At 41.4% G+C, this 63,337-nt stretch overlaps 2 protein-coding genes across 6 annotated transcripts; one reads left to right on the plus strand and one right to left on the minus strand.

Annotated features, from left to right (window-relative positions):
* Window positions 1-28,521: 28,521 nt before the first annotated feature.
* Window positions 28,522-38,935, minus strand: NHLRC3 (NHL repeat containing 3). Of its 2 annotated transcripts, XM_031615885.2 has the most exons (7): window positions 38,809-38,935; window positions 37,424-37,582; window positions 35,653-35,800; window positions 34,943-35,143; window positions 33,739-33,830; window positions 32,115-32,227; window positions 28,522-31,313 (listed from the first exon to the last, which is right to left on the minus strand). In XM_031615885.2, exons 1-7 carry the CDS (start codon window positions 38,890-38,892, stop codon window positions 31,085-31,087), a joined length of 1,026 nt encoding a protein of 341 aa, XP_031471745.2. In that variant the 5' UTR covers window positions 38,893-38,935; the 3' UTR covers window positions 28,522-31,084. The 2 variants fall into 2 exon arrangements, with proteins under 2 accessions (XP_031471745.2, XP_089988839.1); XM_090132713.1 differs by lacking the exon at window positions 34,943-35,143.
* A 104-nt stretch (window positions 38,936-39,039) lies between these two features.
* PROSER1 (proline and serine rich 1) lies at window positions 39,040-60,324 on the plus strand. 4 transcript variants are annotated; one of them, XM_031615884.2, is made up of 13 exons: window positions 39,040-39,861; window positions 42,487-42,552; window positions 43,593-43,661; window positions 43,947-44,041; window positions 45,644-45,737; window positions 46,251-46,361; window positions 47,007-47,090; window positions 48,405-48,483; window positions 50,917-51,012; window positions 51,135-51,179; window positions 53,431-55,192; window positions 55,849-55,996; window positions 60,124-60,324. In XM_031615884.2, exons 1-13 carry the CDS (start codon window positions 39,817-39,819, stop codon window positions 60,127-60,129), a joined length of 2,700 nt encoding a protein of 899 aa, XP_031471744.1. In that variant the 5' UTR covers window positions 39,040-39,816; the 3' UTR covers window positions 60,130-60,324. The 4 variants fall into 4 exon arrangements, with proteins under 4 accessions (XP_031471744.1, XP_031471743.1, XP_089988828.1 ...); XM_031615883.2 differs by lacking the exon at window positions 60,124-60,324 and adding an exon at window positions 57,307-60,117; XM_090132702.1 differs by lacking the exon at window positions 60,124-60,324 and having other exon boundaries at window positions 55,062-55,192; window positions 55,849-55,997.
* The last annotated feature ends 3,013 nt before the right edge of the window (window positions 60,325-63,337 follow it).

Genomic DNA, 63,337 nt, shown 5'->3' on the forward strand with positions numbered 1-63,337 from the left:
GAGTCTCAGGGAAAAAAAGAGAGTCTACGTCCTCTGGAAGAAGGGACAGGCTACTCGGGGAGATTACAAGGGAGTAGCTAAGGTATGCAGGGAGGAAGTTAGGAAGACAAAAGCCCGACTTGAACTCAGATCGGCCACTGCAGTAAAAGACAATAAAAAAATCCTTTTATAAATATATTAACGGCAAAAGAAGAACCAAGGATAATTGTCGTCCTATACCTGATGCAGCAGGGAATGTGGCCACTGAGGACAAGGAGAAAGCTGAGGTCCTCAATGCCTTCTTTACATCTGCCTTTAATAGCCAGACCAGTTATCCCTAACCTGGAAGCCTGTGATGCTACTCAGAATATACCTTCAGCAATTCAGGTGGAGACAGTCAGAGAGCTCTTCCTCCATCTGGACTGTCACAAGTCCATGGGTCTGGACAGGCCACAACCTTGGGTGCGAGGCTGTTTGCCAACCCACTCTTGACCATCTGTCAGTGCTCCTGGTTAACTGGAGAAGTCCCAGAGGATTGGAGGCTCGCTGATGTGACTCCCATCTATAAGAAGGGCCATAAGGAGGATCTGGGGAACTACAGGCCTGACCTTGATACTGGGGAAAGTTATGGAGCAAATCATATTGGGTGAGATCACATGGCACGTGTGTGGTGTCCAGGGGATCAGGCCCAGCCAGCACAGGTTCATTAAAGGCAGGTTGTGCTTGACCAACCTCATCTCCTTCTATGACTGGTTGACCAGACTGGTAGATGAGGGAAAGGCTGTTGTTGTTACCTACTTACACTTCAGCAAAACCTTTAACACGATCTCTCACAGTCTTCTTCTGGGGAAAGTGGCTGCCCGTGGCCTGGACAGGTATACCCTTCTGTATGGGTAATAATTATTATTTGATTATACAATATTCCTTTATACAATTTTCCTTGATTATACTTTATCTTAATGTTCTTTGATTATACACTTGGCAAGCCAGGCAAGCCAAATATACTAAAATTTACATCATGTCCTTTCTCTGGAATTTCTATAAATGGGTCAAGGGGGAGAATACTACACCCCTAGATAAAATGAATCCAGGGCAGATCCCGGGATGTGTGGGATCCCCTTATTATGAACTTGCAGTTATCATTGAAAAATGGAGTCCCCTACGTGTTGTGGGAAACATCTCCTCATATCGCCTGGCAAATTACTTTCAGGGACTTGGCAAGGATATACTAATCACAAAAGAAAGACAATTGGCTGCTTCCCTAGTGGCACGGCCACTATTAAATGCTTTAAATAATGCTGAAATGAGGAATAATACTTTAGTGAATGAAAATGAACTTTTGAAAGATCGTATTGAAAAGCTAGAACAAGAACTTGGCATATTAACAACAAAAAAAACCAATTCTACATCTTCTGATAGGTCAAGTTCATAACATCTCAATAAACAATGACCAGGCTCCTGAGTCAACAGACTGTGTTGATCAGGAAAATAAACAATCTAAATCGGATCTTGAATCTCCAATTTTGACGGATGCACTAGAAGTCTGTCCTGTTATAACTCAAAAAACAAAGTACAGGACAGACCGGCAGGGGTGCCGCCTGATCAGTGGCCCCCCGCCCAGACTCACTTGCATGTAAGAGCCTGGCTGTACACAGCAACAGAATTGATGGACTTAGTACAGCGATTTAGGCAGAAACCTAGAGAAAGTGTGCCAGCATGTTAATTAAGACTGTGGGATTCTGGGGCAGAAAGTGAATGGCCCGGAAATAGCTAAGTTGGCCACTATGACTGTCCATCCTGCTCTCAGGCAGAGGTTATATGCAGGTAATCAATATATTGATGAAAACCATTCTATAATAGAATAGAACCTGCCGTATGGTATGGGCCAATAAATCCGATATACCTCTACATACAGGGACACGGTCCTCCATAGAGGACCTTCAAAATTATATCTGTGAACTAGGTGTAAGGGAAGCAATTTATGAAGACACATTTGATGGCCCTGATATGGTCAAATTCTCAGCAGGGATGAGAGACCTAATTCTACAACAAGCTCTCTCTCATCTATACAGTACTTTGGTCTCTATATTAAATCCCCTGGTGGCCTCAGAAGCGGTAGTCCAGCAGGCTGCCCAGTTAGTGGCTGACCTAGGAGAAAAAGAACGCCTGTGGAATAGGCGCAATATTCGGACATTAGAAGAAACCAAGGTCCTGCCAGTGACTAAAACCAAAATACCAGCTACTCGAGCTCCTCAATCGGGACCCATAAGGGTTTAATGATTTAATTCGGGCTGGGGTCCAATTTGCTAAGATTGATCACCAGCCCAACTATATCCTTCTCCAACTTTGGAGACAACTAAAGGACAACCAAATATTTCAGACCTACCCTAAGAAACCAAGAGCAAGGGTTATAGAGAGAATGCCAACAACGACATGGAACTTAGAAGATTTCATTGTTCCTAATAGGAATTACTTTTCAGAAAGGGTCGTCAGGCACTGGAATGGACTGTCCAGGGAGGTGATGGAGTCACTGACCCTGGGGGTGTTCAAGGAAAGACTGGATGTGGTGTTGAGGGACGTGGTTTAGTGGGAGCTATTGGTAATAGGTGAACGGTTGGACTGGATGATCTTTTAGGTCTTTTCCAACCTTGATGATTCTATGATTCTAATGAGGTTTAACACAGCAAAGTGCAAGGTTTGCACAAGGCTGGAGAAATCCCAGACATTTATACAGACTGAGAGGAGCAGTCCTTGAGAAGAGCCCTGCATGGAAAGACCTGTAGGTCCTGGTGGATGAAAAACTGAGCGTGATCCAGCAGTGTGTTCTTGCAGCTCAGAAAGCAAATGGTATCCTGGGCTCCATCAGAAGATGGGTGGCCAGCAGGACAGGGAGATGATTGTCTCTCTCTTCTCTACTCCCCATCTGGAGTACTGTGTCCAGGACTAGGGCCTCCAATACTGGAAGGATATGGAGCTGTTGGAGAGAGTCCAGAGTAGGGCCACAAAGGTCATCAGGTAGCTGGATCACCTCCCCTGTAAAGACCAGTTGAGAGAGCTGGGCTTGTTTGTACTGGAGAAGAGAACCCTGTGTGACCTCTTTGCAGCTTTCCTGTATTTAAAAAGGGATTATGATCGCCAAAGTCGCCTGACTCGGAGCCGTCCCGGACCGATCAGCAGCGACTGACCGCGTGGTCAAGGGGGATCTCGGGCGGTTCCTTCAAGCAGGGAGCCCCCGGGTAAAGGAGAAGCCCGGCAGCTCTCACGGGAGCAGCTGACGCAGCCGCTGACGCAGCGTGTGGGCGTTCCCCGCCTACGGCGGGAGATTTAAACGGGCACAAGGAGGGCAGCGACTAGTCGCTGCCCACCAGAGACGGTCAGGAGGAAGCAGGGCTCGCGCACCTCTTGACTTCCTGTTTCAGCTCTGGTAAGTATTCTGCTTCGACATGGGTGCTCCCCGGCAAAAGACTGCTGCCAGAAATACTGAGGAGGCCCAGGCAAGGGTCCCGATCTCTCAGAAACGGGAGGCAGCAACCAAGAAGACTGCAGAGACCCAGACTGAGGTCCTGCACATGCCTTATAGGAAGGCTGCTGCCAAAATGTCTGAGGAAACTCAGACTGAGCCCCCAACCCGAGATGCTGGTGTGCAGGTCTCTGGTTGTACTGAGTGCCAGAGCCTGGCCCTTGCAGTGCTGGGTGAGGGAGGCAGTGATTGTGTTCGCTGCGACCAGGTGAACTACTTGCTCAGCCTCGTAGTTGACCTGAAGGAGGAAGTGGAGAGGCTGAGGACTATAAAAGAGTGTGAGAGGGAGATTGACTGGTGGTGTCAGTCCCTCTCAGCCTCAAGTTCTCAGCACACAGCCGAGGCTCCTAATGGAGCATGTCAGCCCCTGTCACCTCACAAACAGGTGGTAAAGGGGAACCAGACAGCTGGCAGCACTGCAGCGAGCCCCCTGTCCTCTCTTCCCCCCAGCAGCAATTTGAGAAGGGAGGAGGAGTGGAAACGGGTGCCTGCTCGGCGGAAGGGGCATCCCCCATCCCGACCATCCCCGGCTCCACAGGTGCCTCTGCGAAACCGGTTTGAGGCCCTGGAACTTGAGGGGGAGACTAGCGAGAGTGTGGAGACAGATTCACCCACGAGGTTGCCTCAGATGAAGCGGTCACCCCAAAGCCTCAAGACTGCTTCTACACGTAAGGACAGAAGGGTGATTGTTGTAGGTGACTCCCTTCTGCAAGGAACAGAAGGCCCTATATGCCGGCCCGACCCCACCCGCAGAGAAGTGTGCTGCCTTCCTGGGGCACGGGTCAGGGACATTTCAAAGAAAATTTCTAGGTTGATTCAGCCTTCAGACTACTACCCACTTTTAATAATTCAGGCTGGCAGTGAGGAAGTTGGCAAGGAAAGCCTGAGGTCCATCAAGAAAGACTTCAGGGGAATGGGGCGAATACTAGAAGGAGCTGGGGTGCAGGTGATCTTTTCTTCTACGCCCGTGGTGTCGGGAAAAGGTACAGGGTGGATCCGAAAAACCCAACTCTTAAATAGATGGCTTAAGAGCTGGTGCAGACACAAGAATTTCGGCTTTTTTGACCATGGGGCAATCTACACTGCACCTGGCATGATGGCTGCTGATGCAAGCAGCCTGTCCCTGAGGGGTAAGAGGGTATTAGCTGAAGAATTAGCGGGACTCATTGACAGGTCTTTAAACTAGGAATGAAGGGGGAAGGGGGCAAAATAAAGGCTACTGGGGTTGAACGGTTCATTCGAGGGATTGTACCAAACTATGTGGGCAATGATGGCAGAGTGCAAAAGGAGGGAGTAGGGCAGGGGGATGCTGGGGATGCTGCTGTTCTAGCGGATCCTGGATCGCTTATGAAGGTGGTGAGACGGACAGCCCGGCTGAAGTGCCTTTATACTAATGCACGAAGCCTGAGTAACAAGAAGGAGGAACTGGAAACTGTGATGCATTCTGAAAGTTATGACATTGTTGCTATCACAGAAACATGGTGGGATGACTCCCACAATTGGGATACTGCCATCGACGGCTATAGACTCTTTAGGAGAGATAGGAGAGGTAGGAAGGGTGGGGGAGTTGCTCTCTATGTCAGAGATTGGATAAACTGTGAGGAGCTCCCCATGAGAAACAGTCAAGAACAGGTTGAGAGCCTGTGGGTTAGGATTAGAGATGGGACTAATAAAGGTCAGCTGGTATTAGGGGTATACTACAGGCCACCTGACCAAGGGGAGGCTGCTGATGAGGCTTTCTTGCTCCAGATGCGTGAGGCGTCTGCCTCACGGGCTCTTGTCCTGGTGGGGGACTTCAACCATCCGGACATTTGTTGGAAAAACCACACGGCGAGCTGCAAGAGCTCCAGAAGGCTCTTGGAATCCATTGATGATAGCTTTCTGGTTCAGGTATTGGACAGACCGACCAGAGGTCAAGCGTTGCTGGACCTGCTGCTCACCAACGCTGAGGAGATCATCAAAGGCGTCAAGGTTGGAGGATGCCTAGGCTCCAGCGATCATGCCCTGGTTGAGTTTGTGATCTCAAGCGATGTGGGCCTGGTAAAGAGCAGGACCAGGACGCTGAACTTTAGAAGAGCAGACTTCAAGCTACTCAATGGAATGCTGGCCAAGATCCCCTGGCGCGCTGCCCTCAAAGATAAGGACGTTGAGGAGAGCTGGCTGCTCTTCAAGGATGCCCTCCTGGCAGCACAAGAGGTCTCCATTCCCCTGATTAAGAAAGTGGGCAGGAGAGGTAGAAAACCGGCATGGCTCAGCAAGGACCTGCTAAGAGAACTGAGGGTGAAGAAAGGGGTGTACAAGCTCTGGAAACAAGGCTGTGTCACCTGGGAAGAATACAGGGATGCCGTCCGGACTTGCAGACGTGGGATCAGGAAAGCCAAGGCGCAGGCAGAACTGAACTTGGCCAGGGACGTGAAAAACAATAAGAAAACCTTCTACAGGTACATTGGCCAGAAGAGACAGGCCAAAACGGGCGTACCTACTTTGGTAAATTTAAAAGGAGAAATGGCTTCAACAGATGAAGAGAAAGCTGAGGTGCTGAATGAGTTCTTCACCTCGGTCTTCACTGGTGGCCAGGATTCTAGTCTTTTTCATGTCCCTAAGTCTTGCACCCCCATACCTCTATGTGGGGACCAAGGAGGTAAATCCCTCCCCACTGTAAGGGTTGAGCAAGTCCGAGAGTGCCTCCTTAGACTGAATGAGTATAAGTCTATGGGGCCAGATGGCGTGCATCCCAGGGTCCTGAAGGAGCTGGCTGAGGTGGTTGCTGAGCCGCTCTCCATCATATTTGAGAAGTCGTGGCTGTCAGGTGAGGTCCCGGACGATTGGAGGAAGGGTCACGTCACTCCCATTTACAAGAAGGGGAGCAGGGAGGACCCGGGTAACTACAGGCCGGTGAGTCTCACCTCCGTGCCTGGGAAGATTATGGAACAGATCCTCCTGGACAATATGCTTGATCACATAAAGAACGAGCACGTGATCCTAGATAGCCAGCATGGCTTCACCAGGGGAAGGTCATGCTTAACTAATCTTGTGGCCTTCTATGATGGAGTGACGGCATTGGTGGACGAAGGGAAGGCAACTGATGTCATTTACCTGGACCTGAGCAAGGCCTTTGACATGGTCCCCCATCACATCCTCATCTCCAAACTGGAGGGAAGTGGATTTGACGGGTGGACAACTAGATGGATAAGCAATTGGTTGAAAGGCCGCAGACAGAGGGTGGTGGTCAATGGCTCTATGTCCAGGTGGAGGCCGGTAACGAGCGGTGTCCCTCAAGGGTCTGTCTTGGGACCGGTGCTCTTTAACATCTTTATTAATGACATCGATGAGGGAATGGAGTGCACCCTCAGCAAGTTTGCTGATGACACCAAGCTGAGTGGTGCAGTCGATACGGTGGAGGGAATGGAGGCCATTCAGAGGGACCTTGACAGGCTGGAAAGCTGGGCTCGGGTGAACCTAATGAGGTTCAATAAGGCAAAGTGCAAGGTTTTGCACTTGGGCCGGAAGAACCCCAGGCACCTGTACAGGCTGGGGGGAGTTGTCCTTGAGAGCAGCTCGGCAGAGAAAGACCTAGGGGTCCTGATAGATGAGAAACTTAACATGAGCCAGCAGTGCGCTCTGGCAGCCCGGAAAGCAAATGGGATCCTGGGCTCCATCAGGAGAGGGGTGGTCAGCAGGGATAGGGAGGTGATTGTCCCTCTCTACTCTGCTCTTGTGAGGCCCCATCTGGAGTACTGTGTTCAGGTGTGGAGCCCTCAGTACAAAAAAGACATGGAGATTTTGGAAAGGGTCCAGAGGAGGGCCACGAAGATGATCAGGGGGCTGGAGCACCTCCCCTATGAGGACAGGCTGAGGGAGTTGGGTTTGTTCAGCCTGGAGAAGAGAAGGTTGCGGGGCGACCTCATTGCAGCCTTTCAATATCTGAAGGGAACTTACTCCCAGGAGGGGAGTAAACTCTTCATAAGGGCTGATAATAGCAGGACACGGGGAAATGGTTTTAAGTTAAAAGAGGGAAGATTTAGGTTGGATGTTAGGGGGAAGTTTTTTACTAGGAGGGTGGTTAGGTCCTGGAACAGGCTGCCCAGGGATGTTGTGGATGCCCCGTCCTTGGAGGTGTTCAAGACCAGGTTGGACGAGGCTCTGGGCAACCTGATCTAGTAAAGGTGTATGTTTGGTGGCCCTGCTAGGCAGGGGGGTTGGAACTACATGATCCTTGAGGTCCCCTCCAACCCAGGTCATTCTGTGATTCTGTGATTCTGTGATTATAAAAAGGAGGGGAGTCAACTTCTTATGAAGTTAGACAGCGATAGGACAAGGGGAATGCTTTTAAGCTCAAGAATGGAAGGTTTAGATTGGATGTCGGGGGAAGTTCTTTACAAAGAGAGTGGTGATGTGCTGGAATAGGCTGCCCAGAGAGGTTATGGATGCTCTGTCCCTGGAGGTGTTTCAGACCAGATTGAATGGAGCTCTGGGCAGCCTGGTCTAGTACCAGATCCAGAGGTTGGTGGCCCCATCTGTGGCAGGGGAGTTGTAACTCAATGAGTCTTGGGATCCCTTCCAACCCAAACCATTCTATGATTCTGTGATCACAGTATATGCTGGGGTTCTTCATCAAGGAAGACTGCAGGGGAGGGAGCGCACAAACCCTCCAAGAGCTGGCTGAAGAGTCATAGGCAGGGTCAGGAGAAATGGTGGCTATTCCCCACATATAGAGGCAGCACTTTGAAGTGCTGTGGCTAGGACAGGGTGTGCAGGAAGGGCATCTCTCTGAAGAAGGCCATTCCACTGGCTTAGTGGGGAAGTTCAAAGTGCACATAACCCAGTAACCAAACACCCTTCTGTCTACATTGGTCAAGGGCACTCAATCTACCTGACTCTCAGGGCAGAATGGCAGGCATGCATCCGAGAGTAAAAGCTGCAGCTCCAGCTGAGTGGTCTGCCCCATATCCCCCAGCGTTGGCTGATGCCTCTGCTCAGATGAAGCTGCAGGAGAGGCTGCAGTGCACAGCGTCCTGTCACAAGACAGATGCCCATAAACTGGAACTCTTCCTTACTGTCAGTGCACAGCTCTGGTGAATGCAAGGCTGAGAGGGTATTTTAAAAGTCTCTGGCTGACAGATTGTGACCTGTGCAGTAATGGGGCAACTTTGGAGCCCCCTTACCCCTCCATACTGTGAGCATGTTTCACAAACCAGGCTTTCAGGGCAGATCACAGTATCACAGCAGGTCCTGAGCTGGAAGGACCCAGTGTCCTGGTGTTGGCTGGGATGGAGTTAACTTTCTGTCTAGTAGGTGGTCTGGTGCTGTTTCAGGATTTATGAGGAAGATGATAATGCACTGCTGCTTTAGTTGTTGCAGAGCAATGCTTACACAGCCAAGGATATTTAGGCTTCTGGTGCTGCCCTGCCAGTAAGGGGCTGGGGTGGCATGAGGGCTTGGTGCAGAGCAGAACCAGGACAGCTTATCTAAACTGGCCAAAGGGATGTCCTGTACCATGTGGAGTCATACTGAGCAGTGAAACTGAAGGAGTTAGCTGCGGGGTTGGGGGGGGGGGGGGCGGTGCACTGCTGCTCATAGACTGGCTGGGTACCTGTCAGTGGGTGGCAAGAATTCCATTGTGCACCATTTAATTATTATACCCATCCTTTTCTGTCCTATTCAATTGTCTTTATCTCCATCCATGAGATTTATTATTTTTTCCTAATTCTCTGCCCTGTCCTATTTGGGAGGCGCAAGGGGATAGAACAAAGGGCTGTGTGGTGCTGAGCTGCCTTCTGGGTTAAAACACAACACAGATTGTTGAGACTAATTGTTCTGACTCTGTGTAGGGCAATTTAACAGTTAAACTGCATATCTAAAAGTGCTGTCCAAACACTTCCCTAACATCAGTTGTCTTGGTGCCATCACCACTGCTTTGGGGAACCTGTCCCAGTGCTTGATCACCCTCTCAGTGAACTGATGTCCAATCTGAACATCAGCTTTCCTGATAGACTTCTCCAGTTCATTCTTCCATGTTGCCTTTCCTCCCCCCTCCCTCCTTTTGCACTCCCAAATGTGTTAACTATTACTGGTTCACTCAGTTCAGCAGTTAAGAATTAGTTTACTTTAGATAGAGGAATAGATTTCCATGAATTAGGATCACCTCTGCCCCGGTGTCCTACAGAGCCATAACCCCTTGCTTATTTTGCCAGCTCCAGTGTGTCACAAGCAGAAGGTAGCACACGGGCTCCATTCCCCCCTGCCTGCCCCAGTTGAGGAATGTGGGACAGTGGCCACCCCCTCCCCAGTCTGGCTTGCAGAGGATATGGGAGCGAAGGAAGGCACTGCAGCCACACTTATTCCCCGTCTCCTCTCCCTGTTCCTCGCTCCCATAGCCCCTGAGGCCTCCATTATACCAGCGCCTGAGCGCCTTTGCTGTTCCATTCTCTGGCCACCCTCCCCTCACCACAAGCCCGTAATTCGGCTCAGGTGAGGTGTTCAGACAACAACTCTCTTTCCCAAGTTTCCACAGAAGCCACCTCAACTCAACACCTTCTGGCTGAGCCCAGCACTGTGTGCATGCTCTGCCAAGCACCCCCCTCACCCACTCCTTCATTTCTCCAGAAAGGCATTCACAGCTGGGCCTTAAGCCACACCATTTACAATTCTAGAAGCAAGGCAGTGAAGTATCACTTAGAGTACTACTTATTAGAGCTAAGAGCATAAAAAAATAGAATAATATTGTTTATCTTACGTCCCTTTGGATGATAGGAGCCCCGAGTAGTGCAGCGTTGAGCAGGTCTCCCATCCACGCATAACATGCTGTGCAGACATGTCGGCAGGAAGAGTTACCCAATTCTGCTCATTTGAGCTCTTATAGAATTTCTTACAAGTAAACAGCTCTATTCTTTATTTCTTCTGCCCGACAGAACAGATGTTCTCATGAGAATTCCCGGCACTTTCAGATAAAGGCAAGGCCATGCAGGTGGTGTGATCGCCAGTTCTGAGTGGGAGCTGCTTGCAGGTTCCTGTTACTGCCTCCTGGCTGAGTTTGTTTCACAGCACGGCACAGGCCTGCTCAGGTTCACTGTTATGTGGATCACTGATGTTTATATACAGTGTTCTTTTGATCAGGATCACTGCAGGAGCCCGTAAAGGAGCTGGAGGTATCCATCATTCTGGGTGCATTTTGAAAGAGTCTCACACTAAGAGCAGTTTTTTCTCTATAGAGCAGGATTCAGGATATTAGTAAGAAATGTGTTGCTCATGCTGATAAGGTAACAGCCTGTTATAATCAGTTCCTACACTGACTTTTTGACAGTATGGATGGATGGATCTATCAGAATTTTATTATTTAAGGTAAAGGGATTGTACAGAGACAAACTGAATAAAAACCAGCCAGTAGGTTTTAATGTTTGAAACGTTAGTTGGAGCTTAGCTGGAACTTGATCGATACCTGTCATAAAAAAGTCTTGGCTTACCAGGTTGCATCCAGCTTCAAAATGAAAGAATCATTGAGATTTATTGGTCATACACAATGTCTTCTCCCAGAGGTTCTTAGCTAGAAGACATTCTTTGATAACACGATTGCTATAGTCTGACTACCACCACTAAATTCTATGTTAAATTCCAGAATGATATTAAAGTTTATTGAAATTCTCCACTGGCTACATAATTATCATCTTCATTTATCAAAACAACTTCTCAGTCTCTAATTTTCTCCTCCATGGATATTCTTCATTTTAGAGGTCTTGCCATTTCACTAGTTGCCTAGTCAAAGTTAATTTGTCTAATGAATGGAGCCACAACAAAGTATTGCTTGTGTAGCATTTGAACTAATCAGAAGTTCCACAGACACTTTCAGGGGTTAACTCGTAGGTCTCTCTGGGGAACAGACCTCTTTTAGCACTGCTTTTATGTCCTTCACCTCCTCCTGTCCCACAGGACCTCAGGGTGCTAACACTGACTTATACAAAGCTCTTCTGCAAACACAAGTAGGCTACTGTCTTTCTACCATGAGAGAAATGTATTTTTCAGGGGAAGTATGTGAATCGTGGTTATTCCATACAGCAACATTCAAAGCTATTGCTTTCAGAGGACAGTGAACACATCCTCTTACTTCATCAGCGTTGTGCTTGACAAGGGATCTTTCTGATTGTTCTGCTACCCTTGAAGCAAACATGACAGGAATTGTCATTCCCATTGTCAGAAGGACCATCTGCTACTACATTAGGACAGTCTTCTATTAAATTTACCAGCACGCTAATTATAGGATGACTAGCAAATGGTTAAACTGCCAGATGCTGTGAAGATATATCACTGTCTCTTTAGGTGGTTAGGCAAACGTTTAATTAGAGCTACAGCTGCTGTGTCTGCTTTACCTACTAACTTATCTAAATTGCATTCACCTGTGGGAAAGATGGAGCTGCTGTCCTCTGAGAAGAAAAGCATCTTAAGCCTAACTTTACTGAAACATACAGCATGTAGATGTGAGCTTCCACCTTGAAAAAATAAGCAATATTGGGCTCAGGGTGTTTAACAATCTGTGAAGCTGTTTATTCACAGAAACACTGAAGGGCAGAACCCTGCAGTTTTCCCATTTGGTACGTGGCCTTGGCTGAAGCCTGCAGAGAAGAATTTTAAAAAAGCATATAAATCCTTATTTTGGAAAGTGTACTTGGCTCTGCTTAATACTGCGAGACCTAAAGGTCATTTCCAGAAAAATAGGACTTTGGGATCTAGCTAAAGTCTAACCTCCATTCAGTCTCATTACTTTTACCCTTCTATTTTAAGGGTTTACGAACCAGGTTTCAGAAGGGTACTTTATTTCCATCTAGTGCTGGAACTGATGTTTGCCACCCCAAGACACAGGCACTGTGGTGACCAAAGATGCAGGTGGGCAATAAGTTAGAATCAGCCTTAAAGCTTGAGGCCCTTGTCAGGAGCTTTGTTGGGTGGCAGCATCCTCAGTGGGGCATGGCCTGTTGCTCTCCATTGATTGCAGAAAGTGCTGTGTGGAACTATCTGAATTGTACTGATTGCAAGGAGAACTCAGAGGCGTTTTAACCCAGATCTACTCTGTCCATACTTTAACCCAGACAATTCATAAGCACAGTATTAATTACAGGCCAAAGAGCAGTGCCAGTAGGCAGACAATCTGGCCATGTGCTTTGGTGGATAAGACTATGTTATAATATGTGTATGCTGCTGTGTGACGGTTGGCTGTTGTGCCAGAACATTAGCAAGTGGAGAAAGAAGTAAGATTCTGGGAGCTATTCAGGAGATCCCAGGGAACTGGGCTTTAGGGAGACTAAGAGGGGTCTGAAGCTTATACAGAGGAAGTCCTAGTTACAGTAATTTCACTGTATTTTAAGCCTGCCTTATTTATAGCTTCTTCCTCTGCTAGCCTCGGTTCCAGCCAGTTTTCCTGATCTGTCTATTTAGGCATAGACAGCCTTCCCTCTTGGGCACAGATATTGACACTGAGATTCATATGATGGTTAGCTCAGATCTGGATGCTTGTAACATGTCTCAAGCAGAATATAAGCTGAAATCCAGGCAGAGTATTTGGAAGTATACAATACTGGTGTCTCAGGAGCTGTGTTTAGCGCCTAGGAGTCTGCTTGAAGTTCATGGTTTTTGCCTGGGAAAGCAGACAGAATACATCTGTAGTTTTATCTTTCAGCTTTACTTATGCTCAGCAGTCATTAATCAGGATGAAGCGTGTTCTTTTCTCCCACACTCTCTCGCTATCTGTGTGCACAGCAACGTTCTCTATGGTCTGGGCCTTATACACAAAGAAATATTTTCTCTTCCAAAGCTCTGGGACTTAGAAACTGGGAAAAGCATAGGGAGAACTTGCAAAGGAATAGCTCTGCAAATTGCTCAGTTTGATGGCTCTGGAAATTGTTCTTTTCCATTTGCAGACATAAAATTTGCTGACTTTCCAAGCAGACAACAAAAAACATTTATGTGAGAGGCTTTTCAGAGGTGATAGAAACATACTTTCCAGGTGACAGCAGGGGTAGATAGCTGGCTGAGTGAACTGCTGAGGTTTAATTTAGTTGTATTTTTGAATAATTTATTATGGCAGCCTCCTAGAGCCTTTGGAACCTATCTTGATTATTTTATGTTTAAATAAATAAATAAATGATGGGTTATTGAAGGAACTAGCACTCAATTTCAAGAGATGAACCTGAGGCGCATCAAAAAGGCAGGCTCTGAGTGCCAAAATCAACTGCAGTTTTACGGCTATGCTAAGCCATGCAATTATCTTAAACCACAAAGATCTTGTTGGATTTGCAGGGGGAAATTTAGCATCAATCTCTGTACAGAGAACAAACAAACCAAATGACTGCTGCATTTTCATATTAACATTGCACAAGACCACCAGAAGTGAAATACTGTCTGTGTTCAGAAGTGCCACCGCTTGTCTCACAGCTAAATAAAACTGTATACTTGTTCTGAGGAGCTTGTGTCTATACAGAACATAATTATCTGTAGAGATCATGACCAGCAAGGTAGCTGAGCAGGTGCTTTGGCTGTTGAAAATGGTGCTGGTTAAGTCAGCATTTTACCCTGCTCAGATATGCAGCCATCCTCTCTTCATTCACTGTTGAGCGCATTTTTTCAGTCCTTTCACCTGGTCCCTTGGGAAAGGAGACTACAGGGACTAACCTTGAGACAGATAAAGCAGGAGGATGATGGAGAACTACTCCCAGGGCAGGAAAACAGGAAGCAATGACAACAACAACAAAGAATAAGGTTGCAAACTTAGAAAAAAAGTAAAACGAAGTTGTAACATTTGTTTTAAACCCAGAGGAAGAGAGCGTAAGCAGCAATGCAACAGGATTAATGATGTCAATAAATAAATAATGGTATTTTCGTTGCATGTCGCTCAATAGCATTGATCACTGTCAGCAAGAGCAGAGCTTCTCCAGAGTTTCCTCCCCTCTTAGCTGGGCTGGGATCCAGTAGGAGAACAGAGTTGGGACAGCTTTCATTTAAAAGACAATTTATTTATTAGCCAGGCAGAAAATCCTATTAAGAAGAGAGGAAACTTAATGATAGAGCTGCAGTATTCATTTTTAAGTATTCTGCCAAAAAAAATTAGGCTATTTTGCATAAGATGAAACCGTAATTTTGGATTGGTACCTTGAGCAGGATTGAGGAATGTGCTGTGTTCACTGTGAGACGTCCCGAGACTTTGACTTGAGAGACAGAAGATTCCTTCCCTGCCAAGCTTTCCCTCTCCCCCCCCCCCCCCCCTTTTTTTTTTCTGGATTAAACAACCAGTATCTGATGGGAATGTGTGCTTCCTGGCAGGGCGTGAGTGTGTGCAGTGTTAGATATAATTTGTGTCACTCCTTTTCTACCCACTTGGTGACACTGCTTTGGCTAAAATAAGGTGATGTGCCTGTACTGCTAACCATGTGAGGTGGGAGCGAGTCTGAGCACTGGACCCTAACTCTTTTCTGCTGAAAGTTTTGTTTGCTTGCTGGCTGGCTGTTCCACTAAGTGCTTTTCAAGACAAAGCTCATGCATGCTACTGAGAGAGTTGTTTTTTTGTTTTTTTTTTCCAGCAACTGCTTCCAAGAGGCACCATGGGTAAGCTGAACCCTACCTCTGAAAGCTCCTCCTATATGGGCAGATGGCCTTGTGCCACACACAGGTGTGAATAAAACACCCCCTCATGGGTTCATGTTGCTGGGAGCTTCAGAGCAAGCCTTGGGGTATGTCAGGCATGTGGCAGATGAGGGGGTCGACCTGGAAGTTCTCACCATGGAAGTGTTTGCTGTGTTGCAACCCAAGCTGAAGCAAAGGTCAGTTTTGCAGGTGAATGCACAGAACTTTTTCATGGCAGAATCCCTACAAATGTGTATGGACACAATGGCCTGGCCTTTCTCTTTCTGAAGTACCTTCTTTTGCACCAGGCATGCTGTTGGTTACCACATCACAGCTGTGGGATGGCAAATTCCTGCCAGAGGGGGACTATCTTCTACAAATTACTTCATTCATTCATAAAGCACTCATACGACCATCTTGCAAGACATTTTAGCTGGAACAAACCCAGCAGGAATTGTCATGTGGAGATGATTAGGTTTTAACTCTGCAGTGCCATGGCCTTTCAGCTGATGGGAAACTGCCCAGAAAGTCTTTCTTGGGAATTGATTTTCTTCTTTAATGTTGCTAACAGCATATGTTGATAATAAAGATTATCCTAGATATATCTAAACAAAATTGGTATACCCCCGCTGTAGTTCACTTTTGAAAAAACCTGGTCCAAATACCTTTCCAGATCCAAGGACTGAGATAGAAATACAACATGCAAAATAATTATTATAATCCATCAATTTTGCAGAAACAAAGCAGAACAACAAACAATTATGATAGCAAATTGAATCATAAAATGGCAATATGCCAAGCTCTATATCAGCTGGGTCTTTTCACTTGTCTGTTGGCAAAATAAAGAGGATTAGGGGGATGACTCATCTGGTGATTGGAAAATCTGCTTTCAAGTTGCAAAGGAAATTCGAGCAACAACAGTTCATAAGCAGTAATTCACTACACATAAGCTTCTGCTCATTTAAAGATCCCATCCTCAGCCTTGTAAACTGTGAATGCTGCGGGGCAGTGGAACCAGCCCAGCTCTAATGCTAGCCTTGCAGCTCTGGGTTGTGCCTGCTTGTGATTGCTGCAGTCCCTTTGAGTGGGGTCATGTCAACAACAACAAAAACGTAGTGTGGGGGTTGGACTCGATCTCTGGAGGTCTCTTCCAACCCCTACAATTCTGTGATTCTGTGTTTGCGCAGGGGGAAGTCCTGCTGTAGCTGTAACTCTCCGTGACTATTTTATTACTGACTGCAGTGCAGTCAGAATTTTAATCTTTCCCATCAGTTTTGTCTACTGTGTCAATTCTGGATTACTCCTATACTGAGGCTGGATTCTTACATGAGGAAAGCCAGAGGTGCCAGGGAGCTCCCAGCAAAGCGCCCATCCACTGTTTCCATCTCCACCCTGGCCTTCTTCAGCCCAAAGCTGCTGCTCCAGTGTCACCAAGCCCTTAGAATTATAGAATCACTAAGGTTGGAAAAGGCCTCCAAAATCAGGTGGATGGATCCAGCCACCCACCTACCCCCAATATTTCCCCTTAGTACAGCATTTAAATGTTTCTTGAATCCCTCCAGGGACGATGACTCCATCACCTCCCCGGGCAGCCCATGCCAGCATCTAATCACCCTTTCAGAGAAGTAATTTTTCCTAACATCCAACGTGAATCTCCCCTGGTGCAACTTGAGGCTATTCCCTCTAGCCATAATTCCCTCTAATCTTCAGCAGAACTGGAGCCGTGCTCCTCTCAGCAGTCTGGTGAAGATGTAGATAACAGGCTTGCGTACGTGCTACATGGTTATGCCTCCACTGTGCATAATTGCACTGTGTTGATGTTTGGCAAGTGCCATCTGGTTTTCATTTTCCTTCACAGCATAATTCATCACCTCCACCCCCACAGATTTACAGTGCAACTGTCTTTCTGCGTTCAAGACAATTTCAGCTACACAGAGTGTGTTTTGATTTATTTTAACTGAACCCAACAGACACTAATATCAAATCATTCCCCTCTAAATTAAAAGGGATTGCATTTGTAAATTTTAGCAAGATAGGACTACTCATAAAATCTTAACTGATAAAGTAATAAGATGGTAGGGAGGAGAAAGAACTAACTATGGAACAACTCTACTCACCAGAATCTGGGAAAATACTCTGGAGAAACATTTTAAGCACATAAAAACTCATCAGAACTATATAAGCAGTAAAAAAACCTGAGTGAGTAGAGGAAATGTAAAGAGAAAAGTTCAGGGGAATCACTTGCTCAGTACTTCCTTTTGTAACTGAAATTCCTATCTTTATTTGTAAACAAGAAGCGTCTTTCAGGAAAGCTGTTTGTGAGAGAGGACACAGTCCTGTGTACCTGCGTGTGTGTCTGCATGAGGGCAGGGCAAAGCGGGGGGGGGGAATTGAAATCAAAGAAGGAACAAAAGGAAGAGCTGATTGCAGAAGTAACAAAAATGTGCAACTGACAAACCGGGAAGGATGCTTTTATTCTAGGTTTATGAAAATTCCAGTGAACAGTTCTTTCCACTTCTCTTACACACATACGCTGTGAGCACAATCAGACATAGCTGTAAGGAAAACTGAAAATAGGAAATAAGATCCAAAGAAGAAGCCCTCCTCTGTTGGCACTGATTATCTATCTATCTATCTCCTTTTGCCGTAACAACAAAAGCCGTCTTTGAATTCTATGTGCTCCTCAGTTATGTCTTAAGGTTCACTTTGCACAACAGCTGTTTCTTTTGAGAAATATTGTGTGTTGAGGTACGAGTTATGAACAGGATTAGTAGGCTAAAGGGACATTGCCAAAAAACATTACTTTACATGCACATTCACATTAAAAACCTTATTAAGTCTGCTAACGTAAGAAGGCAAAAACCTAGGAAATGTCAGGACTAATGGTATCTGTGTTACCCTAAATCTGTCCTTTCCCCACGTGCATCGTGCCTGCAATCTTTAATAACATCATCACCCAATTTATTTTCTCCCCAGGGGCTCTTGTCTCATTCAGTGTCCTCTGCTGGATGCTCCTCCTCCAGCTGCCCCTTCCTCGGCCCTCTCTGGGCTCACTGCATAGCCAAACATCTGCATATTTTCCACAGGAATAACAAGTGGAAATTATCTCATGCAGGGGACGTGCCCTTTGCTGAATTTAAAGCCATATTTAGTAAGGGAGCATTAGAGCTTCTCAATGTTTTGTAATTCTTTTAAATAAGTGGAAGGCAATCTTTTCTTAGAAGTCACAGATTTCAGCTGAACCTAAAGCAAATCCATCACATGGGTCATTTCTAGATTGTTCAACTTCAGAGGTCAAAAGCAACAAAAACCAAAAAAAAAAAAAAAAAAAAAAAAACCCAGTGTCAAATAAAGGCAAATGTTGAAAAAATTCATCTTGATGACACGATTGACTTTACTTATCCTGCAGCTCATATTTTCATATGCCCACCTGGGATTTTTTCAGCAGCCTTGCTGAAGAGAAACAAGACTCTGGGGTTGGTTGTTGCCACTGGTCCCTATATTAAGACTCCCACTTAAGGATGAAGGGAGCACTTCTCCGACCTTTTAGAAATTTGTAGAATCATTAAGGACAGAAAAGACCATTGAGATCGTCTAGTCCAGCCATCAACCCATCAGCAGCTCGCCCAAGTCTTCTACTTGCCCTGGGTGCTGCCCACATTGGGCACGGCAGATCCATCCAGGCTGAGGGCCCCATGCAGGCCAGCGGGCAGATTTCCCTCTGCTTTAATCATAGAATCACGGAAGCATGGAATGGTCTGAAAAGGACCATAATGATCACCTAGTTTCAGCCCCCCTGCCATGTGCAGGGTCGCCAACCACTAGACCAATTCCCTTAATTCCCTTCCTTTGTAGAGCCAGGGGGCAAACAAAGCATAAAGGTTGAACACAAGGCTCCAGGCTTACTTTCACCCACTATAAATGAAAGCTAGGCAACTAAGTCAACCACACAATTAAAATGGTCTTATCCAGTCACCTCAATGAAGAAACCCCTTGCTATTTGCCCTACTGCGCTGACAGTGCTGCTTCAATTTTACCCTTCATCCCTCCCCCTGTGTTTGGTTATCTGTACAAAAGCCTAATAACTTCCACGCTGAATTTAGAAAAGCAGCAGCATTTGCATTCTGATTGCTCAGCCATTTAATTGTTACGCTTCAGGGGATGCCTCCAGCTCTGCCATTCGCCCTCACTCAGGAGACTGGGGCCCTTGTCCCACTGCCGTATCAAAATATCTCCAAATCCACTCTTTTCTGGAGCCTGATCTGCACCTCTGGCTTAAAACTGCTGTCCCAGGGCAAATATCTGCCCAGCTCTTCAGATACCCACATTGTTAATCACATTTAATTGGAATAGGCTTGTGGAAAGCTTTGTCTAAGAAGAAGGCTGTGGTTCCAGCCTGTCTCACAGATTCATACTTTCATTAAAGGCTATTGTTTTCTGCTTCAGTGTTGAATGCTTTGTTTACTTGGCTTCACCTCTAACCACATTACAGTGGAAAATAAATCCTTCCACGGGCTAACAAGTATGCTCATAATAGAACTTTTTAGAAGGCACTCAGAGTTTCCTATCTCTTAATTTTCCCACTGTTTCTGTTATCTGTAATATGCTTATGTCAAGCTCTCTTGGCAAGGCACAGCCTTTCATCTCATCTATTTTATAATGCCAAGCACTTTTTTTTTTTCCTTTTGAAATAATTAATGGGTTTAGAGATTTTTTAGATCAAGCCGCAAATGTTTCTTTGCTGATAAAGATTTTAGGTCAAGAGGATATTAGTTCCTTCTTATCCCAGATGAAATTTCACACAAGCAGAGCAGTGAGAAGTGAGAATGCCGTAAAATGTCTTAATGATGGAAAGGGACCTTGGTGCACTGATGGACAGTCAGCTGAATATGAGCTAGCAGTGTGCCCAGGTGGCATCCTGGTTTGTATCAGGAATGGTGTGGTGAGCAGGACTAGGGAAGGCATTCTGCCCCTGTACTCGGCATTGGTGAAGCCTCACCTTGAGTACTGTGTTCAGTTTTGGGCACCTCAATACAGAAAAGACATTTTGGTGCTGGAGCAGGTCTGAAGAAGGGCAGCAAGGTTTGTGAAAGGCTTGGAGAATATGCCACATGAGGAGAGACTGGAGGAACTGGGGCTGTTTAGTCTGGGGAAAAGGAGGCAGAGGGAGACCTTATTGCTCTCTTCCAATATCTGAAAGGTGCTTACAGTGAGAGCGGGGCTGGTCTCTTCTCACTGGTGACAGGTGACATGATGAGGGGAAATGGCCTCAAGTTGCGCCAGGGTAAGTTTAGGTTGGATATCTGGAAAAACTTATTTACAGAAACAGTGGTTAAGCACTGGAATAGGCTCCCTAGGGAGGTGGTTGAGTCACCATCCCTGGATGTGTTTAAAAACCATTTGGATGTGGTGCTCAGGGACATGATTTAGTGGAGGGTTGTTAGAGGTAGGGTAGTATGGTTAGGTTGTGGTTGGACTTGATGATCTTTAAGGTCTTTTCCAACCTTAGCAATTCCATGATTCTATGATTAAAAAAATATACACTGGAATTAACTCAGGGAATTGGGTACAGTAGCAGTTCTTGGAACACCTGAGCTGAAGGATCTGGTGGACCTTGTTTTGGGAGTGTGGAAGTTTGAGACTGACTCATTTATCTGCATTCATTTTACGTGAGTGTATTTCTTTAGCAATAGCCTCTTGGGCAAAGACTCTTTATATATATATATATATATATATATATATATATATATATATATATATATATACATATAGTGCAAACACAGCAGAGGACCACTGCTGCTATTGAGTGGCTTAGACAGTTTTTTTATTGAATTATTATTTTATTATTATTTTATTTAGCACTTCTCTCTCCCAACATGTCTGTGACCCTGGCTATGGCAATTTAAAACTTAATAATAAAAATAAAAAATAAGGTTAGATTATATATACTGTATCTGCTACGTATACCTCTCTTGATAAATTTAATCTATATTTCAGGTTGGTTAGTAGAAAAAGGTTATTATAAAGAGTGGTAATGCATTGCAACAGGTTTCCCAGGGAGGTAGTGGACCCACCAACCCTGGAGGTGTTCAAGAACTATGGAGATGTGTCATTGAGGGACATGGTTTAGTGGGTACTGTGGGGATGGGCTCGTGGTTGGACTGGATGATCATAGAGGTCTTTTCCAAGCTTACTGATTCTGTGATTCTATGATTCTATATACATATGAGCATGCATGTTTAGGAGATACAATACATATAATCTTAAAATACTTCCACAACTTCTATTTCTTGAGCAAGTCAAGATTTGCTGAGGAAGGTGATAGACATAGTTTATATACCAAGTGAGATAGTTGTAAAAATAAGTTACATATGGATTTTTACACCCAAAACTCGTCTACCATTTTCAACAGCAACAACTGAGCAACTGAAGGATATTATTTTTCCTTGCAAATATTGCCATTGTTGTTTCTGCAGACCATTATGATTTTTACAACAGTAGCATGATTGCTTCCTCTGCTGGAGGATGAGCATGGTGCTCAGAGAGACTGAAGGGCCCTCATGTTTGATGCAGAGCAGGAGGGACATAGGAAGAAGCAGGTGTGACGCCCCAGACCTTACATGATTGCTCCACAGGACTGCAGGGGTTTCAAAGCTGGCAGTGTCCCTTGCAGAACCTGGTGGCTGGTTCTGCTCTGGAGGTGGCCTCTCTAATACTGTCAGCAAATCTGCCTTTTCAGGTAAGCTGCAATTTTCTTTGCAATGTTAGGTTAAAAAAAGAGAGTGTTTAAAAAATAAGCCATTCCAGCACTGCCAGGTTCATCTGACTTACAACCTGTCCTCTTCCCCATGCACAGGAGTTGCATGCAAGGATAAAGGCAGTTGCATCACTAATACTGGGTCAGGTCAGAGAGCCTCTGGAGCAGCACAGCATCTGCAAGCACAGCATCTGTAATTGTCGTCAACTGCAGCGATATGGCTCAGACCATAAAGAGCCACAGAATCATTAAGGTAAGACCACTAAGGTCATCGACTCCAACTGTCAATCCATCCCCATCATGCCCACTAACCCGTGTCCCTCAGTGCCACATCCATGTGGCTCTTGAACACCTCCAGGGATGGTGGTTTCACCACATTCCTGGACAGCCTGTTCCAGTGCACAATCACCCTTTCTGAGAAGTGTTTCTTAACATTCAGGAATATGGTGGCTGCTGTGTGTGCACAAAGACTACAGGATTATTTAAGCACTTCATGAAACAAAAGAGCCCTATGGGACTTTCTGATCATTATTCCAGAGCCTCTGGTGCATTGGTTTGAGCCTTGGCACCTGAGAAAGCTGGGATGGGAGTCCTAAATGGTGCTCCTGCCCCATAACTCTGTGTGTGAGTGCTGGGAGGGTATAGGTGAAGGCAGTGTGAAATGGTGATCTGCTATAAATCACAGCAGCTATAAACAGTGGCTTAATTAATAAGAAGTATTTAACAGATATTGTCTGTGATCTGTGTTTCTTCCTGACTCAGTTGTCCTTGAGAAAGAAGAAAATTTGCACCAATGGCATTGGGCAGAGTGAAGATCAAAAGCTGTTGCTGGGCCAGGCATCTCCTCAAGAATATAGGCCATCAATTTTAAACTAATTCAAAGATGGAGTTTTAAAAGTTATCCCAAAGATTTTTAATTCCTCCAGCTCATTATCTGTCTTACGGGCGATCCAAATTTTCTTTCTCCTAGTTCTGTCTTGTAGCATCATCCATCACAACGACCTGTCAACGCAACAGCCTGGAGGCACTTCACAGCAACCTTCAGGTACAGCATAATCTCCCACTCTTAAATTCCCCAGAGTTTCCATTCCTTAAAAGCTGTGAAATTGATCTGGGCATCAAGTAAGATATTGCAAGCCTTACATGGCTTGTTACAGAGTTAGTGTAGAACACAGCAGATAGAATCCCTCCTCCCTCCTCCTCCTGACTTCCAGGTGTCCTTCTTAATTAATGGCTTGTTTCTACTGTGAGATTTATGCAGTGCTGGATAACCTTCCCCTCAGATGATGATATCATAGAATCATTAAGGTTGGAAAAGACCACTAAGATCATTTAGTCCAACTGTCAGCCCATCCCCACCATGCCTGTTAACCATGCCCCTCAGTACCATATCTACACATTTCTTGTACATCTTCAGGACTCCACACCTCCCTGGGCAGCGTGTTCCAATATCTCACCAATCTTCCTCCCCTTCTTATTTATAGCATCTCTGTAGAGTTAAATAAGAGTATTCGCTTGCAGAGCCATCCAAAGCTATGAATGCTGTACCTGGACCATGCAAGGAGACCACATGTGGTATCCAAGAATACTGCTACCTCACTTTCAACCTGTTGGTTCCCACTACATCACTGCAGATGAGAACGAAGCAGAACAATCATCATCACTGTATCATAGGTTTTTGCTATCTCAACTCTGTGTCAGACCATAAAAACTTAGGATTTTTTGCAGTTGTATGAGAGTATATGACAAGAGGAACATATTTGCACTCTACAACTTCCTGAAGGGAGGTTGTGATGAGGAGAGGTTTGGACTCTTCTCCCAGGCAACAAACAGGACCCGGGGAAATGGCTGCAAGTTGTACTAGAGGAGGTTTAAGTTAGACATAAGGAAGAACTTTTTCTCTCAGAGAGTGGTCAGGGACTGGAATGGCTGCCCAGGGAGGTGGTGGAGTCGCCATCCCTGGCAGTGTTCAAGAGGCGTCTGGATGAAGAGCTATGGGATATGGTTTAGTGCTTGTGGTAGCAATTGTAATGAGAAGATGGTTGGACTAGGTGATCTTGCAGGTCGTTTCCAACCTTGTGATTCTATGATTCTATGATTCTATGATATTGTCAGCCAATTTTTAAGTAAGGCCAAGGAACCAGTTTGGGACTGCATGTTCTATTTAAAAATTGCCTTCAATCCCAAAACCTCAGAATATTTGCACTCTCATCCTTTCAAGCTGGCATCTCCTCCTGCATAGGACATCACATCTTTTCAGCTGTTGTTATATTCCACCCCACCTCTGAATACTGGTGGACTGCACATCCTAGCAATACAGAAACAAAACCAGTTCACAGCAGGAATTGTAGGGAAGAAGGCATGTTCATGCAGTGCCTTAAATGAAATTCTAATGATACCAAACACAGTAGGTGCGTACAGTCAAGGATCTTTAAGAGACTCTTCTTCTCTGTAAGAGAAGGCTCCGAAAGAGCCACGAATGTCTGCAGTGTTCAAAATGAGCATGCACCAGGAACTCACATCATTACATTACAATGCCTTATGCTTGCTCATCTGTTACCTTCCACGTAACTTCCATCATTCTCTTTGTTTTCTGATGTCTGCTGAGGAAGTGTTTCCACAGAACCTTTTTTGTGAGCCTGGAAACATCTCCTAAATGGCAATATGCATAGGGAATATGTATATCAAATCTATCATAGTATATAGAAAATTAGACTTTTAAAACTATTATTTACCAGTTGTATCAGATGTCATGCTTATCAATGTTATATTTCACATGCCATTTTATTGCCTTGTCAATTCAATCTCATTATATACTCCTGCAGCTCTATGCATCTTTTGTTTTTACTAGCTTGAGTGGCTTGGTTGTGTCAGTAAGTTCTGTCCCCAAATTCTCAAGTCTAATCTCAAAACATTTATCAATATATTGAGCAGCACAGAAGTAGTTTTCAGTATATTTATTTCTTAATCTTTTAATTCTGCATTATTATTGCTTCTTTCCTATTTCACACAATTTCTTTATGGACACAGCGTGAAAAGCAGCTGAAAGCCCTTTGAAAATTCAGGCAGATTGTATTAGCAAGATCATCCTGACATGAACACTCAGAGATTCTTCCAAAGACATGCAACAGATTTGCAGAGCATGTCATTTCCTTTCAAAAAGTCGAGTGACTTACTGTCTTTCTGTATCCAATACTTCTTTTATTATGCATTTTGTCAGTTGGCAGGTTCTGTTGTTCTCTCAAGAACCCTCACAGAAGTGTGTTGGGGTTTGTTTTTCCTCATTCCTTAAACTTTATTTGCCATGTTTTCTTTCCAATGGTACTAAGGCAATCCTAAGCAAAATCAAGTATTTCATAAATCTACTGAAAATGTTGAATGGCCTTAATGAAATGAATACCTGCTAGCAATTTATCAGTTTGTTTTAAAAGCCATTTATTAATACTTCAGTTTCAGCCAGATCCTCTGATAAGGACTGTGTCAAACAATGATACTGAGTGCAAGCTTTTCCAATGCCTTTAACAGCAATATCAGATAAAAATGTAATATATATTCTGGTATATTCTTAATGCAGGGTTCCCTACACTTTGTCTACCTAGTCATCCTAACCACCTGACAACTAACAGTAGTATGCTGAGAGCTAAGAACAGAAATTCAGGCCATATCAAATCATGGCCAGTACATGGAACTAAGTTATATTCAGTGCTGGCAGTTCATAGAATCACAGAATGGCCTCAGTTGAAAAGATGATCATCTAGTTTCAACCCCCCTGCTATGTGCAGGGTCGCCAACCACCAGACCAGGCTGCCCAGAGCCACATCCAGCCTGGCCTTGAATGCCTCCAGGGATGGGGCATCCACAACCTCCTTGGGCAACCTGTTCCAGTGCCTCACCACCCTCTGTGTGGAAAACTTCCTCCTAAAGTTCTAATATCCAGACCTCCTATCAAGTGATAAAATTAGATTTGTTGGTTTTTGATACATAAATACAAAATACAATGAATTTCTTATTTTATACTTCTTTTTTTTTTTTTTTTTAATTAAAGCCTTACTAGTTTTCCCACTACACAGCAAATATTCTGATTGGTACAGTTTACAGAAGGAGTGGAGCAAAAGATGACTCAGTCATCATATGTCAATGATTCCATGGAGGATAAGTAAAATACTTTATTATATGGATACTTTCCTGTGCAACTTACTCTAGTTACATTAGCATCCTGCATTAGCAGGGGGTTGGACTAGGTGACCTCCAGAGGTCCCTTCTAAACCCTGTGATTCTGTGATCTCTCTAAGCTAGCTGAAAGTAGAAAACATGAGGTTGAAGCCAAGCAAATCTAGACTGTAAAGCCTTCCTAACTTTTAATAATGTTTATTAACAACAGCAAAGAATTAACACACAGAGACTTCAGTTACTAAAGTTAGATTTCTTAGTTCTCATTTGTAAGATATCACAACATAACTCAGAATTAAGTAGGCTTATTTCTGATGTAACCGGCAAAGTTACTTTACCTCTGTTTTGCACATCCAATTACATGATCATCTTAAATTTCCTCAGCCTCTGAACATGCTCTTATGACAAAGTGCAACAATTAATATCTCATATGTATCAGTGTTACATTGGCTCTAATGCAGTAGCAAATCATCCTGCATGAATAAATTAATATGCTCCTACCTTCACATTTTATATAAACAGCAGGACTTTGATGCTCTATAAACCCTGAAAAGTTCATAATATTTGGAAACATTAATCTCATAGGAAGTCTGTGTTGTAACTTTCTGATGCTAAACCACTGGCAAACAGTTTTTGCAGATGCAAGTACAAAAATGTAGAATAAAACAATAATACAAAATAATAGCATGGTTTTAGACAAAGGCTGAGAAAGGAGGGGCAGAATGAAATTGGTGAATCAGCTCTAGAAAGCTTAGCTCTAATCTCACTTGGGGTCATCTCTGCAGGGAAATATGCTGGCATTGCTCTCTCAGTATAATTATGCTGCAACTATTATAAATTATTATGTTTCTGAAGCAGTGCATCAGGAGTAATTCCATCGAAGTTAACAGCATAAGGAATAATCAATTCACCATACAACACAGTCTCTGGACACTCTTTTTCTAAGAAAAATAATGGAAATAAATATGAGATGGACATAAATCCAGTATTAATAAGCCAGAATGACTAATACAATTATCTGCTTACGTTTAAACCAGTCTGTTTTGAAAAGGGAAAGAAAATCTGCCATAATTCATTATGTTTGTTGACTTACTCCACATGTTTAGAATTTATCAGCTGTTTACATTTGCTAGGACAGGGTTAAGCTGAGTATGCCAAACATCAGCAGGAGTCTGGTGCCCTCTTACGTTTTATTTAAGCAACTTCAGTGATAGCAAACCCTCACATCTTGCTCAGAGATCACTTGCAAGGGCTTCTCATGTTACAAATCGTGGAGAAAGGATGTGTCGATTTAGATAACTGCTTAGTACTTCAGAAAGGTTAATAACCACTTTCAGGCAGTGAACTTAGAGTAATAAGGAGACCCACATACATCCCTGTGAACCTTTCAGCTCTTATTGAGATCAGTGAACTGATCACGTGTGGCAAAAACTTGATCCAGGCTTCTTCTGTTTTGACCACACAGATAAGGCTAAATCAATTGCTGACTGGAACAGAAAAAAAAAAAAAAAAAGTCTGATTGGCATCACTGAGAAAAATTATGATTAACAATATTAACAGATGTTAGAATGTCAGAAGACACAAAGATCAGTCTACCTAATCTTACCTAGGGAATGTCATCCAGGTAACAATTCAGTACTTACCCTAACAGTAGGGAAGTTAAAAAAATAACAAGCAAACAAAAAGTTCCCAAAGTTCAAACCATCAAAAGACAATTTATTCCCATTTCTTTATTTTAATACAACAGTGATCTAGATTTTCCTGGCTTCTAGCAGTTATATTTTCTTCTTTGCCTAGATAACGCTGTAGTATGTTATTTTTCTTCTTGTGCAAGTTTTTCTATCCTTCTTGTTCTTCTAAAGCTAAATAGATTGCTCCATATGTCTTCTCAGGAAATAAAACCTGATTTTATATTATCACAGAATCATAGAATGGCATGGGTTGAAAAGGACCACAATGATCATCTAGTTTCAACCCCCTGCTATGTGCAGGGTCGCCAACCACCAGACCAGGCTGCCCAGAGCCACATCCAGCCTGGCCTTGAATGCCTCCAGGGATGGGGCATCCACAGCCTCCTTGGGCAACCTGTTCCTGTGCATCACCGAATTTAATTAGTAATAATGAATATTAATATTAATTTAATTTCCCTGATAGAATAAAAAGAGTATGCAATTAATTTTTTTTTTTAAATGCTTTGCACTTGTATGAGTCACCATCCTATTTTGCTAATTACTCAAATGAAAGCATCTGGAAGACACTTGTGTGCTTTTTGTTTTTTTTAAATACAGGAGTTAGAGCATGAAAAAGGTGACCTGCTAAAATAGTAATGTATAAAGACAACATGAAATTTTAGATTCCATTTTAATAAGGCATTTAATTATTTCTGATATCAACATTCAAGTGCTGGGGATTCCATACTTAGTGGAGTTGAGTAATCCACTGCAATGAAATATATTGACATTAGTAAAGAAACAAAAGAGCCAAAATATTTCACAACGGTAAATTCACAATTTATTTCACCAAATTATCCTATTATGAAATTTTTCAGAGATCACTTTTAAGATGATACATAAGAAGACCCTCATAGAATAAGAAAGTGCGTATCATTTTTGTAGTTTGGCCACGGACACAAAAGTGAAAAAGGAGTCTGAGAATCTCATGCTATTTACATCCCTTCTTATCACAGATACCCAATTCCGAAAGGCAAGGCTTATTTTGGCACCATAACCCATCTCAGTAAATTCAGACAAAATGGGATGAATATCCCCCATTTCTAGGTGCTGCAAAAGCCCACATAAAAACATCCACACTGCAAACTGAAATGTGCATAACTAACTTGTTTGTCAGCATCCAGAAGTGCACTCTCCTGCGCAGAACAGAAGAGTGTTCCCAGAAAGCTTAGTTTTGCTTCAGATGGATGCAACAAAGAGAAAATAAATAAAGATGAGATGGGATGAGAAAGAATCAATGTGCTTGGACCCCTTAAAGCATCAAGATATGCTGAAATATAGTTAATTATATTAATTTTTTTTTTTTTTTTAAGATAATTTCACCTTCTGTAGGTGAGAAATAGCTAGATTGCACAAACAGCAGAAATCCCTGAGCTAGTGGTGACCTAGTTAGAAAATCCACACAACACACTTCAAAGCTATGTGGACCTATCTGCTGAGGTCTAGAGGAAGAGCTGCTACCTTTTCAGCTAAGAAACATTGCTTATTAGCTGAAATTCAATACCATGCAAATGATGGATCATATTTGCAGAAGTCCTAGTTCCAGGGCTGGCACGAGTGCAGGCAGGTTAGATCTGCCTTTATTATTGCTGATCCAGCCAGCAGCAAAGCATTTATATCACAGAGCCATAGAATGGCTTGGGTTGGAAGGGACCTTAAAGAGCATCTTGTTCCAAACCCCCTACTGTGGGCAGGGATGCCCATGTAGTGCATTAATCCCAAATAGTGCTGAAATCAAGGAATCAGGTTCACAGCTGTATTGCTTCACAAAGAAAATGTATGAATCTGGCTTTTCTGGTCAATTTCCCCATCTGCTGACCCAGAAATGTTGAGATCTTAGATTGAAACCTGCCAAATTAAGATGCATTTGCTTTAAATGACATTCACTGACATGGATACCTTCAGAATTAATACATTTCCCTTATTCTTTCTCAAGGAAGTAGAAAAAAGAATCGCCTTTATTAGATTAGCATTAAATTAGTTCCACACATTCTACTGTGTGGAAACAGGAGAAATCCTCCCAAATGTTTTGAAAATCTAGTAGGATAAACATGGAATGTGGGACCATGGCTTTAGAGAAGTACTTGGTGACTCAATCTAAGGCTGTGAAAGCCTTTTTGCCAATTCCCTTCTTGTACCCACTTCCCTCTGTGCTGTAAAGTGAACTAGCATAAAATCTCATAGCAATATGTAAAGAAAACAGAACCGCTCTGGACTGGGAATGGAAAGAGCTGTACTATACTGGTGTTCCTATTCAGAAAAATAAGATGATTACATAGTTTTTCTTCAGAACAGTGTTTGCAGACATCTGTTAAGAAGTCCTTCAAAAGGAAGAAAATCTAGACATTAATGGAGTTGTCTCTTTGGGGCAGTGAAAGTCTAAGTGCAGAATATAAAATGGTGAAGATAAATATCCCAAATCAAAACAACTGCTAACTGACTGAGCTTCAGGAACATCAGGTAGGAATCGTGTCTCCAAGGCCCCAGATGCTGTTTAAGAGTTTCCTAGCAAATTCTGATTTCTTTACCATGAGCAACTTAAATGAGTTGAACTCCAGTATGTTCCACTGTGAAATCTCATTGAACAGAAAACTCATCCTGATAATAAATCAAATTAGATTAAGAACAGACATATTAAGAATTAGTATGTGGCTGCCGTGCACATACTTTTAATTTAGTTTGACATGCCTGATGTCATTTTAACTGTAGCCTATTACAGGCTTGACTGCTTCAGCTGAAAGCAAAAACTTTGATTTCACTGCAGATATTATTAGCTACTCAAGGCAGATGCCAGTGTCAGCACTTACACCAGCATCCAGCAGCATCTTATTCAACACCATAATGCATCTTTGTATTCAGAGCTGGGCAGTTTCAGCACGAAGACTAAAAATAAAACAACTGAAGAAATGTTATAATGAGGTGTCTGACTAGCAGAAAATCAATCATTTATATACTTCCCTCTGATCAGTTCTGGCCTTCATTTAACAACATACACACAGGCCAAGTATTTGAGCCCCAGCATGAAGCTCTATACAATGATTAATAAATTTTTCAGTGTTTACAAAATCGCATAAAATAAAGACACTTATCTTCCTCCTTCCAGAAACAAAAGGAAAAGCCATCGTTGCATTATTCAAATGATTAACAGCTCAAGACCAAGTACTTCTCCAGAGCTGCAGCAAGAACAAATTCTTCTCCCTAAAGTTCTGAGCACAATGTTCTGTGCTTGTCTAAGGAAATACAAGCTACAGAAGACTCAAGGAAATGTGATCACAGGTCTTATGTGTCATACAGCTTGTGCCACAGTAGCTGTGGGAACCATCAACTTAAGGGTACAAATTTTTGCACTTGCTGGGCTCCAATTTCTGCAATATAGATTGCTCCACTCTTCATGTCTACATCTACAAGGTGTGGCTTGGTTTCATCTGCCAGTTGGATTGTGCTGACTATAGCACAGTCCCCAATTTCGCCAACTGGTGGTGCTGCCAAGATTGCCAAACGGTTGATATTCAGGTGAGCTACAATCAGGTACTTGTAATTGCCAGTAAATCTGTGAAAGAGAGAAAGATGCACTCTATATGACATTTCACATTAACACAATCATGCACTTTAAAACAAACAAAACCTCCACTTAAATACTGAAGTTTTTGAATTCTACAACAGACCTAATGCAGTAAAAGAATTAATTTGTAAACCTCTCTTTATGTGTTGCTGCTCCCTGAGACAAGTTAAGTTACTACAGAAAATTCATTCAAGACAGTCTTTCGTAGAATGATTCATAGAATCATAGAATAGCCTGGGTAAATAGGACCACAATGATCACCTAGTTCCAACCCCCTGCTATGTGCAGGGTCGCCAACCAGTAGACCAGGCTGCCCAGAGCCACATCCAGCCTGGCCTTGAATGCCTCCAGGGATGGGGCATCCACAACCTCCTTGGGCAACCTGTTCCAGTGTGTCACCACCCTCTGGGTGGAAAACGTCCTCCTAATATCTAACCTAAACCTCCCTGCCTCTGTTTAAAACCATTCCTCATTGTCCCATCACTATCCACCCTTGTAAAGAGTCGTATTTCCTCCTGTAAAAGCTGCAACAGCAAAGAAAATACAAGAATTTCAAAATAAAATTCCAATTTCCACACTTTAATCCACGTGGCCTGTTATAAAACCAGAATTCTGCTATCATATCAGGATACAACTACACACACCTTTGCATGCAATCAGGCACAGCTTCCTATTAGTTAAACTGGTTAACTACTTGTCATCAGGCACTAATCATCAACATTATCATTCACCAGTGTATACCTTTTATTTATGTAATTGCATGGTTCTAGTAGAACTGTTTGACAATACCTGACAGAATAGGGTCCATCTTCTGAAAAGCAGCTGCTCCAAGCCCCCAGCCACTCCCCTGTCACTTTATCAAAAACCTGGATTCTTCTGTTGTCTCTGTCTGCAACCCATACCTATTAGGAAGAAAAATCATGGTTGTTCACAATTAGAACAAATTAAACACATCAGTTTCTTGCATAAGCAAAGTATCCTGGAATAAAAAAAGAAGTACACCTAAGAAGAACATACCTTCACATTCAAAGCTGAATAAGTAGGTGTGACTTCCCAACAAACTCTCCATGTACAGCAATTATTTTTAAAGTACTTTAGCAAAGAACTCAAGGCCCTCTCTTCACTTTTGTGGCTATGACATAGGTATACTCAGTGGTAATATATTCACACCTCCAGTGAAGACATCTGCACACCTATTAAATTCTGGAAGAGCAAGAGACTGCTCTGTCTCTTGCTAAACATTTGTTTTTCAGCAGTAGTATCATGATCCAGACCCATGATGACTGCATCTGTAGACACTACTATGGTTTTAATAGTACTACAAATATTGAGCAACTCCAGTACTATGACATTTTCAGCACATTCTTGCCTCATCAGTTTTGTAGAGCTTATCTCTGTTCACCCTGTGCTAACTGAGTTCACAAACACTGTAAGGTAGCAATACCAATAGCCAGTTCCACTGAAAGCCTCACATTTTCTATTATCATGAACATTTTAGCTGTTGACAACTAGTCTGTCAGATAAGTAAGCTTCATCACTTTTCTGGGACATCACCCAAAAGGAAAGAAAAAACAAGTTTACCTGGGATCCTTCATCACTATTTTTAAATGAAACACTGCTTACAGCATTCTCAGATTTCTTAGGAATTGACAATGGTCTTTAACCTAAGCTGATGACCAACACCACTTTGGCAATATCTCAGGGCATCACAATTGCTGTCTTTGACTGTATATACTCACTGTTCCCCTACAACAGAAAGTTGCTGTATCTTTTCTCTCTCCCATCCCCCCCATTTTTGGCAGATAAGTTAGTTTTATAATCACTTCTTATTCTGGTTCAGACAGCATGTATAGAACTGGCTGAAAACAGTGACAGAAGATGTAGCCAAGTGATCTTATTTTCCCTTAAAAGTATTAACAACAGTGAGGCAAAAACTAGATTATGATTAAGATCAGGAAGAAGTAGAATCTCGAATGCCCTGATGTCCATGTAGAAAAGGACAGATGCTCACAACCTAGCCAGTGTCCTACCATTCTCTTGAGCTTATCTGTAATTTCCAAATATAAAACTGAAGTCCCCTGAAGAAGTTTAAGTACTCGGGCAGTTATCTGTTATAGAACAAAATTCTCCTATGCTCCCACAATGGCAGCCTGTTACAAACTGTATAAGGAACATTGCCAACATCCATGCAACAACAAACAGTAACTGGTCAGGACCCTTGCACCAACCCTGAAGACATCTATCTCAGTAGAACCCTCAGTATAAAACTTTGGCTCATGACTGCTATCACATTGAAAACTGTAAGGCACAGCAGGTCAAGAAAAACAAATACTATTTTTTGCATTGTTCAAATTCATCTGCCATCAGAGTCATTTATACATTAAAAAAAAAAAGTTCTCCTTTTATTCTTTACCCGTCCAAAAGGGTCCACTGTCACACTGTGAGGGATCTTGAACTGGCCAATACCGGTTCCATTTTCTCCACTCAGCCATATCTCTTTATAATCTGAGCAGAAGGCACCACATAAAATAAAATAAATAAATAATAACAATAATTAAAAAAAAAAAAAAAAAAAAAAAAAAAAATAACTTCAGCTTAAAGTCATTCCATTACAAAGTTATTTTTAGTTATTCATAAAAGATGGTATTTCTAAACCCAGAATTCAAAACACAGCACTCCTGATACATAAAACTAAAAATACTGCAACAATGCAGTAACTACTGGATTGTAATTATTGGTTTCAGCATCATGTTACAGACATGCAGCCACTAGGGCACGAGAGCCATAGTCAAGACACTGTTAAGCACTGTATTAAAAATAAAGAAAAATAAAGAAAGAGCTCAATGATGATCATACTTCTTCATTTACTAAATTCATGTTCAGTTTGGCAGTTTTGAGTCTATTCTGAGCTTTAATAATTTATAATTTTGCATGTTAAATGTCACCTGACTGCTTTATGAAGTGGATGGTGCAGTGCAAAGGAGAAACTGTAACACCTCAATCTTTCCCCAGCTGCAGATAGGCACAGGCTTCCGACTCATCACCCTAACCAACACTGATCATCTGCTGGAGAATATGAGTAAGTTAATTAGAATCACAGAATAAAAGCATCTCTAGGCACCATCTGGCTCAACCTGTCTAAAAGTAGAACTGATAGTGATAACAAATCAAAACCTGGAGTTAGATCACGTTGGTGATATCAAATTCTGAGCATCTCCACAGGTTGCAAAGGCTCTCTGGACAAACTACTCACTGACTGATCACCACAATCATGAATCTTTCTCTCCCAAGATCAAACTGGGATTCTCTTCTTCTGCAATTTTTGTTTGTTGCTTCTCATTCTTCACAGAAAGCATCCAAGAAATGTGCAACCCTTTCTCTATACCCTCTCATCAGTACCCTGCAGACAGGGATAGAACCCACCTTAGCCTTTGTCCCTGAAGTCAGAACAAATAAACTCTCTCAGCTTCTTGTCATCAATAATTAGAAGATTAATTTCTACTAAAGCTAATATTAAGCAGCAGCTCAGCCTAAACCCCACTTAATACTATTCTGAAGTTGTTATTTAAAATCCAAGTTTTAATTGCTACCTGCTGCGGAAGATTATTTTTCCATACCTTGGGAAAGTTTGAGCAATCTGTTATTAATTCCTCCATCTCCATCCACAATATACATCTCTCCATTCTCCTCTACAAAGACCTCTGCTGGCTGATCAAATTGTAGGGGATTCAAACTTGAACCAGCGTTACCTGGCGTGCCCAACACCTGCAGAAGTTTACCAGAAGGGCTGTACTGTTTCACAGTGTGCCCATATTTCCCTGAAGATAATAATAATAAAAAAAAAAAGTGCAAAAAATATCTTAACAAACAAAATGAGAAGCATTAAAGCATTACAACTGATTACAAAGATTAAAAAGAAAACCTGATGATTGCAAGTGAGATCAAAACGAGTAAAATTATACAGTGAAAATATGACTATGGGTTAGTGAATCCACAGGCTACAGCAGCACTTTTCCATCATATTAGAGTCACCAATCATAGCTAAAGAGAAGCTTCAAAGGCACAAGGTATTTTTATCCCTGATTCTTCTCCTTTGCCAAAAAGAAAAAGTGCTTGCTAAAGGTAGAAGCTACAAACAGACACACAGCACTACTCATGAACCTTCAGAGTATTTTATGCAGCACCTGAATAGTTTGTTCAAGGCAAGAAAAACATCAATTTGTTTCAGTTATCTGAAAGCTTTATTTAAATAAAAAAGCTGTTTAATTTATACGCAACTTGCATTTTCTTCCCTGCTTAATATTTCCCACATCTTCATAGTGCTTACCTGATCCAACATCTGTGATCCATACTGAACTATCTGTTGCAGTGTTTGATACAAAGATACCATGAGGCATTTCAACTGTATCATTCCAGGAGTAAAGAAAGTAGCCTTCCTCTGAGAATACAAGCACCTTTGGTACATCATCTCCCCTCTGAAAAAGCAACAAAAACCCATTAATAAAACATATTAAGCAAGTAATGATACTTTTGAAAATTCCTCTTTGTTATTTTTTGCAGTCTTTCATGAATCACGAAGGTCACTTGTCTGAGATTTATCACTTTTTCCAGCTAGAAAAGGAAAGAGAGAAGGGTCTAAATTTGGCACGTAAAACGTGACAATCATTCTAGACTTTCAACTTAAGTCACATTGAGATCAATTTTCGGAGCAGCCAAGCACCTGCATTTTGAATTGTGTTTTTAAGTTGTTGATGAAAAATACACAAGTAAAATGCAAGCATAATACAGGCACAAAAAACCTAACCGTACTGGTTAACTGCATGGTACTGAATTACTCACGCTGTGCTCCATAATTAAATCCTTTCAGTTGATCCCAGAGGGACCATCTTAGCCATGAATCTAAAGATTCAAATACATGGCATAGGATAACACACGTAACTGAATTCCAATTATTGTAACCATATGGTTTTGATTTCATGGGACAGAGACTGGAAGGGGACCAGTCATCTACACCAGAACTACATTCTACACTGCAGTTAGAAAAGAAGTTACTGTGACTCAGTTAAGTTAGATCATGTGTTCATACCAGAAAAAAATCATACTTATCTTTTTTAAAAAAGCACAAAAGTATGCTCCCAGAACTGCTTTAAAAATTGATCAATATACTTATATTGTCACTAATTTTAATACAATAATCATTTTAAATACTTTACAGGTTTAGTTATTGTATTAAAATTACTGGAAAGTACATGGGATGCTTCAAAAATAATGCCTCCTGTCTTATTCTGTTGGCCTACAACAGAATCCTGTCAGAAGGCAGACAAGATGTTGGTGGTTATGACAGTGGTTGAACCTTCCCATCCATACTGCGTTACATTTTGTTGCTGTGCACCAGATGGTGGCAGACGGGTGGTCTGACAGAATGGTATCTGACATGGAAGTGCATTTTAAGCAAAGGTGTGGCATTGAATTATTCCATGCAGAAAAAAATGGCACCCAGACATTCATTGATTCTTGCTGAGCATTTATGGAGTCCAAACAGTGGATGTGAACAGTGAGGCAGTGAGTGGTGCATTCCAGCAGTGGAGACGGTGACAGTGATCGCCTGTGCCGTTGCAGATTTTTTCAAGCACAGCATGCAGGCTCTTGTTCATCACTGTTGATGGTGGTGACTGTGTTGAAAAAACAGTGTTCTGTAGCTAAGAATTTGCTCTATCAGATAGTATTATTCTGCCCTTTGTGTCTCGTTCTTTTTACAGAAGTATACAGGAGATATTACTTTTGGAGCAACCTATGTACATGTTTTAGCCTCACATTTATATAAACATATAAAATATTCTATATACAAAATGACATATCCTTTTACACTACCTGCAAATTATACACGCATATTTATATTTACAGGTATATGTAATTATAACTCCTTATATATATGTAAAATAAAAAAATGAAAAGTATATATACAGACATATAAATGGATAACAAAATAATAAAATTATCATACGTGTACAACATAATAATTTTTAATATAAAGCAGAAATTTTGAAGGCAAAAATGCACTAGATTAACACAAATAGAAATCTAGCATTTTCACTCACCTGTCCCACATAGACCAAACCATGAAGAGAATCAACAGCAACACAAAACGTTTGGCCACTGAAATACTCTGGAATTTTAGGCCAGCTTATGTCCAACTTGTACATCTGTTGCTCTCCATCTCCCTTCCAAGAAGAGAAGTAATCAAATGCTTTTAACATCTGAAAATACAAAAATATGTCTCCGTTAACAGATTCCACAACAGTGGGATGTTTGCTTACGTCCAGTTTCAACGAATATATGAAGATCAAAAGAATCAGCAATAGAAAGTAACTTATACTGAAGCACTGTAAGTGGATTTCATTGAATCACAGAACCGTTTAGGTTGGAAAAGCCCTCTACTGGAATAGTCCAGTAAATAGGTAACCCATCTCCACCATGCCCACTGACCACATCCCTCAGCACCACATCCACATGGTTCTTGAACACCTCCAGGGATGGTGACCACCACCTCCCTGGGCAGCCTGCGCCAATGCTCCACTGCTCTTTCTGAGAAGTTTTTCCTAATATCCAATCTGAATTACTCAGGTTAGAAAGGTAAAGAGAAGCTGGTCTGCAGCTATGGCTCTGATGAACTGCAAATGAGGTAACAAAGCCATTTGGGCTGGGGAGCTCTGGAACTGGAAGGTGGAAAAAAAAAAAATGGGGAAAAAGTGCACATGAAAAAGGGAAGCGTCTTAGAAATGAGGAAGCTTAAAACTGTAGGAACAGCAAAGCTCAATGCAACGTACACATTTTGAAACATAACAGAGAAAAGACCGCTGTTTGTAGGTTGCATTTTTGCAGGTGAGGGATGGGAGAAGAGGGTGGGTATGGGACAGAGACCTGCACGTGGACACGGAAGGGTCAGGGCAGAGCCAAGAAGAAGCAAAGTGGCAGTGGCTGGAGCCAACATCTTTCAACTTTGCTGTTAACGCCTTGGCTACAACAGGGGTACCCTGAGCAAACAGGGGTGGAATGTCGTAAAGGAGAGCAGGGAGGAAGCCTGACAGCAAAGAGAACAGGCAGGGTCTGTCACTTCGCAATTGGCAATTACTCTCTTAAAAGCAGCGTTCATTTGAAATTCCTCGACAAAGCATCGCCCGGCTACTCATTTACCTCATAACAGCTGCAAAGTCATGAATACAAACGGCTACCTAACAGCCCTAAAGCGGGAAAGGAGCGAACAGGAGGCGGACAAAGAAGGAAAAGAAAGAAAGAAAGAAAGAAAGAAAAAAAAAAAAAGAAAGAAAAAAAAGAAAAAAAAGAAAAGAAAAAAAGAAAAAAAAAGAAAAAAATCAGAAAAAAAAATCAGAAAAAAGAAATCAGAAAAAAAATAAGAGCTTCCTCCCCACATCTGGCTGAAGAAAGGCAGCCAAACCCCGAGCCCAAAGCCGCCCCTCCCCACCTGAGAGCCCCAGAGGAGGCCGAGCAGCACCAGCAGGGCACCAGCCATCACCAGCCGCGGCCCCGCCGCCTGCTTCCGCCTCATGGCGGCAGGGCGGGTCGCGTTGCCATGGCAGCCACGTGACCGCCCCGCCCAGGCCTGAGGGGCTGAGGGACGGGGGGACACCTCCGCACACTGGGCTGTCCGAAGCAGTGCCTCGCTCCCCGCCAAGCGGCTGTGGGGAGAAGAAAAAGCAAAGAAGCCCTATGGAAGGACTCAGCGTTTTGAAGAGACACTCAGAGGCTGGAAAAGCTTCCAGACTGGCTCTCAGCTCCGCCATTTTGATCAGGCACTGTTGTAGACGACCAAGATGGGACAGGGCCTTCGGGCTGCTCTGTGACGTCATATCTGTGCGCCCAGCGCAGGCGCAGGACCGGCGGAGCGGGCAGTGCGGTCTGTGGAGCTTCTCGCTTATTCTCGCTTTGCCTCGCCCCGGCTCCTGTCTCCTGCGCTGCTGAGTCCCGCTTCGAAGTGTTCGGCCGCGCTCAGCCTCTGCGGCCGCCGGAGCAGAGCTGGCGGCGCGGCCATGGCGGCTGGCAGCGCTCTGCGAGCGGGTGCGGGCCTCGGAGCCGCGTGCTGAGGGGAGCGGCCCCTTCGGCCGTCTTTCTGCCGCTACCTCGGCCTCCTCCCTGCTCTGCCCTGCCCTGCCCTGCCCTGCCCTGCCCATCTCCTCCCGCAGAGCTGCGAGCGGCCCTGGGCCGTGTAGAGGCCGGGTGCGGGTTGTGGTGGGGCGTTGAGCAGCGCCCGGCGCGCTGCCTTTGTCTGCCTCCGGCAGCGCTGAGGGACCGACAGCATCCCATCCCCTCTCGTCTTACGCTGCTTATTTTAACCTTTTTTAAAACTTACGTATTTCTGTCTGCGTAAAGACTCTCGTTGAAGGCTTTGATTTAGATTTTTTTTTTTTTTACTTTATTTTTTGCGGTTGTTTTTCCTTCTATTCAAATACCTGCACTGAGTGAACTAATAAAGATGGATAAGAAATCATTTGAAACCGTGCTGGATGAAATTAGAAAGGTAACTTCTCATTTTGCATGTTAATTTAACTGTCTGGTGGTAGAATACTCCTCTTGAGGAATGTTCCATGTTAAATTGTGTACTGTAATTATCATTTGAGGCTTAAATAAAGACTAAATTATACCTCAGCTTGGAAAACCATAATCCAGCATTGCAGGTGCATCCTGGTCACTGTATACAGCAGCATCAGGCAGCTGTGCTGTGCTTGCTTGGTGTTAGGTAGTTTTATTTTCTCAGAAAACTGATCCAATGTCTACACTGTTACCATAGAACTAACAAGATGTGCTTGAAGAATGCTTATTTGAGATACATTGGCTTTTAAATGGTAATAAAAGCCAAAATAACCTATCAGCACATCGATCAGGGTGAAGGGATGCTTGGCTCATCCCGCTGAAGAAGTGAGCTTGTAACATGAGATGTATTTTATATACCACCTTTTATATGTACGTTTAGGAGACAGAACACACAAATCACACACTCTGGTGAGTTTCTAGGCTGCTTGCCATATTCAAATGCACATCTCCACCAGTTCACGAGCGTTTCCTTCCTCCAGGTTGGTCAATGTTCTGAACTCTGGTGATGTGTCTGCTGTTACAAAAGTGCTGAGCAAAATACTTGCTTGGTGTAGAAGGCAGAGGTACAGACCTGTTCCCTGACAGATGCTGATGTTTCTTTCTGCACGGAGCTCTGCTTTTGAAAAGGAAGCTAGAGATGGGTGGCTGGGGCAGTTCCTAACTGATGGAAATGGAAACAGAAAAATAAGTGTCAGAATCCTTTAGGATCACTGAGAGATGAGTGGAAGCATGGGTCCTGCCTTTTTTGGAAGTTCAAGCCTGGATAGCTAGTTGGGAGGTCAAGCAGAGGTGAGGAAACATCAGAATCAGTACGTGTTCTGCTGAAGCTGCTGTGGTGTGGAAGGGAAGGGTATGCACCAGGTGTTGTCCTTATGAGGGGCTGTCCAGAAAGGATCATTTGCTCAGTGTGTTATGGTACCAGAGGGTGCAGTTCCTGCTTGAGATGCAGCAATGGCCATGGTTGAAGTTATTCTTTTGGGTGATATTGGGGTACAAAGTGGTTTTGCACAAAAGACCCAGTGCTGTTTGCTGGCATAGTGGCACCTGTGGGTGTTTTGTATAAGGTCACTGTCATAAACTTCTCTTTATAAAGCAGGTTGGATATTGGGCATATATGTATATATACCTATGCTGTGTTACCAGCTAAGGATATGACACAATAATTCCAGGGTATGGATTTGCCTCCTAACCTAAGGACTGTCATGGGAAATATGGGGATAAAATCAGGGAACAGCCTGCATGTGAAGGACTTTTTCTGAGAATTGATGGAGGAAAGGAGCAATGTCTCAAGCATTACATCTGCATTGCAGCCCTTCAGAATACGTTCTGTGATTACTAAATACTACAGAGAAAAGGGTTTGGGGCATGGGAAGTCAGGCGTTTGTATTTCCTAATCTGCCTGTATTCCTGTAAACTGCATTTACTGCTTATCTAAGCATCAGTGCTGTGCTGTGTTAATACTAATTGTGCTGCCTCAGTGTAATCTTCAGCTGAATCTTTGTTGCTTTTTTTAAACTTCATGTGGAGGAATCTTCTTTACTATGTGACTCATTAGTCAATTGTGTTGACTATACCTTCCGCTTTCACTCCTACAATTAGCAGGAACAAATTATTTAAACGTCTTAATGTGCAGCTTTAGTGCCATCTTTTGCCATGCATATTTATGATAATTAAAAAAATAAACCAATGGTATGTACAGCAAAACAGAGTAATGCTTTTTGTTTTCTTATTGTATAGTTATCAGTTGTCAGTTTATATGCTGTATGACATGCTAGTTTTGTGTTGGGTTTTTCCCCACAAATATAAAAAGAAAAGGAAGGGAAAGAAAAAAAAAAAAAAAAAAAAAGAAGAGAGAAGTGCATTTTCCCTCTGACTTCAGCGTTTCTGATAGTTTCAGGCTCATGAAGAGGTATGGGAGTTTACCTTGAACAGTGTGCAAGTGGATTCTGTGCACCTGTGCTCCTGCAGGCAGTCTGCAGTAACAAAGACCTTCATTTCCATCTGTGTGGAAGGACATGGGAAAAAAAGAAAGAATAGGGGCAGGTTTTAGGGCTAAGACAACAAAGCCCCCTGGAGCAAACTTTTATCATGAACTTCATTCTGTATGTTGCAGTCTTGTTTCCCACTCTCCATAAATTCACTGAAGTAAGATACTCAGCTCATTATTTTATAGGGATGTACTAAGAGATTGTATGAATAACGATCTGTATTATCTTCAACATAAGGTTGATGTAAACGTTAGAGGCAAAAATAAGAATGAATATTATGTTTCTTTCAGTGTAGCTTTAAACCAAAGCAATATGAAATGAAATAAACAAAAAAAAAAGTGTTTTTTAAACAGAAAATTTCAATGACCTTTCTCTGCTTTTCAGTGTTCCCTTAATTAAGGAGAATGCAGTCACTTAGAAATATTGCAGTTAATGGTGTAAATGTCATTTTGCAAGGTCAAATATATTTTTTAGATTAATAGGTTTGTTTAACAGGACTGTGCTGTAATTATGATTTTTTGGGGGCTACTTACATGTCTTTTTTCTTTTTATGTATCTTCTAGGCTGTATTGACTGAGTACAAATTAAAAGCTATTGAATATGTTCATGGATACTTCTCTAGTGAACAGGTAAAGTCAACGCAGTTGCAAATTTAATGGGAGCTGTTGGTTTTGTCTATTCAGTAACATAGAATGTATCTCCAGTCATACTGAAGCTGAAGAGATTTATTTCCTCATTACTGTATCAACGTTAATCTGTTAAAAGTAGTTCTAAATTCTTTAGTATTATCAAACATTAGATTTTAGCTCCTCTTGCATGAGGAAAATTGGGAAAATAATCATGGAATTTGGAATTATTTTGCATAGATTTTCTAAAATTTTAAGTGTATAACCGCTGCCTTGCAAGGCATGGAACTCCTCCCCTATGAAGAAAGGCTGAGAGAGCTGGGGCTTTGCAGCCTGGAGAAGAGAAGGCTTTGGGGAGAGCTGAGAGCGGTCTTTCAGTACCTAAGGGAGGGCTGTAAGAAGGGAAAGGACAGACTCTTTAGCAGGGTCTGCTGTGACAGGACAAGGGGAAATGGTTTCAAACTAAAAGAGGGGAGATTTAGGCTGGATACAAGGAAGAAGTTTTGTACAATAAGGGTGGTGAGGCATTGGCATGGGATGCCCAGAGATATGGTGGATGCCCCATCCCTGGAGACATTCAGGATCAGGCTGGATGGGGCTCTGAACACCTGATCTACCTGTGGATGTTCCTGTTCATTGCATGGGAGTTGGACCAGACGACCTTTAAAGGTCCCTTCCAAATCAAATGATTCTATGATTTTTGGTCCTATTTGCAGGTTTTTTTTGTTTGCTTTTCTGCTTCCTATGTACTGTGGGAATTGTGTATATATAAAAATGCATAGTGAGGAATGTATGTGTGTTTTAAATACTTTAATAGAAAGTCTTCCCTTCGCAACGTAGGATTAGTTAGCAACCTGTTTGGATGTAAAAAGAGCATTAGGTACTTATGGACACTGAGGTAATCAAACATTACAACCAAACATTACAAAGTTGTCTATTTGGCTGTATAACACCATACTCTGTGAATGTAAAGAACATGTTGATACTCTTAGCACCATTTCTGATATACACAAAAGATTAATTGATGGACTTTTCTGATGCAGGTTGTTGAGTTACTGAGATACTTCTCCTGGGCTGAACCACAGCTCAAGGCAATAAAGGCTTTGCAACATGTAAGTTCTTATGTAATAATCTTCAGGAATATGTTCTCTCTTTTAATCTCATTTTAAATTTGTGATGTGTGCATTAGCAGTTACCCTTTAATTGTGTATCCTCTTCATCTCTCTTTTTATGGTCTCATAGTGTGAATGCACATAGAATCTCCTTCTCAGCAAGAGGAAAAGAATATTAAACATTTACTGAAATGCACGATACATTGCTGTTATTAAGTTCTCAATTTAAAATAATTGTGTTGCATTATTTTATATATGTTCTTTTCTTTCTTAATTGCTTTTCAGAAAATAGTGGCAGTCCCGGCATCAAAAATGGTTAATATTCTCAACTGTTTCACATTCAGTAAAGATAAACTTATTGCCCTTGAAATCTTGGCATCGTAAGTATCTCTCGTGTTGTATGTCCTTAAGATGTATTTGCTGTTTTTACTAATGTTTGACTATGTAAAACTTAATGTATTTCTAGAAGGAAGAAGTTAAGGTAAAGCACATATCTGCTATTGATGTGACTTTAAAAGACGACAAGCTCAAATTTGTTGTTCATCTGAGTCTTGTCTGTGCTGTTTCTGCCTGCTGGAAAACTGCTCCTTAGCCAGTATTTTTAGAGCAGTCTTCAGATCCTCACATGATGAGGGCCTTAAGCTTATTTCTATTTAATGAAATGTAAAGGGTTTGAGATGAGAGTATTCTGAGCATTTACTCTTTTGCATTTGAAAAGTCCTCTGATTATTACTTATGTAAAAATGTGTTAAGTGCTTCACTCAAATTGATACATTTGATTTACAGATCTAATGTCTATAAAAAGATTTACCTTTTACAATTGTATATATTGGAACTCTTCTGCCTGGTTTAGGGGATTTTTTATATGAAGTGTTCTGTTTTGTTATTGTTTGCATTGAGTATGTCTTCCTTGCATATGAACATTACAGCTTAGAGTTAGTTTGAATATCTTGAGTGGTATAAATATATGATATAAACATCCATAAAATAATAAGGACTGATGATATAGGCATGATCTTCCTTTTAGAGTTGAAGTGTGAGAAGCTGTATGAGTGCTCCTCTTTCAGACCAAAGCAAAACAGGGTAGCCTAAAGGCAGTTCAGTGGTATAATAAACTAACTCATTTTTCTTCTTGACATGGGATTGGTGCTCAGAGGCTCTTTTGTTGCTACACTTCAGCTGGTGTGATCATTCACATTTTAATATAGTCTTTCAGGTATTTTTCACGGCTTTATTCAACATTCTGCTGATTGTGTCTATTCTTATGTTTTCCTCCTTTGATTAGTTGTCCTGTAAGTGACTGAATTGTATTTTCAGTGTCTTGGCAGGAACATAGTACTTGACATCAGTAAAAATGTTGTGGTCAGGGTTATGAACAAGGCAAGTGGAACCAGGCATTAGCCTTCCTGTATGTGCACATTTTGTTGTTCTCTGTGCTATGTCTAGCTTCATTTTTGAAAGAGGATCAAGGGAAAAGGAAGGGTACTTTTTGGAGGTATCTGAGGAGTTTCTTTAGTACTGCAGAACACGGGTAGAGTAGCTAGGAGTTTCAGCTTAATTTTTCTGGAGTAAACAAGATGAAAATTTGTTTATCAGCCTAGTAAGCAGCAGTGACAAATTCAGTAGCTGGTGGTTTTTCCGCTCTGCTGGGAATTGTATGCTAGTGGCAATTAAAATTTTCTAACGAAGTGCTGTGATCCAGAATCCATTTTGTCAGCTTAGTTATTTTTATTGTAAAGTCTAGCCATCACTATCCGTGGTTCCATATTGATTTTGATACCATGTTTCACTTACAGGTATGAAGTCTATATTAAGGTTTTTGCTTTAGTAATAGTAGTAATGTTACAATCTGAACTTTTTATGTTTTTATTAATGAACTGTTGGATATTGGCTAAATAATTGTTGATCATTTTTCAATAGTGCATTATTTCTAATAAGTGTATAGAATGACAGTAATCCTTTGTCAACATCTCTATTTGTAGCAACATTGTTGATGCTCAGAATTACCGCCTTATTGAAGATCTATTCAGAATTAATATGTCAGAGAAGAAAAGGTGCAGAAGAATTCTTGAGCAGGTAGTCAAGATACTCTGTTTCTTTCATTCTGTCAAATGTAGTATTGTTTCTGTCTTTACGGTCATTGTGGGGTCAGGACTTCCTTTGAGGACTGCTGGGAACTGTTGGTAGAAAAGAGGATGAAAGAAGCAGTTAAAGAAAGATAAGAACTGTGTAGTGTATATGCAAGAAAAGGGAAGTTTTTGTCGGGCATTGGGATAATGTGGAGAAAGAGGGAGAGAAACATAACCAGTACTTGAGGAAACAGTCTGGGTTTGTTTTAGAGAACACCAAGTGCTTAACCCTAAATTCAGTACAAGCTGAGATGAGTTGAGTAGAGTTACTGAAAGCAAATGGGGCTTTGGCAGAACTTCACAAGGGCTTTTTGGCAAGAAGATCTGACAGATAAAGACAAAGCTTTGAGTTGTTCCCCGTAGATCGATTTATGCAGTCTAAATGTCATGAAATATTAATGCATTTCTTTAAAGCATTGAATTTTATAGCAAATGATGACCTCTCTTGATTACTTTGCAGGCTTCAAAAACGGGTTGTAAGGCTCCTCATGCTATGATATCATCCTGTGGCATGATTCCTGGCAACCCTTATCCCAAGGGCAAACCAAGCCGTATAAATGGGATTTTTCCAGTAAGCATTTGCTTTTCATGATGTTCTTGATTCAGGATTCATTATAGTATAACCAAAGTAGGATTCATACACATATGAGGAAAAGTGGAGTTAAAAGCAGTGATTTTAATTATATCATCCATTTCACTTTCACAGTGGACTGTAATTATTTTTATTTGCATATTCTTCCTATGCTGCTTTGTGTAAAAATTACTGCAAAAATAAGATACTGTTCATATATGGAGAACATTGTAAACTACAGCAATATTTGGCAGAATCAGGAGAGGTATAAGGAACCTCACTCGTACATAAGATGGCTTAATGTGATCACTGCAGTACTACTGATAACCTTAGAGTAGTTTTTGAGCAGTATTTCCTGTGAACACTTTAAGGAATGGAAGTGTAAGCTATCATGTCCACAGATCAAAATTCAGACTGACTGTTTAGTATGTATCTCTCTACAAAAGCCCAGTGTTACATACCCAGCTATTGGAATGCTCTTCTTTAGCATTTAACATCATTTTTTTTTTCCCCCCAAAACATGTGTTGCTCTTAAAATATTTGGAAACTCAAATGTAGTTCAGATATAAGGCAAATACGCCAGAAATTCTATAGCAAGATTTACTTCTAAAATAATCCCTAATAGTTGATTTTCTTTTGTTTCAGGGAACCCCCATCAAAAAGGATACAGAAGAATGTACTGGTGAAGGAAAAGGAATAGCAGCCCGTATACTTGGCCCATCCAAACCAGTATGTCTGATAAATGAATAAGTAAATGAAACTTTTAAGAAAAAAAGTCTAACCAACTGCAGATTTAATACGTCTTTTATATGAAATGTTGTTATGTTTCAAGAAGAATGTAGAGCAGTAATTTAAGCAAAGTTGAGTGAAGAATAAAGATATGTTCTAGAACAACGTGAACAGAATCAAGCTGTAGATTATATCTTTGGGGAATAGGATTCGCTAGTGGATACAGTGTGTGTGCTCATTCAAGCAGAATTTAAATTACAGTAGCAGAAGAGAAAACTAAAAGCAGTTTTAGTACTCCATTATAAGCTAGTGGAATTTTTAGATACAATATATGCAATTTTGTGTTACAGTCTCTGGGGTTTTCCTTCATGAACATAAAAAATGCTTGCATCATAGAAATGTGAATTATGGAAGTGATTTAGGAAATACTTGTTTCTTAACATGGTTGATCTATATTTCAAAATTTTTAAACGTGTGACAAACTTTCAGTGAACCTGATACTATCTAGAATTACTGTCCTAATGTTTTATTTCCACTTGTATTGTGAGCTGTTTCCCACTAAGTGGTATTATTTTGAAGTATAATGTAATACTCATAAGTATTTGTCAGTTTTAAATATGCTAAATCTTTAAAATGAGAATTCAGTCCACAGCTGCAGAGTGTGAAATCAACAAGGCAGGAAGGAGTTCTCTTTCCCACTTGTGCTCAGTAGGTATTTTAGTTCCTAAAAGGGACCTTTCATTACCTAAAGGAGCCTTACAAGAAGACTAGAGAAGGACTCTTCATCAGAGACTGTAGCAATAGGACGAGGGTAATGGCTTTAAACTAAAAGAGGGGAGATATTGATTAGATATTAGGAAGAAATTTTTTACTGTGAGGATAGTGAGACCCTGGAACAGGTTGCCCAGAGAAACTGTGGATGGCCCTTCCCTGGAAATGTTTAGTGTCAATGTCAGGCTAGATGGCGTTTTGGGCAGCTTTGTCCAGTGGAAGGAATCCCTGCCCTTGGCCGGGGGAGTTGGAACTCAATGGTCTTTCTGATTCCTTCCAATCCAAGCCATCCTATGATTACATTAAAATGTAAAGTTGTACTAGTTATGTTTGTTTCATTCTTGAGAAAGAATGAAATATATGCAGTCAGTATGGATATTACAGAGAAATCTGATATCGTGAATATTTTCACTGTGGAGAACAGCAGTTCTGAATGTTAGCTTTCTGACAAAAATTAGGTAATGCTTTCACTATTCTTCCATTTTTATTTTACTTTTTTTTTTTTTTTTTTGTTATTGTTGTTGTCTGTTTTTGTTTATGTAGGCTCCATCAACCTACAATCCACACAAGCCTGTTCCATACCCCATCCCACCATGTCGGCCACATGCAACTATTGCACCAAGTAAGGCTTCTGTGTGTTTTTATCTTGATGCTATTGTTCCATCCATTTGCCTTTTAATTAATATGTCAAGTGTCAGTTTCTCTGACCACAGTTAGATCTGAAATTGGCTTGTGCTACCTAAGCATGTTCTGGATACTGGTTTCTGCCTTTTCCTGCCGTGAATGCAAAATTGCTAAAAAGATGAATATATACTGACTTATTTTTCCAACATCCATATTGTGAGAAAACTTCAGTGTCCTGTTCTGAGAACAGTGTAGTTCATTGATGAGAGACACTGTGTATGTTAGATAAGATTGAGACTGTGTATCCATTTTAATCTTTTACAAAGGTTTGGACTTTGGCTTGACAAGTCTGTTGACTTGTTGCTGTCATGTCAAACATAAGATATGGTCAGGTTCAGCCCTATACTGGATGGGAATATGTAGGAATTTGCTGAATAGCAGGGACCTCTTCCTTAATTGACCTCAGTAAAAGCACTTTCTTGTCTCCTCATCACAATGGAACACTGTTTCCTAAAATAAAAGTTTAGACTTTTACATGAAGATTTCAGACTCAGAAGGGGCATGGCATTTGCACTTGCTGTATTATGTTTGATCTGATTACTCCTAGTCACATGCCTCATGCAAGATCAAGCCTTTCTTTATAAGCTTTTCTCTTCTTGTTCTACTGCATCAATTGTTTGATTCAAGACATTTGTGGTAGCAATGCAATTAGTAGCACTTCTGTCACTGGTAACTGTAATCCATCCACCTAAATGCTCTTCCTAGCAAATGACAAAAATTAGTGACACAGGCTTTGCTAGCAGTACTCTTAAATGGCCATTTCTTTGAAGTGGGAATTTGAAGATCTCATGGTTCGGCTCTGGTCTTTTTGTGCAGCAGATGGAAACTTGTTCTAAATTTGCCATTCTGTGAAGAGCTCTGGTCTGCAAGCTTGCTTTTCACTGATTTCAGGGAGATTTTAAGGCATTTCTGTGAGAAAGCATGTTATGTTATTTAGCATGGATATTAAAGGGTGAGTCATCTAACAAACATAATGTCTACAAATGTCTTTATAAAGAATCTAGAAAAGTAGGCACTACTAGTGGGTAGAGTAAGTCTGATGACTTGTGTCCTAGAAGTGCTTTACTCTCCAAAAAGCATACAGGAAACTTGCAAATAGCCCTAATTTATATTACATAAATCCTATGTGAAATAAATTGGGACGCAAAGTTTGTCCTGTGGCTGCACATAAATACTAGTGCATTTTAGATATGAAGTAGTTTTCGAGGTCTCAGGGCCTTGTTAAACTTCAACACAATTTTAAAAAACCTTTGTGATAAGGGCACTGATGATAAATACACATACATATAAAATAACATTTGATGAGATTGCAGTTGTTGATCTATAACTATTGAATCTGATTCCAGCAATGTTTAGAAAGATTGGAATGATGTTTTATTTTCTGCCTCTTATATGTTTTGATGTAGCTTCTGCTTCCTCTGAGACACAGTGATTGTTAGTTCACAGAGTTACTTCTCTGATTTTGGGCCATGAATTATCCTGCAAGAAGAACCACATGAAAGTATGAAATGAGAGAGGACTTTTAAAAGTGGATTGCTGCTTTTTGAATATTTTTTAAGTGGTGCCTTTAGCCATGAAGCATAAGTTAGTATATTCTTAAAACAGTCATTCAGGACCATTGTGGATTGTATGTATATTCCTATGGTTTAAGTTCTGATGCTCTTCATCAGAAATGTATACCACAGGTGCACAGTAGCAGTTTGGGTTGCTCTAACCCAAGAGCAATTCTAAAGAATAAAGAAGAGAAAAAGGTATTTTAGTCATGTTCAGTACAAGAAGTACTTTATATAAAAATTATCTGCTGTTCCACTTCAATCTCTTTACATTTAAAGACACACTGAAGAGTGATAGATTAAGAATTTGGTATGCATAGAGATGGGACGTCATTCTCTACATTTTCTCAGTAGTAGTGGAGGGCTTGTCATGATCATCGATATGTTTAGCTCTTTTGTTTATTAAGGCTTTTCATGTTAGAGGAGGAGTTGCACCAGCTGTTTAAGTTAGGAATAGGAAAAAAAGAAGTGAAGCTGCAGACACTGACTTTTTCCTCCCATTAAGCTGTTCAAGTAACGTGGAAAGAAAGCAGTTGAAACCTGGCTTTTCCAGGCTGTTTCAAGGTGAAAAAATCAAAATTCAGTTTCTGCTATGTTCTGCTGTAAAAACAATTAGAGATCTTCTCTTCCTAAAACTTGGATCATAATGTGTGTCACTCAGGTAGATAATGTCAAAAACCCAAACAATTAATGGCTTTGACTTCTTAGTGAAGAGATGTCTTAAAATCTTGATAATAGTCTTTTTAACGAAAGACACTGGGTCATTCAGATATGGGTTCTTCTGACAAATAAGATGTTTACTGCATTTCTTCTTTTAGGTGCTTACAACAATGCTGGCTTAGTTCCAATGGCTAATGTCATAGCTCCAGGCTTACCAGCTCCTTCAACATACACTACTAATCAAGGGGTGTCAGGTAAAGCGCGTATAGGTTTAAAAGTGTTGAAGATATTTTCTCCTCTTTCTTTGTTATGACTGGATTATTCATTGCTGGAGTTCTGTTTGCTTTAAAATAATCAGCTGTTGTTCTGTGTTTAGAAAATGAAGACCTTTCCAGCCAGGCAAAACCTTCCCAAAATCAAGGTAAATTCAGATCCGCAGGGGGTTTATCATGTTGATTGTAACTCTGTTAATTGTTCAGAAAATGTAAATCATGTATTTGTTTAGTATGATTTTCATAAGCATCGAAGTATTTAATTACAGTTGAAATATAATCCCTTGAGAACTGATAAAAATTCATTTCAGGCATTTGGCACTTACAGTTGTTGAAACATTAAAATCTGGCCTTCTGTGTTAGCTCATTAGAGTTTTATCTTCTTGAGCATCTGTGTATGCATTTAAGAGTTCATATAAAAAGCTAAATCAAAATATGCTTTCCAGTATAGTGTATTGAAACACTTCATTAATATTTTTTGCAGTTGTTAAAACCTTGGACCTCTATTTGAAAATCTATTCACATTTTAATTCCATATATTAGTTGCAATGGGAGACTAGGAATACAAAATAGACATAGTCTTTGTTCCTAGTTTGTTGAAACCCATATCTAGAATATCTTAACTGTTAAATTCAGGTATGTCTACCTGCAGTTTTGTCTTGTGCTTTAAATTTCAGTTATTTTTGCAGAAGGGAGTTATGCATGTGTTGGTCTGTATATGTGTGGTACTTGGTGTACTGAGGTTTGGTAATTGAGGTGATAATAATACAAATAGTAATAATAAATCCCATGATGGACTACTAGTACAAGATTTTTGATAATACTTTGGTAGCTTTGACAAATATAAACTGAGAACTTATGTATTGAATCAGGCATATTAATATTAAGAAATACCCAAAGAGATAACACAATTGTGATAAGTTTAGCTTCTGTAAGAACTTCTGGAGAAAAAAGACCATATACTTTGTCTTTTCTTCTCTGTGCTCAGACGTGGCAGAGCAGAAAGGCTGCTATTTCAAAGAATCACTTTATACATATATACATACCCTTTAAGTGTGAATGTATTTTTACGAGGTAGTTTATACAGGTTTATACAGGTTGTAAGGAGTCAAATAGTCTCTTAGGAAGAGAAATTCAGTAACAGCTTTGAGTTCTGTTGCAGCTGTGTTTCTCTGGTGATTATCTTTGCTGGGCTAGAAATTGTGATCATTGGGAGAGTATTCAGCTTGGAAGCAGGGTGAAGGAAAATACAGAATCCAGAGCAGAGCAGTCTGGGTTTAGATTTTTGGAAAAGGCTATATAAAAGGAAATGACTTGTTTGCAACCTTTCTCACTTTAGAGTTTCAAGATGCATAAAACAGGAGTCTATCACATGAAGTTACGTCCAAGATTTTAAAGATTCCATTTTTCATTTAGTTTATGCATAGAATTTGGGTGAGAGAGAAATCCAACCTATTGGGCCTATAGGAGATGAGTTTGGCCAATTGCATCGGTGATTTGCTTACAGTTGAACTGACCATTTTTAAAGTAAATTAAAATTACAAGGGTTGTTTTGAGAAGAATGATTAATTACATATTACACAGGGTACTAGATGTAGAGATACCAAGGCTCTTGATGTGCCAGCCTTCATAAAATGCAGTTTCTGCCCTGAACTCTGACAGTGTGCCTTCTTGTTTTCCTCCGGCTTGACTTGTCTCTTTCACTTGCTTTGTAGGGTTGATACAAATTAATATTCCTAGTGTCAGGTGGTCGCCTCAATTATAGATGCCTGACTTCCAACTTCTAGCAATATTTGTTGATAAGGTCAAGTGACATTGTCAGTTTAATACTGTAGTGTGATACATTAATTTAAAAGTGTACCTTCTTAGAATCAAAGTATGAAGGAAACACAGTGAAGAGAATGACCTGATTTTGAAAGAAAGAAAAATACCAGCACCTGAAATCAGCTTTCTTCAGATGTTGACTAAACTTCTCTGAAATCATGATACATTGAATTAACTGATTCTGAAGGAAATTCTGACCTTCAGTGAGAGTGAATGCAGAGGAGCCCAGGTGATCCAATGCCAATAGATACAGGTGTTTACCTGTATCACGTAACTATTCTTACAGAGTATACTTGAATATCTAAACTGTCTTGCATGAGATTATGAAGAGATGGTAGATGTCACAAAATGTTTAGAAGAAAAGTAGCCTACATAATGTACAACTTGTGTGATGTGTTTGTACGTACCTTTTTGTTTCGTTTTTGTAGTTTCCAGTGTGGATTGTTTATATACAGACATTGTATGTTAGCTATTGCCTGTGTTTCATTTTTTGAAATGCTGTATAAAATGTGTTTGTGTTGATTTCAAATATTTCTGACAGTTTCAAGTATTCTTACCAGTTTTGTTTCTTTCCAGCTTTTTCTGCACAAACGAATCAGCTCTTTACTCCTCATGGTTCTAATCCTTCAACACCTGCTGCTACTCCAGTCCCTACCCCATCACCTGTCAAGGCAATAAGCCATCCATTAGCACCTGCAACTCCACTCATCTCTGGGATGAACATGTCTACCCCTGTCCTTCCTGTTTTCCCGGGACAGGTCTCCTCCTCCATCCATACATCTCAGCCATCCACGCCAACCCCTACAGTCATCAAATCCCTTTCATTACCTGGTGTTCCTGTCACATCTGTACACAGTGCAACCTCTACTCCCATCCCTGCAGTTTTCTCTGGGCTGGCTTCTATACCCTCTGCTACACCAGCTCCACAAGGCTCTTCCACACCGTGTGCTACACCTGCACCTAGTGAAGCTTTTGCATCTGCTACTACACCATTTGCTGGTCTCCCTTTTTCTGCAGCCTCTTCAGTTGCTTCAGCTAGTAATCCCACTCCATTGTCATCAGTTTTTGCTGGACTTCCTCTGTCCTTGCCACCCAGTGTCCAAGGGATTTCTAGTCCTGTTCCCTCAACAATTGCTAATTCTCCTGCCACCACCATTCCTGGTTCACTTAGCTTGCCTAACCCTATTTTGTCTGTCTTAAAGGGATTTCTGACATCAAATGACGCTTCATTAATCAATTCATCTGCTTTACCTTCTGCTATGACAAGTGAACTTGCTTCTTTATCTGCTCTTGCTAATCAAAGCTCTGACCCTCCCACGTCCTCTGTCAAATGTTATACTCCATCAGCCACTCCCACCTCACAGCGTTCCTCCACGCCCGGGCTGGCCATTTTTCCAGGTCTTCCATCCCCATCTGTGACCAGCTCTAGTTCCACTCCTCCAACATTGCCTGCACAGTCACCTTTAACCACCTCACCATCAGTTATGCCAGTCAACTGTGGCTCATCCGCCTCCCTCTTGCATGGCACAAGCCCTACTAATCCCGACCAGCAACTCTCATCAACCCCAGTTGCCACAAGTATCCCACAAGTTTTGATCAAAACAGAACCCATGAGTCCTACCCTCTCAGCCTTCAAAGGTCCTTCTCACTCAGCTGGCCCTTCTCATGGCACTATAGGGCTCTCAGCGCTCGGGCGTGCATACACCTCAGCAGCGTCAGTGCCAGTCAGTTTACCCAGCTCCCTGAATCCAGCACTATCAGGTCTCTCCTCTTTGAGTGCTCCTCTAAACAACCCCAATTCTCTGGCTTCCATTTCCCTCGCCCCACATGGCTCCACCGCTCCCATTGCCCCTGTATTTAATGGACTTCCTCCTTTCACATCTCTAACCAGTAACTTTGCTTTTACTGGTAATCCAGCACTTACACCACCCGTCACTCTCCCAGGGTCTTTGTTAGCTACTCCAGCCACTACTGCTTCAGCTGTGTCTGCCCCTCATGTGAATTCCACAGCCGCCGTACTCTCAGGACTCGCCGCCTCAGCAACAGTCTCTGCTCCACCCTTTTCGCTTAACTTGTCCAGTGCCGTCCCTTCCCTTTTTTCTGTTGCCCAGGGACCTCTGGGATCATCAAACCCATCCTTCCCTGGTTTTCCTGTCTCTAACACACCCTCTGTCACTCCTGCTCTCCCTTCTTTCCCTGGCCTCCAGGCATCCTCTGCAGTAGCAGCAGTTGCACCGTTGCCGGCAGCTGCCACAGCCCCATCTCCGGCTCCGGTCCTGCCAGGGTTTGCCTCGGCCTTTAGCTCAAACTTCAACTCTGCACTTGTTGCACAGGCTGGGTATGTTTTTGTTTCTGAAGGAGCTCGGTACCACTTATTTTTCTCTTGAGCAAGACTCTGATTTTACTTTATACGTAGACCTTATTTTCAGTCCTAGTTAGTAATTATGATTAATTTGTAAACTTAGTTCTCTAGTAGATTGCCACTGGTCTTTGGAAACTAAATGGTGTTTACTAAATAGGTTGTACTCAGTAGTCCCAGTTACCACAGGCTAATCCATTGACGTGCTGAGTGATCTCATTTCTCAGATGAGAATACTTGGCACCTCCTAGCTTTTACACAGATGGATTCCATGCTGGCATCCATTGACACATCCAGATAACAGCAGACAATGTTTTCTATGTTTTAAGGAAATACTAAGCATTAACTTTTGTCTATAAAGTTTTTTTTGTATGTAGAGTAGGTACAACCAAGGTATAAAAACTTCTCAGTTCCCTCTTAAGTATATTGTGTCCCAAATGGTCTTGGTTTGTATATGTGTGAATAATTTCTAGGTAGGTAGAGACCAGGCTTTGTTTGCAAATTCTGGCCTTTGTGAAGCTTAGAAAAAGAGATGCTTTTCTCATTTGTATAGATACTGGTTTATATAGAGCGAAAGATAGGTTAACATTTGATACGATTGTTCCTAATAACAACCACATCTTGATTTCTTTCAGCTTGACTTCTGGACTGCAGACACCAGGAAATGCAGTTTTTCCTGGTCTTTTATCTCTCCCTGGTATCCCTGGCTTCCCCCAAAGTGCCGCACAGTCTTCCTTACAGGAATTGCAGCACAGTGCGGCCGCACAGTCAGCACTGCTACAGGTAAGGTGCCCGTTTCTGAATACTGTTCTGCTTCCAGTACCTACTTGAATATGTACTTGGGTGTTAACTTCTTGGGATTATTTTAACCAAGTAAACCTGTAACATGTTTGAGAACTGATTACAAGGATAATGGTAAAGAACAAATCAGATGAATTTCTTACTGAAGGTTTGGGGTAATAATCAATGCACAGTGCTTCTGAAAGTCATTAATGTAATGAAACCCTTTTTGAAAACTATGCAGAATGAGGAGTGAAAGATGAAAGAAAAGGCAAGCACGTAAAATTTTCATAAGATTTGTTTTAAACCTAGTGAGCTGGTCACATAGCTGCAAAATCTGTGCTCAGTTCCAGCCTGACATTTTAATACTTAAAGATTTCTGTGGAAAACTGTTTTATTTATGTACCTTTCTGCATCTTCCAGCAAATTTTATTGACTTTGTTGCTGTGCCTTTGTCTTAATAGTTCCCTATAATATAAACCTGAGGTGGCCTTAGGTAACGTGTAGCTTCATCATCTCTCTCATTTGTGCAGTCATCAACATACAGAGACTAACTGAAGCTATCATCAGAATTTGTATTTGATAACTGAAATGCTTATTTTGTCTTTTGTTAAAAAGGACTTACGTACAGATTAAGAATTGTAGCAGGGCTTTTGTTCTTCCATCCAAAATACAGGCAGTAAAGTGTCTTGAATTATTGATTTCTCTGTTCTGTGACAAATGAATTTTTGAGAGGGAGCATATGGCTAATACTGTTTAATGTGCAAAACACTGTCAGATACCTCTGAAATAGCAGGGGAAATGTATCAAAACAAGCAAATTACTTAATCTCAACTATGTTTTTTGTAGCTCAGAGAATTATTCTGTGGAAATCTACATACAGAGGTTGCTTTGGAGAAATGTTTTTTCTTGTTTACGAGTTCCAGTCACTGAAATGAACATTTAGATACTCAAGCTATGTAGATGAAGAAGGCTGAAAGTCAGTGAAATGCTACAGCTCCTGATTAAGCTATGCTTTCCAAATCAGCTGTGGCTTCCAGCATTGGAAAATAAATGCCAATAATGCTTCTTCATCTTTCCTGTTAATCCAGCTGCTTTCTCACTCTGGTATTTCGGAGCAATAATTGCACTGCAGTTTAACACATGCATACAGCAGCATTGCTCATCTTCATTCTTTGCATACTTCAAATGATACTTTAAGTAATTGCTGTTTTGGCTTGAGTGGGATTGGTATTGTGGCTGAAATTTTGCTTGATTTAGGTTTTTGTTTGTTTTTATCTGTGCTGTTTCCTAACTTCTTCTCTTCCTTGAAGGCACATTCTGCTTCTGCTCTGGAGAACTATACAGCTCAGCCTGAAGGTTTTGCTAATTATCCATCAACACCAGGAACACCATTTTCATTGCAGACAAGTCTGCCCCAGAGTGGATGGCAATAAATACCAGATATTTTTAAAGACTGCAGTGGTTGCTTGACAGAGCCTGGTCCTATTCACTTTGAAGGCTGACTCCACTTTAGTGAGAGCGCTCTGCTTGAGTGGGAGCATGGTTTGAACTGGGGAAGGAGGGGAAACTGTGAGGATAAAATGATTCCAGGCAATTGTATTAGATATCAAACTTAGTTTGTGATTGCATTTTATTGATTCAGGGTCTGATCCTGAAAGTTGCTGAGCATCCTTGACTCTCTTTGTAGTTTATAAATTGGAATGTTTGGTTTCTTACAGGATCAAGAGCATTCAAACAGGCATTTGTGTAAATAGAGCAATTGGCTAACAAATCAAATGGGGAGAACAAGTATACTTAATTGTGTGTATAAGCACCTATTCTTCTGTTACATTTTGTATGGTATATGTGGTTAATATGGAATAAGACCTAGAATGAAATTTGATAATTAAAGCTGTAGATGATCTTTAGATGCACACCTCTGTTTGTGCATAGATCAAGATCAGTTTATGGTTCTTCAGACCTTCTGCCATTATGTCTGAGGATCTCCTGTTAGCATCAATAGGAGTAAGGGGAGATCAGAGGGTCTTGGGAATATTTTTACACTTTGAATTATAGTCATGGGCTTGCTGCTGAATTGTGTACTCTGTCAGAATCAGAAGGAGAGAACTATGAAATGATAATGTATTTGGATAGAAGTGGATTATGTCTTACTGGAGTATGGTTTAGCTAGCTGGAAATATGTCTTTCCAAAGTCCATAAAAAGCCTTTTAATTTGCATCTAAAATAGTGTTCAATAACATTTTCCCTGCCCCCACACCTCTCTGTGGATGAAATAATTGTACTGCGGATAGGTTGCCTATCCGGCACTTTTGACTGCAGACTTTTGTGAATGTTTACAGACATGGGTCAAGTTCTTCTTTCCCTTATATTTACAGGCCCACTGGTTTTATTTTGTTGGCTATAAACCACAATTTGATGGTGCTTACGAGTTATCCTGTGAATATAAGTGGGAGCAGAATTTGGACCGTGGGATTTTTAGTATTTTTCCTTGGAAAACGTACATGATTTTAAAGGCATATAGCTAAATTAACTGTATTGGTTAGGAAGGGTTATGATGCAGTATATAGAAAGGTCTTGCTTTGTTAGTGAAATTCAGTTGTGCACTCCTCTAATAATGTTAGTACCTGTGGCAATGTGTAACACATAATTGAATATCATCTATTTAAGGTAAACTCTCAGTCGTGTCAATAGAGATGAATGATATTCAATCCTGTGGTTAAATTAAAACATAGAGGATATGATACTGTAGAAAAGCTCTGCACCTAGAGTTTTACTTTTTTAAAGATGAATTCTGCTGGGAGATGTTGCTAATGTATTTTCTTTCAAGATGTGAACAAACTTTTTTAGAGCATTAATGGAAATTCATGTATTGGTTTTTAACACAATTTTTTTAAATAAAAAGTTTACAGTCATGGCAAAAAGTCTTTGCTGACTATTTACCTATTTGCTTAAAATAGATGAATAAACTTGTTTTTACTAAGACACTTCCTAATGTTTGATGCTACTTATGCAGGTTTTTATGGTGCTGAATTATCTATAGAATTATAAAATAGGTTTCCTGAAGAGTGATAATAGAAGTACTCTATGAAGTGTCATTTAGGTAGAAAATGCAAATAGTGTCCTAGACACTTTGTCAGTATTGGGCTTGTCTTGCATTTTCATAATCAAATTGACATATTACTTTAAACTATATTGCACATTCACATTTTTTATTTTATGAAAGTGGTTGTTTTCACATTGATTCTCTGCTTTGAACTTCTTTTGAAATTAATGCCTTACCTATTGACTCCGGAAATTTGTGGAAAAAATCTCAGCCATCTTTCAGTACTACTCATTTTTTTAATGAGAATTTTTTAATGATTTGTAGATCACTTGGAAAAGGAGAAAATAAAAATGTAGGCATCTCACTGAGAAGTGATTGTCTTTCACCCTGCATATGTGAATATACATGTAGTTCAAAATCGGAAATCATTCTGTAACCTTACTGAGGTGCTAAGTTTGATCTCTGGTTTGGGCCCTACTTTCCTAACCAACCAAGCAATCAAACAAAAAGCTTAAGCTAACTTAGTTCACCTTGTAGTCAAAATCATGTGTCAAACATCAGCCTTTATGTAGTGTTTCATCATATGTAAGTAGTTCCTGTGTCAGTTTTTGGAAGCATGTATTGAGTAGTTATGGATTATTTGTTTGTGGTGAGCTTTTTCCTGTTTGAACTTGAAACATCTCCAGGGTACCTAAGAGATCACGAAGCTTTGTTTCTCCATATTAAGTCAGGTGAGAACTAGTGAAATTTTCACTGTTTGAAAAGTTTTTTTTCCTGAAACACTGTACTTCATAAGTGGGGCCTACCTACTGGGAAATGTCCTTTACCAAGGGAAGAGTTTTCCATGTGCAGCTGGTGTCGTGTCAGCTAGAAGCTTGTCATCAGTCTCAGACAAGTACACAAATTGGTTAAGAAAAAATTAAATTATCAACAGTTCCTCTCTATAATGAGCTCTTTTTTACTGAAGCATGTTGAATAGGACATTGTACATGGAACTTTTCAATGGTTAGGATTAAGGTAAGTTTCATTTCATTAAAAAGTCTCTCCTGATGTAAAACTGTTTTTTATTAATTTTTCTCCTCAGGAATAAAGTCAGTGTTGTGCATTGCAGCTTGAAGCCAACTCCTGTGACCCAGCCATGAAATTTCTGAAGAGGATTATTTGTCCTATGCGCTCTTTCATACTTACTTGAGCACCATGTTTAAAGAGACAGGGAAAAGTCTGCTCCTGAGGCAAACGATGCCAGATCATACACTGAAATTTTCTTTGGAGAGGACTGTTGGTGTGTGACTCAAGTCTGGACTAATTATGGTCTGATTGTTCAGTTGCTGATTACTGCTGTATTTCAGTTATGCTGAGAGACTACAAAGTCAGGTGCAGTGAAATGTTATTTGAAATAAAAACTTTATTCACAACAACAAAGAGAAGCTATTGGGAGAGTTTTTGCAAATGCAAGTTTCACTGTTTCAAGTGCTCTAATTGCAGTTACACAATTCCTTTCATGTTTAGTATAATTGTTTTGTCATCTTCTTCCTCTGACTTGCAGTGGCATGGTGTGAGCTTGTGTGGGCCTGGAATGAAACTCACCACGATATGAGCATTCTTACTTTTGTGTCAGTTGTCTGCCTCTCTTGGTTGAGATGCAGGGAACCCATTTGATTGATTCTGTCTTATATTTACTCATGGTCTCACAAAGTAATCAGTGGTGTCAACACCTTCCTGTCATCTCACCATCTTCTGCTGTAAGGAGCATGCTTTGCAGGGGAGTTGGACTTGATGATCTCTAGAGGTCCTTTCCAACCCCTACAATTCTGTGATTCTGTGGTCTTCTGTTCTAGAAAGCTGATACCATTTTCACTCAAAAGGAGGAGGAGCAATATGGTGATGTTCCTACAAGTAGCAAGATGTTACTGGTAATCTCTGTGTTCTAAGGGAAATGAATGAGAAGCCCAGAGCAAATAGGCTATTGTCTGTTCTGGGTGGTAGGGGGCACAGAATTCAGAGAAAGGAAAGGAATAGGTTGAGAAATATTCTGAGGGTGGCCAAAGCCCAGTGCATGCGAGGGAAGACGGGCCTTAAAAGATTAGAGAGAAGCAAGCTGAAACTTAGAACTATGTTACATGCAAATCTCATGTCCTGCAAATGTCATATCTACTGAATGATAGGATAAGTGGAGCAAATGGAAACCTTGGACTGTAAAAGACTGGTCACATTTTGCAAACGTAGCGGTTGGTGCAGGGAAATGTTGGAGAATGGAATGCTGACAGGTAAGCCACAAATCATTTTGTCTGACCTAAGCCTTTGTGATGATCCAGGAATAGACATTAAAGGCGCTAAATGTATCAGCACACACTGCAGAAGTACTGCACCAGCCACCCACCAGAACCACATTTATTTACTGCTGTGTCCGCGTCAGTAAGCCGTGCTCAAGTGGCTTTGGACTTGAGCTGTTTTGCTTTGTGCTACTGTACCAGACTGGTCAGCATCAGTGAACTTGCAGTTTGGAGGCTGCTTGAGTGCTCACATGTTCTACAGGTAGAGACATGAGGGCTAGTGGCTGTGTGTCTGCATTCCCAGCATAGCCCAAGGAGAAATGATTTAAAATTGCCTTACCTTTAACTTCACATGTTTGAAACTTAGAGATTGAAAGTGCAACTGAAGTTAACACAAATAGTAATACAGTAATGTTCCTGTACAGCAAATAAACACACCATCTTCTGTCACCTTCAGGAGTTGTACTTACAGGCACCTCAGGGACTTCTCAGTAAACAGCAGGGAGCAATTACTTCTGTTAGATTTGAAGGTTTTGCTCATCTGTCTCATGGTGTGAGCAGCTATGTAGGCTGTAGTATTCAAATGACCTGCAATAATGAAGTTATTTACTATAAAAGAGTTACTTCAAAATAATAAAATGAGGGTAGTTCTGCATGTTAGATTTTCCTTTCCCTAAATAAGAGCATATATTTCTTTTACCTGCTGTCCTGTTAGTAGGCACCTGTCATGATCATCTCCAGTACCTGAAGGGGGACTACAGAAAAGCTGGGGAGGGACTTTTTATAAAGGCATATAGTGACAGGACAAGAGGAATTGGTTTTAAACTGGAACGGGGTAGACTGTGATTAGATATTAGGAAGAAATTCTTTACTGTGAGGGTGGTGAAACACTGGAACAGGTTGCCCAGTGATGTTGTGAATGCTCCCAAATTGAAAATGTTCAAGGCCAGGCTGGATGGGGCTGTGAGCAACCTGGTCTAGAAAGAGGTGTCCCTGCCTATAGCAGGAGGTTGGAACTAGATGATCTTAAAGGCCCCTTCTAGCCCAAACCATTGTATGATTCTATGAGCAGGTTTCATCTTACAGCCAAGAGGCCAAATCGCTGGGGAAGTGCAACAAATAACTTCATATAGATATTGTGATACTGGGGAGAATAGTGAGATAAACACGTGAGTCACAGTTTTGCAAGCTGTGCTTATAGTTTCCACTGTAACTTCAAACATCCATTCAGCAAGGGTAGGTTAAAGCTTTCTGAAACTGGAAGAGAATTCTCTGGGAAGCAATCAGTGTTGAATAACCCATCTGGGACCAATGTAGTTACTGACATAGATAAATGCTGGTATGAAATGAAGCTGGAACCAGATCTTCCAAGATGCTTGAGGTAATGGCTGTCCACAGAAAATAACCATAGAATTAATGTGGCTGTACGTAAAGTCAAAGACTACATATGAAAAAATATGCCTTATTTTCTTCTCAAATAACTGCTTTGTGTCCTTTGATAAGGCTACTTTCTGCTGCTGCAGTCTTCCAATATGGCTTAGCCTAAAATGCTTTGCTAAAATTACTATGGAAGGAACCCTGAAAGGCCATCTGGTCCAACTGCCCTGCAATGAACAGGGACACCTACAGCTCCATCAGGTGCTCAGAGCTGCTCCAGCCTGACCTAGGGTGTCTGAAGGGATGGGGCATCCACCACCTATCAGGGCAACTTGTGCCAGTGCCTCACCACTCTTATTGTAAAAACTTACTATGTCCAGTCTAAATCTCCCCTCTTTTAGTTTGAAACCATTTCTTCTTGTCTCCGTTATACTTTGATGCCCGTATTGAAAGGGAAGTTTTAGAAATGAAAGAAAACTTATTTGCAGAAAAAAAATGTTAAAAGCCTTTGGAGCTAAAGTGTTCCTGCTGGAGTTTTTTGGTTATCTGAGACAAGGGGGTTCTACCTACTGTGATGTTAAGTATCAAGAAATGTCTGAAGATAAATTCCACACAGCATGGGCACTTTGCCTACTAAAAAGCGAGCAG

The sequence above is a fragment of the Phasianus colchicus genome, chromosome 1 (assembly GCF_987193195.1).
Source record: "Phasianus colchicus chromosome 1, bPhaCol1.hap1.1, whole genome shotgun sequence".
NCBI lineage: Eukaryota > Metazoa > Chordata > Aves > Galliformes > Phasianidae > Phasianus > Phasianus colchicus.

What these genes read in the sequence shown, in the direction of transcription:
- NHLRC3 (XM_031615885.2), bottom strand. Translation starts at nt 38,892, where the DNA reads ATGAGGCGGAAGCAGGCGGCGGGGCCGCGGCTGGTGATGGCTGGTGCC. An exon ending in CAGTGGACCCTTTTGGACGG is followed by an intron (nt 32,228 to 33,738) that starts GTAAAGAATAAA and finishes TCTTCCTAATAG; the next exon opens with GTATGGGTTGCAGACAGAGA. An exon ending in GATGGACCCTATTCTGTCAG is followed by an intron (nt 31,314 to 32,114) that starts GTATTGTCAAAC and finishes TCTCTTTCACAG; the next exon opens with ATTTACTGGCAATTACAAGT.
- PROSER1 (XM_031615883.2), top strand. Translation starts at nt 39,817, where the DNA reads ATGGATAAGAAATCATTTGAAACCGTGCTGGATGAAATTAGAAAG. An exon ending in GCCCTTGAAATCTTGGCATC is followed by an intron (nt 44,042 to 45,643) that starts GTAAGTATCTCT and finishes CTCTATTTGTAG; the next exon opens with CAACATTGTTGATGCTCAGA. An exon ending in GCACTTGTTGCACAGGCTGG is followed by an intron (nt 55,193 to 55,848) that starts GTATGTTTTTGT and finishes GATTTCTTTCAG; the next exon opens with CTTGACTTCTGGACTGCAGA.